Source organism: Oncorhynchus tshawytscha, unplaced genomic scaffold (assembly GCF_018296145.1).
Source record: "Oncorhynchus tshawytscha isolate Ot180627B unplaced genomic scaffold, Otsh_v2.0 Un_contig_11018_pilon_pilon, whole genome shotgun sequence".
Taxonomy (NCBI): Eukaryota; Metazoa; Chordata; class Actinopteri; order Salmoniformes; family Salmonidae; genus Oncorhynchus; species Oncorhynchus tshawytscha.
In genome coordinates this window covers 372,515-434,589 of record NW_024609768.1, presented here as the reverse complement: position 1 = coordinate 434,589, position 62,075 = coordinate 372,515, and the positions used below count along the sequence as shown (strand labels likewise).

The following is a 62,075-nucleotide window of genomic DNA, read 5'->3' as shown; positions in this document are numbered from 1 at the left end:
AAATCACACTCCATTAGGAGTTGGCAATATAGGGGAAACAGGCTGGCAGTCAGGCTATGAAAAGGCTACACAGCACAGTAGAGTTTATTGTAGCCCAATATTGACTTGACTCAACACCTGAACTTACCAGAGTCTACATCATCGCTATCCTCTTCCTCTTCATCAGCCTCCTCCTCGTCATTACCATCATCTTTGACAGCTACACCGAGTTCCAGTGTTTGACTGCAGTCTTCCAGCGACGTCATCTCTGGACGTCTCTGGGCCGGGTCACTAGCATCCGGGGATTCCGGATCAGACATGGTGCCACAGTCTTAAATGTGAAGAGGAGATATGTGATCGATCGGTCTATTCAGAAAACACACTGACGTCTTAGCTGTCTAACGTCGTTATTGTATCAGATATGAGCCTAAGCTTGCTTGTTCGCTGCTTGCAGAACATTGGAGGAAAAACAACAACGGTCACTGATCTAGTTAAGGTTAGCTAGTTACTGAGACGGGAATAGCCTTCACATGTTGTAGATTATACATCCTCTGTGGCTACTGACTAGGTGGAGGACGTGGGGGAAAAAAAGCCATAGGCGCATCCTAGTTAGCTCGACCTGACGCTTCCCTGGCTGGTAGTCGTTCTAGTAGCTTAAACACTGATATAGCATGTTGGGTACACATTTCAACGTTAATACAGATTACCTGGGATAGGTTTTCTTCAATTATTTGACATGGAGGAGGGTCGGTGAATCCAACTGTAAACTTCCGCCTGTATGAGGAAAAAGGTGTGTTCACGAGCATCACGAATGCGCAGTCATTGCGCTTCTTTCACTCTGTTTGGATTGTTTTTATTATTATTTATTTATATTTAACCTTTATTTAACTAGGCAAGTCAGTTAATAACAAAGTATTATTTATAATGACGGCCTACTAGTTTCTATTTCTAGAAAATGAATGTGTCTAAACTACTTGGTAAGCTCAACATTTTTAAATGTCTTTATTTTTTAAGGATAATAGTACTGCTGGATAGGCCTCATCTTGGACAACCCGAAATAATCCCCAAAATTGCCACCAAGACAGGTATTCATTCATTTTATTTTAGCATTTCTACACTCCACGTGTTAAAAGTCTCTAGGGGCGGTTTCCCAGACACAGATCAAGCCCAGTGCTGGACTAAAAAAGCACTTTTTCACTATAAATTCTCCATTGAGAATGCTTTTTTTAGACAAGGACTAGGCTTAATCTGCGTCTGGTAAACCACCCCTCAGAGAACCCCAAACAAAGAACAACACATCACGCAGTTGGCATTTATTGTCATAACATTTACTGACACGTTCACATTGTGTCACATCAAATCATGTGTATGTTATTAAGCCCTTTTTCACATCAGCAGGTGTCACAAAGTGCTCTTGTCCAGGGCTGAACTCTGACCCTTTGGGGGGCATGTGGTCAACAACAAAAAGCTCCAATGTTGAGTAAAGTATTTTGACTATTTCAACTGGAATAAATGCTGCACTTGGTAACAATGACCAACACAATTGCAGTTAAAAATAGAATACTATAGCCTACCATGACCATAAATGCAGATACCCTGCCTAAAACCACAAAGAACAAGCAATGCAGAGGCAGAATCAAAGGGACTAGGAAAAGCTCCCTAGAAAGGCAGAAACCTAGAGAGGAAGCAGGCTCTGATGGGTGGCCAGTCCTCTTCTGGCTGTGTCGGGTAGAGAGGAACCAGGCGCCGAGGCGTGACCAGACCTCTTCTGGCTGTGTCTGGTAGAGATTTAAGAGTCCCTGTGACCATTAAGGCCAGATCGTTCATAGATGGCCAGCAGGGTCAAATAATAACCACGATGGCAATAATGGAAAGGGGGATACCTAGTCAGTTGTAAAACTGAATGCCTTCAACTGAAATGTGTCTTCCGCATTTAACCCCTCTGAATCAGAGAGGTGTGGGGGGCTGCCATTATCGACATCCACAGCGCCCGGGAACAGTGGGTTAACTGCCTTGCTCAGGGGAACAGTGGGTTAACTGCCTTGCTCAGAGGAACAGTGGGTTAACTGCCTTGCTCAGAGGAACAGTGGGTTAACTGCCTTGCTCAGGGGAACAGTGGGTTAACTGCCTTGCTCAGGGGAACCGTGGGTTAACTGCCCAGGGGCAGAATGACAGATTTGTACCTTGTCAGCTCAGGGATTCGATCTAGCAACCTTTCAGTTACTGGCCCAATGCTCTAACCACTAGGCTACCTAAAGAGGGCAACACATGATGTAACACATCATTATATATATCATTACTGTCTTCATATATGTTGTTAACCTAGAGTAGCTTTATGAAGGCTGTATCACTAAATGAAGCACTACAAATTCAGTCATGACTAGTGAGATGTTGAAAAGCACATTTGGAGCACAATTTCAGATGACTCTTAATTTGAAAACTCATGTCCTTAAATGGATTTATAGACTGTTTCAAATGTAGACGTTCCACTGGTACGTGCCCGAGGCCCAGCGATGCTAGTGTTAATGAGAGCAGCAGAGAAACCTGGATTTTTTTTCTCAATTCATCAGTCCTCAAGTCTTTGCATTCTCTCTCCTCAGCTTCTTCTCAAAACTCATTGGAGAAGAAGGTCTGAGGGGAGGGACTTTAGATATTCTCCTCCAATACAGTTGAGGAGGTGAGGAGAGAGGATGCGAGATAATTGAGGAAAGATGAATTGAGAAAGGATAGGCCTCAGTGACTAAAGTACTGGCCACTGGTCTCATTGAGGACATGTGTTTTCCAAAATAAAAGTCCTCCAGACAAATTGAAGGCTTTTCCTATGTCATGTCCAAGGAGGCTGTCATCTCACTTGTGTGATGCTCCTGGTGTTTCTTCAGCAATTTGGGTACATGGAACCCTTTCCCACACAGGCTACAGACGTACGGCTTCTCCCCTGTATGGAGCCTCATGTGCACCTTCAGACTCCCCGGTGTGGTGAACCCCTTATCACAGACAGTACAAGGGTACGGCCTCTCTTTAGTGTGCGTGATCTGGTGCACTCTCAGGTTCCCAGACTGGGCGAAACGGGTCCCGCATATAGTGCAGACGTACGGTTTCTCTCCAGTGTGTGTTCTCTGGTGGCTTTGAAGGTCACCAGCCCGTACGAACGTACGACCGCAGTACGAGCAGCAGAACCTCTTCTCAAGGTTCTTCAAGTGTGTCCTTGCATGCGTCTGCAGCTTCTCTACATCCGTGAAGCTCTTACCGCAGTCGCAGATGTGGTAGAGGACCTCTTCCATGTGTAACTTCTTGAGCTTGTGTTTTTTCAGGCACTGGGATCTGGCGAAGCGTTGTCCGCAGATGGGGCACTGATGCGGTTTCTCCTTCGTGTGGGTCAGTAGGTGGGTGTTGAGGTTCCCTCTGATTGTGAAGCCCTTCCCGCAGTAGGAGCAGTGGTGGAGGTTCTCTCCTGTGTGGATCAGACGATGAACCTTGAGGGTTCTGAAGTGGGAGAACATCTTGCCACAGTCATCACAGTGGTATGGTTTCTCGATACGGTGGGTCTGTCTGTGCTTCCTATACTCCAACAGGTGGGCGAAACTCTCCGGGCACTTGGAGCAGTGGTATGGTTTCTCTCCTGTATGGACTCGCTGGTGGATCTTGAGGTGCCGTAGCAAGGTGAAGGTTTTCCCACACGGATGGCAGACGTGCTTGGTTTTCTCTCCGGTGTGGATGGTCATGTGTCTCCTCAGGTCGTCGGGTCGTAAGAAACACTTCCCGCAGACAGAGCACTGATGTGGTTTCTCTCCGCTGTGAATCAGCGCATGTCTGTTCAGCCGCGTCTTTGTGAGGAACCTCTTTCCGCACTCGGAGCAGCGGTGGTGCTTCTCAGAGAGGTCTGTGTCAGATCTGGCAACCTCTCCTGTTTCAATGACAACATTATAGGGGTTAGAGACGCTGCTAGGACAGAGAGGAGAGAACAGCATCACTTGCATGTTTAACAGTATACTGTACATACAGTAAAATACTATAGCGACCTTAACCCAACACCTAGCAACCTCATCAAGCGGTTCAGATCACTGTTGGGTTGACAGTCTCCTGGACCCAGTTTGCATACTGGTCGGAGATACACCCCAAATTTGCTACAATACCATGTACCTGCACCCATAGAGATCCTACTCAATTACTAGAGGGGCTGTGTTGTGAACCCTCAAAGTTCCATAATGGTCTGAAAATGGCAGCCATCTTGGTCAGGGAGAAATCCAACCCAGTCTAATTGGAATGAATGGCAGTAGGTGATGCATTTCCTGCTTTAACTGACGCAGGAAAATAAAAGGCACGTGATGCATCAGAAATTGGGTAATATAATTAGTCGACCTAAAATATTGGTCATATAATTATAAATACAGTTTATACAGGCTTTAAACACATTTTCCGTATAATTAGCCTCTAAAATATATGTAAACAAACCCACAATGTCTCAATGTGTGCTCTCTTGGAAAGCAGTGAGTGTTTTTATACAATACAATATCAGTACTTGCATTTACAACTTGTCTAAGTCCTATCAACAACTGATGTCAGAAAGTGTACAGCTGTGGATTGACTGCATTGTTTTAATGGAATGTTGGCAGCTATTTTTTTAAGCTGTCTGGATAGCTAGCTAACAAGCAAACAGTGGAGATCATCTTCAAATTCATTGTGTTACACAATAGTGTACCTGTACCACAGTCAATCAAATAGTTTAACATCAGGGTATGGGTGTTTCTCTCACCTTTGTGAACCACCTGGTGTCGTCTCAGGTCATAGGATCGCAAGAAGGCCTTCCCACAAACGGAACAATGGTGGGGTTTCTCTCCGCTGTGGGTCATCATGTGTATCTTCAAGCTGCTGGCTGCAGTAAACCGCTTGCCGCACTGGGAGCAGAGGTACGGTCTCTCCGGGTCAGGGTCCCCAAGGCTGTCTGGGTCAGAGCTGGCACCCTCTCCTGTTTTAATGGCAACATTACAGGGGTTAAACACTTGTTTTCTATTTTATATGCTATACTATGCATCGGTATCTAAAAAGGTAGAAAGGATAGTTGACTTCTCCTAAATGTATATTCTGATCTGAGTTGGTCCTACCCACACCTTCCTCTTCCTCTTAGATGTATGTTCTGATCAGCGATTACTGGGCTCTGGCTGGGCCATTCAGGGACATTCAGAGACTTGTCCCGAAGCCACTCCTGTGTTGTCTTGGCTGTGTGCTTAAGGTCGTTGTCCTGTTGGAAGGCGAACCTTCGCCCCAGTCTGAGGTCCTGAGTACTCTGGAGCAGGTTTTCATCAAGGATCTCCCTGTACTTTGCTCCGTTCATCTTTCCCTCGATCCTGACTAGTCTCCCAGTCCCTCCCGCTGAAAAACATCCCCACAGCATAATGCTGCCACCACCATGCTTCACCATAAGGATGGTGCCAGGTTTCCTCCAGACGTGACGCTGGCATTCAGGCCAAAGAGTTCAATCTTAGTTTCATCAGACCAGATAATCTTGTTTCTCACGGTCTGAGTCTTTAGGTGCCTTTTGGCTGTCATGTGCCTTTTACTGAGAAGTGGCTTCTGTTTGGCCACTCCACCATAAAGGCCTGATTGGTGGAGTGCTGCAGAGATGGTTGTCCTTCTGGAAGGTTCTCCCATCTCCACAGAGGAACTCTGGAGCTCTGTCAGAGTGACCATTGGGTTCTTGGTCACCTCCCTGACCAAGGCCCTTCTCCCCGATTGCTCAGTTCGGCCAGTTGGCTCTAGGAAACCCTTCCCCATATCTGTGTCGTGACACAGTCCTGTCTCTGAGCTCTAAGGACAATTCCTTCGACCTCATGGCTTGGTCTTTGCTCTGACATGCACTGTCAACTGTGGGACCTTATATAGACAGGTGTGTGCCTTTCCAAATCATGTCCAATCAATTACATTTACCACAGGTGGACTCCAATCAAGATGTAGAAACATCAAGGATGATCAATGGAAACAGGATGCACCTAAGCTCAATTTCGAGTCTCCTAGCAAAGGGTCTCTGTTTTAATTTTTAATATATTTGCAAACATTTCTGAAAACCTGTTTTTGCTTCGTCATTATGGGGTGTTGTGTGTAGATTGATGAGGATTTTTTCAAATTAGTTTAATATATTTTAGAATAAAGCTGTAGTGTAACAAAATGTGGGGAAAGTCAAGTGGTCTGAATACTTTGCGAATGCACTGTATGTCGGTAAGTAGCCTTCCACAAGCCTTGGCCTGTACAAGCCGGAACAGCTCATAGGACAGGAGGCATCTCCTGTTTCTGAAGCGTGAGGCAGAGGCAGGAGAGTGTTATGTATATTTTATGGATATCATGTATTTTATTTGTTGTGTTTTATTTCCTGTTTGGACCCCAGAAAGAGGGGCTAATTGAGGATCCCAATAAATACTACACAACTTATTCTGAGGCCTGGACCAGGCTGCATGTAGCTGGTTTGAAAATTATTTAAAAGGACAACCAGTCATATGAATGTGGCTCACCTTTTAGTCAGTTACATTTCTATGGCAGCGAATCCTTCAGAACTAACCTTAGACCAACTCTATCCTGAATGAATCCTTCACCAACTAACCTCAGGCCAACTCTATCCTGAATGAATCCTTCACCAACTAACCTCAGGCCAACTCTATCCTGAATGAATCCTTCACCAACTAACCTGCTCCCGGGCAGGCCAACTCTATCCTGAATGAATCATTCAGAACTAACCTGCTCCCAAGCAGGCCAACTCTATCCTGAATGAATCCTTCAGAACTAACCTGCTCCCGGGCAGGCCAACTCTATCCTGAATGAATCCTTCAGAACTAACCTGCTCCCGGGCAGGCCAACTCTATCCTGAATGAATCATTCAGAACTAACCTGCTCCCAAGCAGGCCAACTCTATCCTGAATGAATCATTCAGAACTAACCTGCTCCCAAGCAGGCCAACTCTATCCTGAATGAATCCTTCAGAACTAACCTGCTCCCGGGCAGGCTAACTCTATCCTGAATGAATCCTTCAGAACTAACCTTTGTTCCCAACTGAAACTCTATCCTGAATGAATCCTTTCAGAACTAACCTGCTCCCAGGCAGGCCTTCTACTCTATCCTGAATGATGGTCCTGAACTTGCTCCCAGGGGGCTAACTCTATCCTGAATGAATCCTTTCAGAACTAACCTGCTCCCAAGCAGGCCAACTCTATCCTGAATGAATCCTTCAGAACTAACCTGCTCCCAAGCAGGCCAACTCTATCCTGAATGAATCCTTTCAGAACTAACCTGCTCCCAAGGGGCCAACTCTCTAATGAATCCTTTCAGAACTAACCTGTTAACCATTTTATCCTGAATGAATCTAGAACCCTTCCCAAGTTTTGCTCTATCCTGAATGAATCCTTCAGAACTAACCTGCTCCCAAGCAGGCCAACTCTATCCTGAATGAATTTAGAACTAACCTGCTCCCAAGCAGGCCAACTCTATCCTGAATGAATCCTTCAGAACTAACCTGCTCCCAAGCAGGCAAAATCAAATCATCCTGAATTTGAATACACATGGTTAGCAGATGTTAACCTGCTCCCAAGCAAATGCTTGTGCTTCTAGTTCCGACAATGCAGTAATAACGAGCAAGTAATCTAACTAACAATTCCAAAAAAACTACTGTCATACACAGTGTAAGGGGATAAAGAATATGTACATAAGGATATATGAATGAGTGATGGTACAGAGCAGCAAAGATACAGTAGATGATATCTGTACAGTATATACATATGAGATGAAGTATGTAAACCAAGTGGCATAGTTAAAGTGGCTAGTGATACATCTCCTATTTTAATGAATGCATTCATGATTAATAATTTTACCAAGTCAGTTAAGAACAACGTATTTTCATGAATGAACAATGGGTTGAGGGTAACTAACAGATTTGTACCTTGTCAGGTTCCGCATTACTGTCCTAAACTGGCTAGTGATATATTTGAATCAAATGCTTGGTCTTCTGATTCCCTCCTCACTTCTTAAAGTGGCTGTTCACCTGTACAGATCACTGTGTCATTGACAGTTGCCTTGGCAGCTGACAAGGCTCATGTTAATCTGTCTTCATTGTTTAAAAGTCTTTGTTGGCTGAAACTTAAGAACAAATTTTTTCAGTTTTCCCAGCTTTGATGACCTGTAGGACCTTCAGTTTCTGGTTGGCAGGGGGTGAACAGGCAGATGGTTGTTACCTTGTCAGGTTGACTAGTCCTTGATGATCTTTATGGCCTTCCCGGGACCCTCTAGCCGCCCCATTTGAAGATGGGTGGTTAGGTGACCTGGAGGGCAGGGTAGTTTGCCCCCGGATGACACTGATGGTTGTGCTGTTGACCTTCGCACTGACCCTCAGATGGAGAATCTGTCTTCATTGTTCTGCAGTTGCCTTTGGTTGAACTGAAACAGCCCGCTAGGGCCTTTCAGATGGTTGTTGTAGACCTTTGTAGTGCCTTTCAGATGGTGACAAGGGGTTTTTCAGCCTTTGATGGTTTTAGAGGGCCTTCTGTATTTCAGATGGTCTGTGAATGGGTAGTTTAATGGGTCTTGATGTGTATATTAATGGGTAGTTTAATGGGTTTATTGTTATCAGATGTGGTATGGGGGTTTCCCTCTGGTTTATTGTTACAGATGGTTAGTTTTGGTACGTTTAATGGGTTTATTTTCCTGACACCACAGATGTCACCTCCTTGTAATGGCCGTCTTCGTTGTATATGAATGGGTAGTTTAATGGTATCAAGTTTTAATAGGTACCTACCACTGTGTGTCTGTTTTTGATGATTGAGTTTTGCGTGCATGTTTGTTGTGGGTGAATGGGTATATGAATGGGTAGTTTAATGGGTTTATTGTATATTCATGGGTAGTTTAATGGGTTTATTGTATATTAATGGGTAGTTTAATAGGTTTATTGTATATTAATGTGTATATGAATGGGTAGTTTAATAGGTTTATTGTATATTAATGTGTATATGAATGGGTAGTTTAATGGGTTTATTGTATATTAATGTGTATATGAATGGGTAGTTTAATGGGTTTATTGTATATTAATGTGTATATGAATGGGTAGTTTAATGGGTTTATTGTAGTTTAATGGGTGTATTGTATATTAATATGTATATGAATGGGTAGTTTAATGGGTTTATTGTTTATTAATGTGTATATGAATGGGTAGTTTAATGAGTTTATTGTATATTAATGTGTATATGAATGGGTAGTTTAATGGGTTTATTGTATATTAATGTGTATATGAATGGGTAGTTTAATGGGTTTATTGTTTATTAATGTGTATATGAATGGGTAGTTTAATGGGTTTATTGTATATTAATGTGTATATGAATGGGTCGTTTAATGGGTTTATTGTAGTTTAATGGGTTTATTGTATATTAATATGTATATGAATGGGTAGTTTAATGGGTTTATTGTTTATAAATGTGTATATGAATGGGTAGTTTAATGAGTTTATTGTATATTCATGTGTGTATGAATGGGTAGTTTAATGGGTTTATTGTATATTAATGTGTATATGAATGGGTAGTTTAATGGGTTTATTGTATATTAATGTGTATATGAATGGGTAGTTTAATGGGTTTATTGTATATTAATGTGTATATGAATGGGTAGTTTAATGGGTTTATTGTATATTAATGTGTATATGAATGTGTAGTTTAATGGGTTTATTGTATATTGATGTAAATTAATGGGTAGTTTAATGGGTTTAAATAAAATCACATTTTATTTGTCACATACACATGGTTAGCAGATGTCAATGCGAGTGTAGCGAAATGCTTGTGCTTCTAGTTACGACAGTGCAGTAATATCTAACAAGTAATCTAACAAATTCACAACGACTACCTTATACACACACACAATGTAAGGGGATGGAATAAGAATATGTACATATAAATATATGGATGCACGATGGCCGTGCGGCAAAGGCAAGATGCAATAGATGGTATAAAATACAGTATATATACATATGAGATGAGTAATGCATAGGCACGATGCAATAGATGGTATAACATACAGTATATATACATATGAGATGAGTAATGCATAGGCACGATGCAATAGATGGTATAACATACAGTATATATACATATGAGATGAGTAATGCATAGGCACGATGCAATAGATGGTATAACATACAGTATATATACATATGAGATGAGTAATGTAAGATATGTAAACATATTAAGTGGCATTATTTAAAGTGACTAGTGATAACATTATTAAATCCATTTATTAAAGTGGCATTATTTAAAGCGACTAGTGATAACATTATTAAATCCATTTATTAAAGTGGTCAGTGATTTGAGTCTGTATGTTGGCTGCAGCCTCTCTATGTTAGTGATGGCTGTTTAACAGTCTTGATGGCCTTGAGATAGAAGCTGTTTTTCAGCCTCTCGGTCCCAGCTTTGATGTACCTGTACTGACCTCGCCTTCTGGATGATAGCGGGGTGAACAGGCAGTGGCTCAGGTGGTTGTTGTCCTTGATTATCTTTTTGGCCTTCCTGTGACATCGGGTGGGGTAGGTGTCCTGGAGGGAAGGTAGTTTGCCCCCGGTGATGCGTTGTGCAGACCGCACTACCCTCTGGAGAGCCTTTCGGTTATGGGAAGTGTAGTTGCCCTACCAGGTGGTGATAAAGCCTGACAGGATGCTCTCGATTGTGCATCTGTAGAAGTTTGTGGGGGTTTTAGGTAACAAGCCAAATTTCTTCAGCTTCTTCACCATGCTGTCTGTGTGGGTGGACCATTTCAGTTTGTCCGTGATGTGTACGCAGAGGAACTTAACTTTCCACCTTCTCCACTGCTGACCCGTCAATGTGGAAAGGGGGGTGCTCCCACTGCTGTTTCCTGAAGTACACGATCATCTCCTTTGTTTTGTTGACATTGAGTGAGAGGTTATTTTCCTGACACCACACTCCGAGGGCCCTCACCTCCTCTCTGTAGGCCGTCTTGTCATTGTTGGTAATCAAGCCTACCACTGTAGTGTCGTCTGCAAACTTCATGCTTGAGTTGGAGACGTGCATGGCCACGCAGTCTTGGGTGAACAGGGAGTACAGGAGAGGGCTGAGAACACACCCTTGTGGGGCCCCAGAACCCCTCATAGCCTGGTTCCTCTCTAGGTTTCTTTCTAGGTTTTGGCCTTTCTAGGGAATTTTTCCTAGTCACTGTGCTTCTACACCTGCATTGCTTGCTGTTTGGGGGTTTAGGCTGGGTTTCTGTACAGCACTTTGCATATTAATGTGTATATAAATGTGGAGTTTAATGTATTTATTGTATATGAATATGTATATGAATGGGTAGTTTGTTTATTGTATATTAATATGTGTATGAATGGGTAGTTGAATGGGTAGTTGAATGTGTTTATTGTATATTAATGGGTAGTTGAATGTGTTTATTGTATATTAATGTGTTTATGAATGTACATTAATGTGTATATAAATGGGTAGTTGAATGTGTTTATTGTATATTAATGGGAATAGTTGAATGTGTTTATTGTATATATGTGGATAGTTGAATGGTTTATTGTATATTAATGGGTAGTTAAATGTGTTTATTGTATATTAATGTGTATATGAATTGGTCATGTGTTTAAATAAATCCTGGCTTGGTCCCATCTATACCTTCCTCCTCCTCTCCATCCCCCACCTCCTCCTCTGGATGCATGTTCTGATCAGTGATTACCTGGCTTGGTCCTATCCACACCTTCCTCCTCCTCCTCTTCATCCTTCTCTCTGTCCCTCTCCTCCTCATCCTCTCTTTTAACAATAACAAGTCCTGTAAAACATCAAACCAATAAGACTGGAACACAATGTTCATTAAAACTTTATAATAGATCTTCACATAATAATAGTAATAAAAAAAACATTTTTAAAAATAAATAAATAATAATAATAGTAATAATAGTAATAATAATAATATTATTATTATTATTATTATTATTAGTAGTAGTAGCAGTAATAATAATAATAGTAGTAGTAGTAGTAGCAGTAATAATAATAATAGTAATAATAATAGTAGTATTAGTAGTAGTAGTAATAGTAGTAGTAGTAGTAGTAGCAGTAATAATAGTAGTAGTAATAATAATAGTAGTAGTAGTAGTAGCAGTAATAATAATAATAGTAATAATAATAGTAGTATTAGTATTAGTAGTAATAGTAATAATAGTAGTAGTAGTAGTAGTAGTAGCAGTAATAATAATAATAGTAATAATAGTAGTAGTAGTAGTAGTAGCAGTAATAATAGTAGTAGTAGTAGTAGTAGTAGTAGTAGTAGTGGTAATAATAGTAGTAGTAGTAGTAGTAGTAGTAATAGTAGTAGTAGTAGTAGTAGTAGTAATAATAGTAGTAGTAGTAGTAGTAGTAGTAGTAGTAGTAGTAGTAGTAATAATAGTAGTAGTAGTAGTAGTAGTAGTAGTAGTAGTAATAGTAGTAGTAGTAGTAGTATAATAATAGTAGTAGTAGTAGTAATAATAGTAGTAGTAGTAGTAGTAATAATAATAGTAATAATAATAGTAGTAGTAGTAGTAGTAGTAGTAATTATAGTAGTAGTAGTAGTGATAATAATAGTAGTAGTAATAATAGTAGTAGTAGTAGTAGTAGTAGTGGTAGTAATAATAGTAGTAGTAGTAATAATAATAGTAGTAGTAATAGTAATAATAATAGTAGTAGTAGTAGCAGTAATAATAATAGTAGTAGTAGTAGTAGTAGTAGTAGTAGTAATAATAATAGTAATAGTAATAGTAGTAGTAGTAGTAGTAATAATAATAGTAGTAGTAGTAGTAGTAGCAGTAATAATAGTAGTAATAGTAGTAGTAATAATAATAGTGATAATAATAGTAGTAGTAGTAGTAGTAGTAATAATAGTAGTAATAGTAGTAGTAATAATAATAGTAATAATAATAGTAGTAGTAGTAGTAGTAGTAATAATAGTAATAATAATAGTAGTAGTAATAATAATAATAATAATAGTAGTAGTAATAGTAGTAGTAATAATAATAGTAATAATAATAGTAGTAGTAGTAGTAGTAGTAGTAATAATAGTAGTAGTAGTAGTAGTAATAGTAGTAGTAATAATAGTAATAGTAATAATAATAGTAGTAGTAGTAGTAATAATAGTAATAATAATAGTAGTAGTAGTAGTAGTAGTAATAATAGTAGTAATAGTAATAATAATAATAGTAATAATAATAGTAGTAGTAGTAGTAGTAATAATAATAGTAGTAGTAGTAGTAGTAGTAGTAGTAGTAATAGTAGTAGTAATAATAATAGTAATAATAATAGTAGTAGTAGTAGTAGTAGTAGTAATAGTAGTAGTAGTAGTAGTAGTAATAATAATAGTAGTAATAATAGTAATTGTAGTAATAATACTAGCAATAATAATAGTAATAATAATAATAATAATAGTAATAATTATAATAGTAATAATAATAGTAATAATAATAATAATAATAATAATAATAATAATAATAATAATAATAATAATAATAATAATAATAATAATAATAATAATAATAATAATAATAATAATAATAGTAATAATAATAATAATAATAATAATAATAATAATAATAGTAATAATAATAATAATAATAATAATAATAGTAATAATAATAATAGCAATAATAATAATAATAATAATAGTAATAATTATAATAGTAATAATAGTAATAATAATAATAATAATAATAATAGTAATAATAATAATAATAGTAATAATAATAATAATAATAATAGTAATAATAATAATAGTAATAATAATAATAATAGTAATAATTATAATAGTAATAATAATAATAATAATAATAATAGTAATAATAATAATAGTAATAATTATAATAGTAATAATTATAATAGTAATAATAATAATATAATAGGCTTTATTTCTATTGTAATATATTACCTGGGTTAGTTCTCTTTCTATTGTAATATATTACCTGGGTTAGCCACACCTCCTCCTTTCTGGTCCTCCTCTTCTTCCATATCTACTTGAACAACATCAAAACAGGGGCTTAGGGGTTATTTTGGGACTACACATGCTGTGTGCGCCACACTAGACAATAGTAGCCATGACAATAGTAGCCATGACAATAGTAGCCATGACAATAGTAGCCATGGGTTCAATTCGAATTGAAAATGCGTCTGTGCTTGACTGAAATCAATATGTGCCTGGTCCATTTGAACCAAACGGAATAGTCTCAAAAGTGACCATCACCCCACTTAACTAGCTGACACGTCAGCGAGGCTCCAACAAACACTGAACGTATTTGAACGTTTTTAAATCCTATTTGAACCCAGATCTGGCCTTTAAGGGCGATGATGGAACCAAAATGTTGGCGTAGCCAACCTGGACTCACCAGAGTCAATGTCACTATCTTCCTCATCCTCTTCTTCCTCCTCCTCCTCCTCCTCGATTTCTCGCTCCTCCTCCTCCTCTTTGACAATCACATTGAGCTCCAGTGTTTTATTGCAGTCCTCCAGCTTCACTGATGCCATCTCTGGACCCTGTTGTGAGCTTGTCTGGACTGCAACACTGCAGCCAGAACCCAGTTCAGACATGGTATGAACACTGCAGCCAGAACCCAGTTCAGACATGGTATGAACACTGCAGCCAGAACCCAGTTCAGACATGGTATGAACACTGCAGCCAGAACCCAGTTCAGACATGGTATGAACACTGCAGCCAGAACCCAGTTCAGACATGGTATGAAGTGGACTGGATGCTTTTTTTATTCAAAAAAATGTGTCTGAATCAAAAAACTAAAATCTAAGTGTTGTTCAGAAATGAAATAAATGAACAGAAAAACATATATAATATACACACACACTACCGTTCAAAAGTTTGGGGTCACTTAGAAATGTACTTGCTTTTGAAAGAAAAGCAAAACAATTTATCCATTAAAATGGATCAGAAATACATTGTAGACATTGTTAATGTTGTAAATGACTATTGTAGCTGGAAACGGCTGATTTGTAATGGGATATCTACATAGGCGTACAGAGGCCCATTATCAGCAACCATCACTCCTGTGTTCCCCTGGAACGCTGTGTTAGCTAATCCAAGTTTATCATTTTAAAAAGGCTAACTGATCATTAGAAAACACTTTTGCAATTATTTTAGCACAGCTGAAAACAGTTGTGCTATTTAAAGAAGCAATAAAACTGGCCTTCTTTAGACTAGTTGAGTGTCTGGAGCATCAGCATTTGTGGGTTTGATTACTGGCTCAAAATGGCCAGAAACAAATAACTTTCTTCTGAAACTCGTCAGTCTATTCTTGTTCTGAGAAATGAAGGCTATTCCATGTGAGAAATTGCCAAGAAACTGAAGATCTCGAACAACGCTGTGTACTACTCCCTTCACAGAACAGCACAAACTGGCCCTAACCAGAATAGAAAGGGGAGTGGGAGGCCTCGGTACACAACTGAGCAAGAGGACAAGTAAATTAAAGTGTCTAGTTTGAGAAACAGACGCCTCACAAGTCCTCAACTGGCAGCTTCATTAAACAGTACCCGCAAAACACCAGTCTCAATGTCAACATTGAAGAGGCGACTCCGTGATCCTGGCCTTCTAGGCATTGTTGCAAAGAAAAAGACATCTCGGACTGACCAATAAAAATAAAAGATTAAGATGGGCAAAAGAACACAGACAATGGACAGAGGAAGATTGGAAAAAAAGTGTTATGGACAGACAAATCTAAGTTTGAGATATTCGGATCACAAAGGAGAACATTCGTGAGACGCAGAAAAATGAAAAGATGCTGGAGGAGTTCTTGACGCCATCTGTCAAGCATGGTGGAGGGAATGTGATGGTCTGGGGGTGCTTTGGTGGTGGTAAAGTGGGAGATTTGTACAGGGTAAAAGGGATCTTGAAGAAGGAAGGCTATCACTCCATTTTGCAACGCCATGCCATACCCTGTGGACGGCGCTTAATTGGAGCCAATTTCCTCCTACAGCAGGACAATGACCCAAAGCACAGCTCCAAACTACGCAATAACTATTTAGGGAAGAAGCAGTCAGCTGGTATTCTGTCTATAATGGAGTGGCCAGCACAGGCACCGTATTTCAACCCTATTGAGCTGTTGGGGGAGCAGTTTGACCGTATGGTACATAAGAAGTGCCCATCAAGCCAATCCAATTTGTGGGAGGTGCTTCAGGAAGCATGGGGTGAAATCTCTTCAGATTACCTCAACAACTTGACAACTAGAATGAAAAAGGTCTGCAAGGCTGTAATTGCTGCAAATGGAGGATTCTTTGATTAAAGCAAAGTTTGAAGGACACAATTATTATTTCAATTAAAAATCATTATTTATAACCTTGTCAACGTCTTGACTATATTTCCTATTCATTTTGCAACTAATTTCATGTATGTTTCAATGGAAAACAAGGACATTTCTAAGTGAATGCACATTTTTGAACGGTAGTATATATATATATATACACATACTGACTTGGTATCCTCTTTTCATTATATTTGTCACGGTGTGAGGAGTCAGTTTTCTTGCTTGTGCAACAAGCGCTACAGTAAAACAATAAGGGGCATTTAACTAATCAGCACTTTTTTTTTACACAGTACCATACTCTTACTCAGATATACATTCATTTTGAGTCCTCACCTATGTAATGGCTTGTATCGATAACGACCCTGAGTAAAAAATATAAAAAATTAACATGACAGAAGGAAACCACAACAACCGCTGCAAGCCCGACAAAACTGACACTAATTCAACAGCTGCAATCTACCACATTACCGATTGACAATAAACGTTTACTGTAATGTTCATCTGTTGTTTATCGTTTAAATGATCATGAAAGCATTTTCGGATTACCTGAAATCGCTGGTCTTTTATTGATAAACTGGGAGGAGGGTTGCGAATCGGTCGGTGTGATGGCCGACGCCTGCGCTTACATGACGCCCGTGAACATGACGCCCTTTCCCATCCTGCGCGCAGGCGGAAGTTTACTGTACTGGCTCATCCGATTCTCCATGCTCAGAGTCTAATCAAACAATAAAAGACCAGTGGTATCAGGTAATCTGTCGTTTTGACTATAGTAATTTAAACTATAAACAGACGCTGAAACTTACAGTTAACGTTTAATTGTCGGTCGGCGATGTGGAAGATGTTGAACAGTGTGGTTGTAGACAGCCACGGTCCGTTGGGCTGTCTCGGTTGTTGTTCTGGCCAGGAACGTTATCGATAAAAATCCATTACAGTTCAGGGGAGGAACTCCATATGAATGAATTATGTCGGAGTGAAAACACTGTACGTAGAAAGACTACATTATTTTGCGCGGTCGTACATTACATCACCATTTAGCCTATACAAGCATGGTGATTGGTGAAATGGCCTTTAGCTAATTGTTTATCTGCAGCGCTTTCCCTGGCATGAAAGTCGGTTCTTCCCATTGTGATTTATATATATTTTAATGTTTTATATATTATATTAATTACATTAACATATCTATTTTCCTTTCTTAAAAAGCATCCGCCTCTAGTATACCATGACTGAACCGAGTCCGGCCCAGAAAAGCTCACAGCCAGGTCAAGAGATGGCGTCAGTGAAACTGGAGGACTGCAGTCAAACACTGGAGCTCAATGTGATTGTGAAAAAAGAGGAAGAGGAGGATGAGAGAAGAACCGAGGAAGAGAGCGGGGGAGTAGAACAGGAGAGGGAAGACGGTAACGTTGACTCGGGTGAGTCTAAGATGCCTACACCTGCCACTGGGTTACATCTAGACCCGATCCTAACTCTCAGTTCCATTACAGAAGACATTGGATGAAGGCGTCTTCTGTACAGGGGGGAGTTTTGTTAAGAGCCCAAACACTCAATCTGAATATTAACACAAATTGCTTGTGGTACCGTTTTGGAAGGATAAGGACCTTTTTATAATTTTCAACAAAAAAAACAAAAGGTTAAATTGGTACACACCTTGATAGGGTTATTGTTCCCATACGGACATATCTTCAAGTTACAGCGCTTGTTTATGGAAAACAGATGGAATACAAGAGGTGACCACCTGTGCCAATTAGCTGTCTTAGCATGCTCCAAACACCTGTGTGTAAGTGTAACTCGGGAAGAGTAGTGGAAGTGTAGTTTAGTAGGATGGAGGCTTCTGTAACTGCTACAGTGTAGTTTAGTAGGATGGAGGCTGTATGGATCTGTTACTACTACAGTGTAGTTTAGTAGGATGGAGGCTGTATGGGTCTGTAACTGCTACAGTGTAGTTTAGTAGGATGGAGGCATCTGTAACTACTACAGTGTAGTTTAGTAGGATGGAGGCTGTATGGATCTGTAACTGCTACAGTGTAGTTTAGTAGGATGGAGGCTGTATGGGTCTGTAACTACTACAGTGTAGTTTAGTAGGATGGAGGCTGTATGGGTCTGTAACTACTACAGTGTAGTTTAGTAGGATGGAGGCTGTATGGGTCTGTAACTGCTACAGTGTAGTTTAGTAGGATGGAGGCTGTATGGGTCTGTAACTGCTACAGTGTAGTTTAGTAGGATGGAGGCATCTGTAACTGCTACAGTGTAGTTTAGTAGGATGGAGGCTGTATGGGTCTGTAACTACTACAGTGTAGTTTAGTAGGATGGAGGCTGTATGGGTCTGTAACTGCTACAGTGTAGTTTAGTAGGATGGAGACTGTATGGATCTGTTACTACTACAGTGTAGTTTAGTAGGATGGAGGCTCCATAGCTGGGATCTGTTACTACTACAGTGTAGTTTAGTAGGATGGAGGCATCTGTAACTGCTACAGTGTAGTTTAGTAGGATGGAGGCATCTGTAACTGCTACAGTGTAGTTTAGTAGGATGGAGACTGTATGGATCTGTTACTACTACAGTGTAGTTTAGTAGGATGGAGGCTGTATGGATCTGTTACTACTACAGTGTAGTTTAGTAGGATGGAGGCTGTATGGATCTGTTACTACTAGTAGTTTAGTGGATGGAGGCATCTGTAACTGCTACAGTGTAGTTTAGTAGGATGGAGGCATCTGTAACTGCTACAGTGTAGTTTAGTAGGATGGAGGCTGTATGGGTCTGTAACTGCTACAGTGTAGTTTAGTAGGATGGAGGCTGTATGGGTCTGTAACTACTACAGTGTAGTTTAGTAGGATGGAGGCTGTATGGATCTGTTTAGTGTAGTTTAGTAGGATGGAGGCTGTATGGATCTGTTACTACTACAGTGTAGTTTAGTAGGATGGAGACTGTATGGATCTGTTACTACTACAGTGTAGTTTAGTAGGATGGAGGCTCCATAGCTGTATGGATCTGTAACTGCTACAGTATTTGAAGGATTCTTTCTCGCCGATGAAAGATAAGGGCCATTTGTTTTGAAAGCCTTATCTCTCAAGCGATGATTATTGATGTTTCTCAACGTTAAAACACAGCGTCGGGACTGTAGTTCACACCAGCCAGTCGCGGGCGACGCTGATGGCTGAAAACTGTAGGGAGAAGGCAGAATGCTGCCTCGAGTTACAGAGAGCTAGGTTGCATCCTAATATGAGTTTTAGGTTGCTAGGTTACATCCTAATATGAGTTTTAGGTTGCTAGGTTACATCCTAATAGGAGTTTTTAGGTTGCTAGGTTACATCCTAATAGGAGTTTTAGGTTGCTAGGTTACATCCTAATAGGAGTTTTTAGGTTGCTAGGTTGCATCCTAATAGGAGTTTTTAGGTTGCATCATAATAGGAGTTTTTAGGTTGCATCCTAATAGGAGTTTTAGGTTGCTAGGTTACATCCTAATAGGAGTTTTTAGAGAGAGAGGTTACATCCTAATCTAGTTTTAAAAAAATTATATAACAAATCATTTAAAACATTCAAATCCTTCAGCGTTTGGTTGAGCCTGCCTGGAAGGCCAAATAGCCAGGGGGGCGGGGTGACACTTTTGGGACTATCCCATTTGGTTCAATTGCTCCAGGCAAGCTCAATCAAGCACAGATGAAGCATTGGAATGGTTTCAAATACTATTTGAACCCAGGTCTGCTATAGTGCAGAGTATTGCACAGCATGTAGTGCACTATATGGGGAATAGTGTGTCATTCCGGACACAGACCAATATGTGTGATGTTGATCTTGTTCCAGTAGATATGGAAGAAGAGGAGGACCAGGAAGGAGGAGGTGTGGCCAACCCAGGTAATACGTACACTAGCCAGGGTATAGACTAGATGTATGTATTATCCCAAGACCTTATCATGTGAATATTGATTAGGTAATTAAAAGTAGTAGTCTGCTCCAGCTGAAGACAACACAACATAACATGACATGACACATGACATGACATCACACAACACGACATGACACAAGATGACACAACACAACATGACATAATATAACATAATATAACACAAACAATTATTCAGGATAAAAACACTGAGGTCCAAAACTTATTTCCATTGTGGTCCTATAAGATGGCAGGTTATTATTTCCAATATAAGATAACATTATTATTTCCACTGTGGTCCTGTAAGATAACATAATATTTCCACTATAAGATAACATTATTAACATAACATAATATAACATAATATAACATAATATAATATAACATAATATAACATAACATAATATAACATAATATAACATAACATAATATAACATAACATAATATAACATAATATAACACAAACAATTATTCAGGATAAAAACACTGAGGTCCAAAGGCTTATTTCCATTGTGGTCCTGTGAGATGGCAGGTTATTATTTCCACTGTGAGATGGCAGGTTATTATTTCCACTGTGGTCCTGTGAGATGGCAGGTTATTATTTCCACTGTGGTCCTGTGAGATGGCAGGTTATTATTTCCACTGTGGTCCTGTGAGATGGCAGGTTATTATTTCCACTGTGAGATGGCAGGTTATTATTTCCACTGTGGTCCTGTGAGATGGCAGGTTATTATTTCCACTGTGGATGTGAGATGGCATTATTATTTCCACTGTGAGATGGCAGGTTATTATTTCCATTGTGGTCCTGTGAGATGGCAGGTTATTATTTCCACTGTGAGATGGCAGGTTATTATTTCCACTGTGAGATGGCAGGTTATTATTTCCACTGTGGTCCTGTGAGATGGCAGGTTATTATTTCCACTGTGAGATGGCAGGTTATTATTTCCACTGTGGTCCTGTGAGATGGCAGGTTATTATTTCCACTGTGAGATGGCAGGTTATTATTTCCACTGTGGTCCTGTGAGATGGCAGGTTATTATTTCCATTGTGGTCCTGTGAGATGGCAGGTTATTATTTCCACTGTGAGATGGCAGGTTATTATTTCCACTGTGGTCCTGTGAGATGGCAGGTTATTATTTCCACTGTGGTCCTGTGAGATGGCAGGTTATTATTTCCACTGTGGTCCTGTGAGATGGCAGGTTATTATTTCCATTGTGGTCCTGTGAGATGGCAGGTGGGCCTGATTTACACATTATTCTCAATGAAATTTAAAACAACAGTATCATCAATTACAAAATATATATACAACAACTTAGAACAATTAACAGCACATAGGTGCTCGTTTTAAGAGTCACCTCTTGAAAGAATAGCTTACCCCTAATCACACCTTTACGTTACTTTACAGATATTTCCATAAGTGACACTTTTCAGGTTCAGTTCCACAGAACTGCAGCAGAGTACCAGAATGTGTCGTCCCCCCCAAGGAGCTCTTGATTCTTCAGGGAACCAAGTTTGAGCTCACTCTGTGTTAGAGGAATTCTAAATTCCTATATGTTTTGTAGCCAAAACCAAATTCGCACTCTCTCTATTTTCATTAATAACTTGTAAATGTATTAATTATGCATGAAATAGATCGAGACCAGTTTTAAAAGTCAGGTAATAGCGTTTAATTCAAGAGAGTACTGCACTACATACACATTTTACCGCAGGTTATAAACTGAAAATGACGTCAGCGTTTCCTAAATGTTCTATCTCTTCATGACACCAGTAGAGAGGCCCTGTAGTTCTCGAGCCTCCTCTCCTAAAGCCAAGGTCAGCCACTGTAAATCAGCATTCTAGACAGTCTGGAGATAGTTCATTCATTTGTACAAAGGAACAGACCATCATTGTTACTAAACTCCTGACTATATTATATATCTTTGGGAATGGGAGCAAGAGAGAAAATTCATTATGTACAGTACATTATAGCATTTGGACTAGTCAGTCCTGATTGAAATGTATACATAATTAGTCATCATTGATAAAAATTCCCTTAACACTCTGGTGGAGTACTGATGGGAGGCATTTATATTATAAAGTGTTTTAGATCTTTTGGTTTGACGTTTTACAGGACTTGTTACTGTTAAAAGAGAAGAAGAGGAGGAGGGGGTCAGAGAGGAGGAGGATGGAGAGGAGGAGATTGGGGACAGAGAGGAGGAGGAGGAGGATGGAGAGGAGGAGGTTGGGGACAGAGAGGAGGAGGATGGGGACAGGACCAACCCAGGTAATTAATCACTGATCAAAACATCCAGAGGGAGCTACAGTATATTGAGACCAGTTTCAGATGACTCAGGAGGTTGGGGACAGGACCAACCAGGTAATCCCTGATCAGAACATCAGAGACCAGTTTCATGGAACCCAGTTCCCTATATAGAGCACTACTTTTGAGAAGGGCACAGAGGGCTGAGTGACTGCTTATAGCTGTCAATCTTGTATGTACTAAACTGTGTCCCCTAACCAAATAACTCCTGATCAGTTTACATTGAAAGGGGTCTAAGAGGAGTCATCTTCCCTTTCTACCTTCCTACATACCAATGCATAGTGTTGTATACAGTATAATAAACTGGGTGGTTCGAGCCCTGTATGCTGATTGGCTAACAGCCGTGGTTTATCAGACCGTATACCACGGGTATGACATATGTATTTTTACTGCTCTAATTACGTTGGTAACCAGTTTATAACAGCAATAAGGCACCTTGGGGGTTTGTGATATATGGCCAATATACCACGGCTAAGGGCTGTGTCCAGGGACTCCTGTTTAACCCCTGTGATGTTGTTATAGAAACAGGAGAGGGTGCCAGCTCAGACAAAGAGAGACCGTTCCTCTGCTCCCAGTGTGGTAAACGGTTCACTGCACCAAGCAGCCTGAAGACTCACCTGCAGAGACACAGCGGAGAGAAACCCCACCAGTGCTCCTTCTGTGGGAAGCGCTTCCTACGATCCACAGACCTGAAGAGACACCAGATGATCCACAAAGGTAAGAGAGACACCCAAACACCCAACGTCGCTCCTCTCACACCCGGCGTCGCTCCTCTTTCACCCGGCGTCGCTCCTCTCTCACCCGGCATCGCTCCTCTCTCACCCGGCGTCGCTCCTCTCTCACCCGGCGTCGCTCCTCTCTCAGCCGGCGTCGCTCCTCACCCACCCGGCCTCGCTCCTCTCTCACCCGGCGTCGCTCCTCTCTCACCCGGCGTCGCTCCTCTCTCACCCGGCGTCGCTCCTCTCTCACCCGGCGTCGCTCCTCTCTCAGCCGGCGTCGCTCCTCACCCACCCGGCCTCGCTCCTCTCTCACCCGGCGTCGCTCCTCTCTCACCCGGCGTCGCTCCTCTCTCACCAGGCGTCGCTCCTCCCTCACCCGGCGTCGCTCCTCTCTCACCCGGCGTCGCTCTCTCTCTCTCTCCCGGCGTCTCCTCTCTCACCCGGCGTCGCTCCTCTCTCTCACCCGGCGTCGCTCCTCTCTCACCCGGCGTCGCTCCTCTCTCACCCGGCGTCGCTCCTCTCACACCCGGCGTCGCTCCTCTCTCACCCGGCGTCGCTCCTCTCTCACCCGGCGTCGCTCCTCACCCACCCGGCGTCGCTCCTCCCCACCCGGCGTCGCTCCTCCCTCACCCGGCGTCGCTCCTCCCTCACCCGGCGTCGCTCCTCCCTCACCCGGCGTCGCTCCTCTCTCTCACCCGGCGTCGCTCCTCTCTCACCCGGCGTCGCTCCTCTCTCTCTCACCCGGCGTCGCTCCTCTCTCTCTCACCCGGCGTCGCTCCTCTCTCTCTCACCCGGCGTCGCTCCTCTCTCTCTCACCCGGCGTCGCTCCTCTCTCTCTCACCTGGCGTCGCTCCTCTCTCTCACCCGGCGTCGCTCCTCTCTCTCTCACCCGGCGTCGCTCCTCTCTCTCACCCGGCGTCACTCCTCAAACACCCGGCGTCGCTCCTCACACACATCTCTCTGTTGGAACACTGTCAATCAACGTGTCCACACCAGTGCACCTGTTTATCAGTTAAATATGTTGATCTATACAGTGTAGGTTCATTCCCATGTAAAATGACCCCATGAGCACCAACGTGAAGTTCATTGGAGTCAAATTGTGTGTGAAATGAAAGCAGAGAGTCTATATTTTGAAGAAATTAAGGTTATTAAGGTTGAAGAAATTAAGAAATTAAGGCATACATACATTTGAACCATTTTCCATCCCCAAAAATGTGAATAAGCACTGGCTTATTGGATGGACAAGGGTTCCTAAAAAACATCTACCAGAAAAAGTCTGAGAAGGTATCAGAAATACATAAAAACACTAATAATATTGAAGTAAAAACCCAACTAACCACAACTACTCGTTACTAAAAACCACATATGTTTAAGATATTTCCTAATGTCTCTCCCTCCATAAGGAGGATGATGAAAGTTCACAAATGTAACAAGTAAATGTAGACCTACCAATTTAGCTATAGTGTTTTTACTGATATCAATTTTGTTTATGAATTCGAAATTCTTTGAACCCCCCAAAAAAAAAAAAAAATAGGTAACAGAATTTCTGCAATTGAATAGACTATAATAGTTACAAACCTATAGTTACAAACCTCAGTTGGGTCACAAATCAATCAATTAAATGTATTTATAAAGCCCTTCTTACATAAGCTGATATCTCAAAGTGCTGTACAGAAACCCAGCCTAAAACCCGAAACAGCAAGCAATGCAGGTGAAGAAGCACGGTGGCTAGGAAAAACTCCCTAGAAAGGCCAGAACCTAGAGAGGAACCAGGCTATGAGGGGTGGCCAGTCCTCTTCTGGCTGTGCCGGGTGGAGATTATAACAGAACATGGCCAAGATGTTCAAACGTTCATAAATGACCAGCATGGTCAGATGATGATGATGATAATAATAATAATAATAATAATCACAGTGGTTGTAGAGGGTGCAACAGGTCAGCACCTCAGGAGTAAATATCAGATGGCTTTTCATAGCTGATCATTAAGAGTATCTCTACCGCTCCTGATGTCTCTAGAGAGTTGAAAACAGAAGGTCCGGGACAAGGTAGCACTTCCGGTGAACAGGTCAGGGTTCAGGAGCCGCAGGCAGAACAGTTGAAACTGGAGCAGAAGCACGACCAGGTGTACTGGGGACAGCAAGGAGTCATCAGACCAGGTAGTCCTGAGGCATGGTCCTAGGGCTCTGGTCCTCCGAGAGAGAGACAGAGAAAAAGAGAGAGAGAATTAGAGAGAGCATACTTAAATTCACACAGGACACCGGATAAGACAGTAAAAATACTCCAGATTTAACAGACTGACCCTAGCCCCCCAACACATAAACAATTGCAGCATAAATACTGGAGGCTGAGACGGGAGGGGTCGGGAAACACTGTGGCCCCGTCCGACGATACACCCGGACAGGGCCAAACAGGAAGGATATAACCCCACCCACTTTGCCAAAGCACAGCCCCCACACGACTAGAGGGATATCTTCAACCACCAACGTACTATCCTGAGACAAGACCGAGTATAGCCCACGAAGATCTCCCCCACGGCACAAACCCGAGTGGGGGCACCAACCTGGACAGAAAGATCACGTCAGTGACTCAATCCTTGAAACAGTCTTGATATGTTCGTCAAAAGAGAGATCAAGGTCCAGAGTAACGCCGAGGTCCTTCAGTTTTATTTGAGATGACTGTACAACCATCAAGATTAATTGTCAGATTCAACAGAAGATCTCATTGTTTCTTGGGACCAAGAACTAGAATCTCTGTTTTGTCCGAGCTTAAAATTAGTAAATTTGCCACCATCCACTTCCTTATGTCTGATTTAGACCGTGTCTGTGCCTCAATCTGTGCCTCAATCTAGGGGCAGAAAAGTTTTCAACCAGCGATTGAGATGGGAGGAGGGGGCCAGAGACAATTACTCGATGCCGACACATCTTTCTAGCTGATTTACACGCTGAAGCTATGTTGCGCTTGGTGACCTCTGACTGTTTCATCCTAACATCGTTGGTGCCGACGTGGATAACAATATCTGTATACTCTCTACACTCGCTAGTTTTAGCCTTAGCCAGCACCATCTTCAGATTAGCCTTAACGTCGGTAGCCCTGCCCCTGGGGAAACAGTGTATGATCGCTGGATGATTCGTTTTAAGTCTAATACTGCGGGTAATGGAGTCACCAATGACAAGGGTTTTCAATTCGTCAGAGCTAATGGTGGGAAGCTTCGGCGTCTCAGACCCCGTAACGGGAGGAGGAGAGACCAGAGAAGGCTCGGCCTCCGACCGGTTGCTTAATGGGGAGAACCGGTTGAATGAGCGTCACCGGTTGAGCATGCCAACAGCATTTCCTTCCAGAAGCCAAGGGAAAATTGTCCGACTGCGGGGACCGTGCGAGGGGATTTATACTAACGTTACTATCTGTACTTACTGGTGGCACAGACGCTGTTTCATCCTTTCCTACACTGAAATTACCGAACACAGAGTAGAGTACAGTCCAGTACTGTGGATTATAGTACCATACAGTCCTGTACTGTGGAGTATAGTTCAGTATAGTACCATACAGTCCTGTACTGTAGATTATAGTTCAGTATAGTACCAAACAGTCCTGTACTGTGGAGTATAGTTCAGTATAGTACCAAACTTGTAAAACATTCGTGCAGATTTCGCTTCGGATGAACCAAATGTGCAAATGTGCCAATTTTGCTGCGGAGCAGATTTAAATAATTGCCCGTGTGTAGAATAATACCCAGGAGGATGTTGGATCATAATACCCACATATGTAGAGGAGGATGTTGGATCATAATACCCACATATGTAGAGGAGGATGTTGGATACCCACATATGTAGAGGAGGATGTTGGATCATAATACCCACATATGTAGAGGAGGATGTTGCATCATAATACCCACATATGTAGAGGAGGATGTTGGATCATAATACCCACATATGTAGAGGAGGATGTTGGATCATAACACCCACATATGTAGAGGAGGATGTTGGATCATAATACCCACAGATGTTGGATCATAATACCCACATATGTAGAGGAGGATGTTGGATCATAATACCCACATATGTAGAGGAGGATGTTGGATACCCACATATGTAGAGGAGGATGTTGGATCATAATACCCACATATGTAGAGGAGGATGTTGGATCATAACAGCCACATATGTAGAGGAGGATGTTGGATCATAATACCCACATATGTAGAGGAGGATGTTGGATCATAATACCCACATATGTAGAGGAGGATGTTGGATCATAATACCCACATATGTAGAGGAGGATGTTGGATCATAATACCCACATATGTAGAGGAGGATGTTGCATCATAATACCCACATATGTAGAGGAGGATGTTGGATCATAATACCCACATATGTAGAGGAGGATGTTGGATACCCACATATGTAGAGGAGGATGTTGGATCATAATACCCACATATGTAGAGGAGGATGTTGGATCATAATACCCACATATGTAGAGGAGGATCTTTATGCAGAGTAACCGAGGCGTTCTTTATGCAGAGTAACCGACACGGCGTTCTTTATGCAGAGTAACCGACACGGCGTTCTTTATGCAGAGTAACCGACACGGCGTTCTTTATGCAGAGTAACCGACACGGCGTTCTTTATGCAGAGTAACCGACACGGCGTTCTTTATGCAGAGTAACCGACACGGCGTTCTTTATGCAGAGTAACCGACACGGCGTTCTTTATGCAGAGTAACCGACACGGCGTTCTTTATGCAGAGTAACCGACACGGCGTTCTTTATGCAGAGTAACCGACACGGCGTTCTTTATGCAGAGTAACCGACACGGCGTTCTTTATACAGAGTAACCGACACGGCGTTCTTTATGCAGAGTAACCGACACAGCGTTCTTTATGCAGTCTTTAAGAAAACCGGGTCACGTAAATAAACTGAGGGAGATTTGACTGAAATTCCGCTACCAAACTCCCTCACAACTCCTACCAAACTCCCTCACAACTCCTACCAAACGCCCTCACAACTCCTACCAAACGCCCTCACAACTCCTACCAAACTCCCTCACAGTTCTTCCAGTAAATGTGTTTTTTGGGGGTCAAATGTTCAGTGTAAACGTAGTCCTTGTGCATAAAGTTGTATGTTTGTTAAAAATCTATTTTTTTTGTTGTTTTTTTAGTAGAGCGTACATTTTACGTAAAAAATAAAACAAAAATCTGTCTCCAGTTAAAATGGAATTGCCCATATATGTCTAATCCTGTATGCGCTGGTGGTGCTGTTCTCTCCTTTGTGTACTGCAGCGGTTTAACCTCTATGATGTTGTCATTAAAGCAGTCACCTCGGACAGACCGTACCGCTGTTCGGAGTGTGGCAAGACGTTCACCTCGCCGACCAGCCTGAGGATCCACCTGAAGATCCACAGCGAAGACAAACCCCACCAGTGTTCCGTCTGCGGGAAGCGTTTCCTGTGGCTGTGCGTTCTGAAGAGACACCAGGTGGTGCACAAAGGTGAGAGAAACATCTCTCTGCTGGAAGACACGTCCTGTGTGGCTCGTTGGTAGAACGTGACCTTCGCAAGCCCCAGGATTGTGTTCGGAATGACAGTGCGGTGCATCGTTCAATTCAACGGAAACAGTACTGTCCGACTGGTTGTGATTATGGTGGCTCAGAGGACAGGTACCATAGGGTGTGGTTATAGAGGCTCAGAGGACAGTTACCATAGGGTGTGGTTATAGAGGCTCAGAGGACAGTTACCATAGGGTGTGGTTATAGAGGCTCAGAGGACAGTTACCATAGGGTGTGGTTATAGAGGCTCAGAGGACAGTTACCATAGGGTGTGGTTATAGAGGCTCAGAGGACAGTTACCATAGGGTGTTTTATAGAGGCTCAGAGGACAGTTACCATAGGGTGTGGTTATAGAGGCTCAGAGGACAGTTACCAAATCAAATCAAATTTTATTTGTCACATACACATGGTTAGCAGATGTTAATGCGAGTGTAGCAAAATGCTTGTGCTTCTAGTTCCGACAATGCAGTAATAACCAACAAGTAATCTAACTAACAATTCCAAAACTACTGTCTTATACACAGTGTAAGGGGTTAAAGAATATGTACATAAGGATATATGAATGAGTGATGGTACAGAGCAGCATAGGCAAGATACAGTAGATGGTATCGAGTACAGTATATACATATGAGATGAGTATGTAAACAAAGTGGCATAGTTAAAGTGGCTAGTGATACATGTATTACATAAGGATGCAGTCGATGATATAGAGTACAGTATATACGTATGCATATGAGATGAATAATGTAGGGTAAGTAACATTATATAAGGTAGCATTGTTTAAAGTGGCTAGTGATATATTTACATAATTTCCCATCAATTCCCATTATTAAAGTGGCTGGAGTTGAGTCAGTGTCAGTGTGTTGGCAGCAGCCACTCAATGTTAGTGGTGGCTGTTTAACAGTCTGATGGCCTTGAGATAGAAGCTGTTTTTCAGTCTCTCGGTCCCAGCTTTGATGCACCTGTACTGACCTCACCTTCTGGATGATAGCGGGGTGAACAGGCAGTGGCTCGGTGGTTGATGTCCTTGATGATCTTTATGGCCTTCCTGTAACATCGGGTGGTGTAGGTGTCCTGGAGGGCAGGTAGTTTGCCCCCGGTGATGCGTTGTGCAGACCTCACTACCCTCTGGAGAGCCTTACGGTTGTGGGCGGAGCAGTTGCCGTACCAGGCGGTGATACAGCCCACCAGGATGCTCTCGATTGTGCATCTGTAGAAGTTTGTGAGTGCTTCTGGTGACAAGCCGAATTTCTTCCGCCTCCTGAGGTTGAAGAGGCGCTGCTGCGCCTTCTTCACGATGCTGTCTGTGTGAGTGGACCAATTCAGTTTGTCTGTGATGTGTATGCCGAGGAACTTAAAACTTGCTACCCTCTCCACTACTGTTCCATCGATGTGGATAGGGGGTGTTCCCTCTGCTGTTTCCTGAAGTCCACAATCATCTCCTTAGTTTTGTTGACGTTGAGTGTGAGGTTATTTTCCTGACACCACACTCTGAGGGCCCTCACCTCCTCCCTGTAGGCCGTCTCGTCGTTGTTGGTAATCAAGCCTACCACTGTTGTGTCGTCCGCAAACTTGATGATTGAGTTGGAGGCATGCATGGCCACGCAGTCGTGGGTGAACAGGGAGTACAGGAGAGGGCTCAGAACGCACCCTTGTGGGGCCCCAGTGTTGAGGATCAGCGGGGTGGAGATGTTGTTGCCTACCCTCACCACCTGGGGGCGGCCCGTCAGGAAGTCCAGTACCCAGTTGCACAGGGCGGGGTTGAGACCCAGGGTCTCGAGCTTGATGACGAGCTTGGAGGGTAGTATGGTGTTGAATGCCGAGCTGTAGTCGATGAACAGCATTCTCACATAGGTATTCCTCTTGTCCAGATGGGTTAGGGCAGTGTGCAGTGTGGTTGAGATTGCATCGTCTGTGGACCTATTTGGGTGGTAAGCAAATTGGAGTGGGTCTAGGGTGTCAGGTAGGGTGGAGGTGATATGGTCCTTGACTAGTCTCTCAAAGCACTTCATGATGACGGAAGTGAGTGCTACGGGGCGGTAGTCGTTTAGCTCAGTTACCTTAGCTTTCTTGGGAACAGGAACAATGGTGGCCCTCTTGAAGCATGTGGGAACAGCAGACTGGTATAGGGATTGATTGAATATGTCCGTAAACACACCGGCCAGCTGGTCTGCGCATGCTCTGAGGGCGCGGCTGGGGATGCCGTCTGGGCCTGCACTCTTGCGAGGGTTAACACGTTTAAATGTCTTACTCACCTCGGCTGCAGTGAAGGAGAGTCCGCATGTTTTCGTTGCAGGCCGTGTCAGTGGCACTGTATTGTCCTCAAAGCGGGCAAAAAAGTTATTTAGTCTGCCTGGGAGCAAGACATCCTGGTCCGTGACTGGGCTGGATTTCTTCTTGTAGTCCGTGATTGACTGTAGACCCTGCCACATGCCTCTTGTGTCTGAGCCGTTGAATTGAGATTCTACTTTGTCTCTGTATTGACACTTAGCCTTGCGGAGGGAATAGCTGCACTGTTTGTGTTCGGTCATGTTACCAGTCACCTTGCCCTGATTAAAAGCAGTGGTTCGCGCTTTCAGTTTCACGCGAATGCTGCCATCAATCCACGGTTTCTGGTTAGGGAATGTTTTAATCGTTGCTATGGGAACGACATCTTCAACGCACGTTCTAATGAACTCGCACACCGAATCAGCGTATTCGTCAATATTGTTATCTGACGCAATACGAAATATATCCCAGTCCACGTGATGGAAGCAGTCTTGGAGTGTGGTGTCAGCTTGGTCAGACCAGCGTTGGACAGACCTCAGCGTGGGAGCCTCTTGTTTTAGTTTCTGTCTGTAGGCAGGGATCAACAAAATGGAGTCGTGGTCAGCTCTTCCGAAAGGAGGGCGGGGCATGGCCTTATATGCGTCGCGGAAGTTAGAGTAACATTGATCCAAGGTTTTTCCACCCCTGGTTGCGCAATCGATATGCTGATAAAATTTAGGGAGTCTTGTTTTCAGATTAGCCTTGTTAAAATCCCCAGCTACAATGAATGCAGCCTCCGGATAAATGGATTCCAGTTTGCAAAGAGTCAAATAAAGTTCGTTCAGAGCCATCGATGTGTCTGCTTGGGGAGGAATATATATGGCTGTGATTATAATCGAAGAGAATTCTCTTGGTAGATAATGCGGTCTACATTTGATTGTGAGGAATTCTAAATCGGGTGAACAGAAGGATTTGAGTTCCTGTATGTTTCTTTCATCACACCATGTCTCGTTAGCCATAAGGCATACGCCCCCGCCCCTCTTCTTACCAGAAAGATGTTTGTTTCTGTCGGCGCGATGCGTGGAGAAACCCGCTGGCTGCACCGCCTCCGATAGCGTCTCTCCAGTGAGCCATGTTTCCGTGAAGCAAAGAACGTTACAGTCTCTGATGTCCCTCTGGAATGCTACCCTTGCTCGGATTTCATCAACCTTGTTGTCAAGAGACTGGACATTGGCGAGAAGAATGCTAGGGAGTGGTGCACGATGTGCCCGTCTCCGGAGTCTGACCAGAAGACCGCCTCGTTTCCCTCTTTTTCGTAGTCGTTTTTTGGGTCGCTGCATAGGATCCATTCCGTTGTCCTGGTTGAAAGGCAGAACACAGGATCCGCGTCGCGAAAAACATTTTCTTGGTCGTACTGATGGTGAGTTGACGCTGATCTTATATTCAGTAGTTCTTCTCGACTGTATGTAATGAAACCTAAGATGACCTGGGGTACTAATGTAAGTAATAACACGTAAAAAAAACAAAACACTGCATAGTTTCCTAGGAACGCGAAGCGAGGCGGCCATCTCTGTCGGCGCCGGAAGTAAACACATAGGGTGTGTTTATAGAGGCTCAGAGGACAGTTACCATAGGGTGTGATTATAGAGGCTCAGGACAGTTACCATAGGGTGTGGTTATAGAGGCTCAGAGGACAGTTACCATAGGGTGTGGTTATAGAGGCTCAGAGGACAGTTACCATAGGGTGTGGTTATCGAGGCTCAGAGGACAGTTACCATCGGGTGTGGTTATAGAGGCTCAGAGGACAGTTACCATCGGGTGTGGTTATAGAGGCTCAGAGGACAGTTACCATAGGGTGTGGTTATAGAGGCTCAGAGGACAGTTACCATAGGGTGTGGTTATAGAGGCTCAGAGGACAGTTACCATAGGGTGGTTATAGAGGCTCAGAGGACAGTTACCATAGGGTGTGGTTATAGAGGCTCAGAGGACAGTTACCATAGGGTGTGGTTATAGAGGCTCAGAGGACAGTTACCATAGGGTGGGATTATAGAGGCTCAGTGGACAGTTACCATAGGGTGTGCTTATAGAGGCTCAGAGGACAGTTACCATAGGGTGGGATTATAGAAGCTCAGAGGACAGTTACCATAGTGTGGGATTATAGAAGCTCAGTGGACAGTTACCATAGGGTGTGGTTATAGAAGCTCAGTGGACAGTTACCATAGGGTGTGGTTATAGAGGCTCAGAGGACAGTTACCATAGGGTGTGGTTATAGAAGCTCAGTGGACAGTTACCATAGGGTGTGGTTATAGAGGCTCAGAGGACAGTTACCATAGGGTGGGGTTATAGAGGCTCAGAGGACAGTTACCATAGGGTGGGATTATAGAAGCTCAGTGGACAGTTACCATAGGGTGTGGTTATAGAGGCTCAGAGGACAGTTAACATAGGGTGTGGTTATAGAGGCTCAGAGGACAGTTACCATAGGGTGTGGTTATAGAGGCTCAGAGGACAGTTACCATAGGGTGTGGTTATAGAGGCTCAGTGGACAGTTACCATAGGGTGTGGTTATAGAGGCTCAGAGGACAGTTACCATAGGGTGGGATTATAGAAGCTCAGTGGACAGTTACCATAGGGTGTGGTTATAGAGGCTCAGTGGACAGTTACCATAGGGTGTGGTTATAGAGGCTCAGAGGACAGTTACCATAGGGTGGGGTTATAGAGGCTCAGATGACAGTTACCATAGGGTGTGGTTATAGAGGCTCAGAGGACAGTTACCATAGGGTGGGATTATAGAAGCTCAGTGGACAGTTACCATAGGGTGTGGTTATAGAGGCTCAGAGGACAGTTACCATAGGGTGGGATTATAGAAGCTCAGAGGACAGTTACCATAGGGTGTAAGTCTACTGTATGTGTACTTGCAGTTCTTGCTTCTGTCTCGATGTGTTTATAAACCCTGTGACGTGGTCATTGAAGCAGGAGAGAGCGGGGAGCCAACTCGGACCCAGACAGCCCAGGGGATCCCGAACAGGGGCAGAAGCCGTACCCGGACCCTAAAAGACTGTACCTCTGCTCAGAGTGTGGCAAGAGGTTCACCACAGCGCCTTTACTAAAGTCTCACATGAAGTCTCACAGTGGGGAGATACACCACCAGTGCTCCGTCTGTGGGAAGTGTTTCCTGCTGTTCCAGGACCTCAAGAGACACCGGGAGATACACAAAGGTGAGAGAGACACCGGGAGATACACAAAGGTGAGAGAGACACCGGGAGATACACAAAGGTGAGAGAGAGACACCGGGAGATACACAAAGGTGAGAGAGAGACACCGGGAGATACACAAAGGTGAGAGAGAGACACGGGGAGATACACAAAGGTGAGAGAGAGACACGGGGAGATACACAAAGGTGAGAGAGAGACACGGGGAGATACACAAAGGTGAGAGAGAGACACGGGGAGATACACAAAGGTGAGAGAGAGACACGGGGAGATACACAAAGGTGAGAGAGAGACACGGGGAGATACACAAAGGTGAGAGAGAGACACGGGGAGATACACAAAGGTGAGAGAGAGACACGGGGAGATACACAAAGGTGAGAGAGAGACACCGGGAGATACACAAAGGTGAGAGAGAGACACGGGAGATACACAAAGGTGAGAGAGAGACACACGGGGAGATACACAAAGGTGAGAGAGAGACACGGGATACACAAAGGTGAGATACACAAAGGTGAGAGAGAGACACGGGGAGATACACAAAGGTGAGAGAGAGACACGGGGAGATACACAAAGGTGAGAGAGAGACACGGGGAGATACACAAAGGTGAGAGAGAGACACGGGGAGATACACAAAGGTGAGAGAGAGACACGGGGAGATACACAAAGGTGAGAGAGAGACACGGGGAGATACACAAAGGTGAGAGAGAGACACGGGGAGATACACAAAGGTGAGAGACACGGGAGATACACAAAGGTGAGAGAGAGACACGGGGAGATACACAAAGGTGAGAGAGAGACACGGGGAGATACACAAGGGTGAGCGGGAGACACCGGGAGATCCACAAGGGTGAGCGGGAGACACCGGGAGATCCACAAAGGTGAGAGGGAGACACCGGGAGATACACAAAGGTGAGAGGGAGACACCGGGAGATACACAAAGGTGAGAGGGAGACACCGGGAGATACACAAAGGTGAGAGAGAGATACACAAAGGTGAGAGAGAGATACACAAAGGTGAGAGAGAGATACACAAAGGTGAGAGAGAGATACACAAAGGTGAGAGAGACTCAAACACACTGATTCACTGTAGCAAAACGTTTTGCAATGGAAAGGGAAACATTTTTGTGCAAAAATTCTATTGGACAAATTCAAGTTCCTTCTCCATTTTGTTCTGTTTGCTTCCATTTTTGTTCCTAGTGAATACACCCCTGAAGTCTATGCTCACACACTTGGGTCATATTCATTAGGAACCAAACAGAAACAAATGGGCCCGAAGTAGGAGGGACTATCCAATAATAATACACTTGTTTTCCGTTTGCAAAACATTTTGCAACAGTACTTTGCAGCAATGAACAAGGACCCTGAGATCTCTGCTGGAACACAGGTGACTTGAAGAAACATCAACATATCCACAGCAGTGCTTCTTTCCATAAAGTAGCTGGGTATTTACATGTGTATTATTATGTAATAAACTGTCATTTATTGACAGTGCAGCATTTGAACCCCTGTAATGTTGTCATTGAAGGGGGCAACAACTCTGACGCAGACAGTCCAGGGAAGCAGATCCAGAGAGACCGTTCCCCTGCTCTGTGTGTGGTAAGAGGTTCACCGCAGCCTTCAGGCTTAAGGCACACATGAAGATCCACAGCGGAGAGAAACCCCACCAGTGCTCCGTCTGTGGCAAGGCCTTCCTTCGACCCTACGACCTTAAAAGACACCTGGTGACCCATAAAGGTGAGAGGAACACTGGGTTGGAGTTGCGCTATCCTTATCATTTTCCTCCTGTGTTAAACCCTTCTAATGTTGTCATTGAAACAGGAGAGGGCACCAGCTCTGACCCTGACAGTCCAGGGATCCTGACCAGGAGCTGAAGCCATATTTCTGCTCCCAGTGCGGTAAGAGGTTCACTGCAGCCAGCAGCCTGAAGACACACACAATGACGCACAGTGGAAAGAAACCCCACCAGTGCTCCGTCTGTGGGAAGTGTTTCCTGCGATACCAGGACCTGAAGAGACACCAGGTGATCCACAAAGGTAAGAGAGACCCACACACCTGAGTCATGTTTACTAGGAAACCACACTGAAGCAAACAGGCAGAAACAGGGATGGACTACCAGATCTTTTCCAATAAGAAATGCTTTGTTTCTGCACCAATAAATTTCTCCTCTCTGTCTTGTAATGTTGTCATTGAAACAGGAGAGGGCGCCAGCACAGAAAAACCCCACCAGTGCTCTGTCTGCGAGGAGAGTTTCTTGAAGCTCGACGACTTGAACATTCATGTGATGATCCACACAGGAGAGAAGACCAAGCACATCTGCCAACCATGTGGGAAGACCTTCAGTCTGCTGCAGGACCTAAAGACTCACCAGCGCACCCATACAGGAGAGAAACCGTACCACTGCTCCAAGTGCCCAGAGAGCTTTGGCAACCTGTTGGAGTACAGGGAGCACAAGCAGACACACAATAACAAGAAACCGTACCTTTGTGACCAATGCGGCCAGACGTTCACCCACTTCTACACCCTCAAGACCCACCGGTCAATCCACACAGGGGAGAACCTCCTCCACTGCTCCTACTGTGGGAGGGGCTTCACTCAGAAAACATCCTTGGCGACCCACATACTGATCCACACCAAGGAAAAACCGCACCAGTGCTCTGTGTGTGGCCAACGTTTTGCCAGAAGCGAAAGCCTGAAGAAACACAAGAGGATACACATGGCAGAGGTCCGCCATCACATGTGCGAGTGCGGGAAGAGTTTCCCGGACATGAAAAGGTTGGAGGTGCACGCGAGAATGCACTACAAGAGCCTGGAAAAGAAGTACTGCTGCTCATACTGCGGGAGAATGTTCCTACGGGACGGGGATCTAAAGAGTCACCAGAGAACACACACCGGAGAGAAACCCTTTGTCTGCGCCATATGCGGGAAAAGTTTTGCCCAATCTGGGAACTTGAGAGTGCATCAGATCAAGCACACTAAAGAGAGACCGTACCCTTGTACTGTCTGTGATAAGGGGTTCACCACCTCTGGGAGTCTGAAGGTGCACATGAGGAGGTTTCATACAGGGGAGAAGCCGTACGTCTGTAGCCTGTGTGGGAAAGGGTTCATTGTACCCAAAGCACTAAAGACACACCAACAGAAACATATGAAAGAGACTACCGTCTAGTTTGACGGGAGATGGGAAAAGACTGTCTTTCTGTGATTCCTCGCTCCACTCTCCTCTCAACTGTAATAGAGGAGAAGTTCCGAGGTCCCTCCTCTCTGACTTTATTCTCCATTTGGAGGAGGAGACGAAGAGAAAGAGGAATCGGGGAATGATGAATTGAGAAATAGTCGAGGCCTGCTGCTGGTTTTACCTGTTGCTCCCATTGAGGACATGTTTTTTTCAAAATAAAAGTCCCCCTACATGCATCCATGTAATTGTACTCTAAATGTGCCATTAGACATCACTCACCATGACAGAATAGCTAGTGGTTAGTTTAGTGGTACTCTACAGAAACTCTGAGGTTGTATCATCCAACTAAGCACTAGCCATTCAGTCTGTAAGATACAACCTCAATAAAGTTTCTGTAGAGTATCTTAATGGCAGATATGAATTGACAGGATGATATGATTATGTATGGCATGATATGACACAATATGCATTATGACAATAATACATTTAAACCTGACATGATGTCTCTCTCCACTCACCATGACTGGTACCTATTGACATGATGTCTCTACTCACCATGACTGGTACCTATTGGCATGATGTCTCACTCCACTCACCATGACTGGTACCTATTGACATGAGGTCTCTACTCACCATGACTGGTACCTATTGGCATGATGTCTCACTCCACTCACCATGACTGGTACCTATTGACATGAGGTCTCTACTCACCATGACTGGTACCTATTGGCATGATGTCTCACTCCACTCACCATGACTGGTACCTATTGACATGAGGTCTCTACTCACCATGACTGGTACCTATTGGCATGATGTCTCACTCCACTCACCATGACTGGTACCTATTGACATGAGGTCTCTACTCACCATGACTGGTACCTATTGGCATGATGTCTCACTCTACTCACCATGACTGGTACCTATTGACATGAGGTCTCTACTCACCATGACTGGTACCTATTGGCATGATGTCTCTCTCTACTCACCATGACTGGTACCTATTGACATGAGGTCTCTACTCACCATGACTGGTACCTATTGATATGAGGTCTCTACTCACCATGACTGGTACCTATTGACATGAGGTCTCTACTCACCATGACTGGTACCTATTGACATGATGTCTCTACTCACCATGACTGGTACCTATTGACATGATGTCTCTACTCACCATGACTGGTACCTATTGACATGTCTCTATTCACCATGACTGGTACCTATTGACATGTCTCTATTCACCATGACTGGTACCTATTGACATGTCTCTACTCACCATGACTGGTACCTATTGACATGTCTCTACTCACCATGACTGGTACCTATTGGCACGATGTCTCCATTCACCATCACTGGTACCTATTGACGATGTCTCCATTCACCATCACTGGTACCTATTGGCACGATGTCTCCATTCACCATCACTGGTACCTATTGGCACGATGTCTCTACTCACCATGACCTGTACCTACATGTCTCTATCACTGGTACCTATTGGCATGATGTCTCTACTCACCATGACTGGTACCTATTGACATAGGTCTCTACTCACCATGACTGGTACCTATTGACATGTCTCTATTCACCATGACTGGTACCTATTGACATGTCTCTACTCACCATGACTGGTACCTATTGACATGAGGTCTCTACTCACCATGACTGGTACCTATTGACATGTCTCTATTCACCATGACTGGTACCTATTGACATGTCTCTACTCACCCTGACTGGTACCTATTGGCATGATGTCTCTACTCACCATGACTGGTACCTATTGGCATGATGTCTCTACTCACCATGACTGGTACCTATTGACATGATGTCTCTCTCTCTCACCATGACTGGTACCTATTGACATGTCTCTACTCACCATGACTGGTACCTATTGACATGAGGTCTCTACTCACCATGACTGCTACCTATTGACATGAGGTCTCTACTCACCCTGACTGGTACCTATTGACATGAGGTCTCTACTCACCATGACTGGTACCTATTGACATGAGGTCTCTACTCACCATGACTGGTACCTATTGACATGAGGTCTCTACTCACCATGACTGGTACCTATTGGCATGAGGTCTCTACTCACCATGACTGGTACCTATTGACATGTCTCTATTCACCATGACTGGTACCTATTGACATGTCTCTACTCACCCTGACTGGTACCTATTGGCATGATGTCTCTACACCATGACTGGTACCTATTGACATGATGTCTCTCCCTACTCACCATGACTGGTACCTATTGACATGATGTCTCTATTCACCATGACTGGTACCTATTGACATGAGGTCTCTACTCACCATGACTGGTACCTATTGACATGTCTCTACTCACCATGACTGGTACCTATTGGCATGATGTCTCTACTCACCATGACTGGTACCTATTGGCATGATGTCTCTACTCACCATGACTGGTACCTATTGACATGATGTCTCTACTCACCATGACTGGTACCTATTGACATGATGTCTCTACTCACCATGACTGGTACCTATTGACATGATGTCTCTACTCACCATGACTGGTACCTATTGACATGAGGTCTCTACTCACCATGACTGGTACCTATTGACATGTGGTCTCTCTACTCACCATGACTGGTACCTATTGGCATGACTCTACTCATGACTGGTACCTATTGATGATGTCTCTACTCACCATGACTGGTACCTATTGACATGATGTCTCTACTCACCATGACTGGTACCTATTGGCATGATGTCTCTACTCACCATGACTGGTACCTATTGACATGTCTCTACTCACCATGACTGGTACCTATTGACATGTCTCTACTCACCATGACTGGTACCTATTGGCATGATGTCTCTACTCACCATGACTGGTACCTATTGACATGATTCTAAAATGTCTCAATCTACACTACCCCATAATGACAAATCAAAAACATGACTTTTTTTAGCAAATGTATAAAAAATAATACTGATGACGTTTACATACGTACCCTTGACATGTACTTTGTTGAAACACCTTTGGCAGGTTACAGCCTTGAGTCTTCTTGGGTATGACTCATGACTGGTACCTATTGACATGAGATCCTCTCTACTCACCATGACTGGTACCTATTGACATGTGTCTTGTCTCTACTCACCATGACTGGTACCTATTGACATGATTGTCTCTTTCCCTCGACTCACCATGACTGGTACCTATTGACATGATGTTTCTAGACCATGAGGGAATCTTGCTCATGGTCAGAGTCCTTTAAGTGACTTTTGGCAAGCTCCAAGCGGGCTGTCATGGGCCTTTTGACTGAGGTCTCTACTCACCATGACTGGTACTGGAAGGTTCTCCCATCCCTATTGACATGATGTCTACTCACCATGACTGGTACCTATTGACATGTCTCTACTTCACCATGACTGGTACCTATTGACATGATGTCTCTACTCACCCTGACTGGTACCTATTGACATGTCTCTACTCACCATGACTGGTAATCATGACTCACCTATTGACATGATGTCTGACTGGTACCTATTGACATGATGTCTCTATTCACCATGACTGGTACCTATTGACATGAGGTCTCTACTCACCATGACTGGTACCTATTGACATGTCTCTACTCACCATGACTGGTACCTATTGACATGATGTCTCTATTCACCATGACTGGTACCTATTGACATGAGGTCTCTACTCACCATGACTGGTACCTATTGACATGAGGTCTCTACTCACCATGACTGGTACCTATTGACATGATGTCTCTACTCACCATGACTGGTACCTATTGACATGAGGTCTCTACTCACCATGACTGGTACCTATTGACATGAGGTCTCTACTCACCATGACTGGTACCTATTGACATGTCTCTATTCACCATGACTGGTACCTATTGACATGTCTCTACTCACCCTGACTGGTACCTATTGGCATGATGTCTCTACTCACCATGACTGGTACCTATTGACATGATGTCTCTCTACTCACCATGACTGGTACCTATTGACATGTCTCTACTCACCATGACTGGTACCTATTGACATGAGGTCTCTACTCACCATGACTGCTACCTATTGACATGAGGTCTCTACTCACCCTGACTGGTACCTATTGACATGAGGTCTCTACTCACCATGACTGGTACCTATTGACATGAGGTCTCTACTCACCATGACTGGTACCTATTGGCATGAGGTCTCTACTCACCATGACTGGTACCTATTGACATGTCTCTATTCACCATGACTGGTACCTATTGACATGTCTCTACTCACCCTGACTGGTACCTATTGGCATGATGTCTCTACTCACCATGACTGGTACCTATTGACATGATGTCTCTCCTACTCACCATGACTGGTACCTATTGACATGATGTCTCTATTCACCATGACTGGTACCTATTGACATGAGGTCTCTACTCACCATGACTGGTACCTATTGACATGTCTCTACTCACCATGACTGGTACCTATTGACATGATGTCTCTATTCACCATGACTGGTACCTATTGACATGAGGTCTCTACTCACCATGACTGGTACCTATTGACATGAGGTCTCTACTCACCATGACTGGTACCTATTGACATGATGTCTCTACTCACCATGACTGGTACCTATTGACATGAGGTCTCTACTCACCATGACTGGTACCTATTGACATGAGGTCTCTACTCACCATGACTGGTACCTATTGACATGAGGTCTCTACTCACCATGACTGGTACCTATTGACATGTCTCTACTCACCATGACTGGTACCTATTGACATGATGTCTCTACTCACCATGACTGGTACCTATTGACATGATGTCTCTATTCACCATGACTGGTATCTATTGACATGATGTCTCTACTCACCATGACTGGTACCTATTGGCATGATGTCTCCATTCACCATCACTGGTACCTATTGGCACGATGTCTCTACTCACCATGACCTGTACCTATTGACATGTCTCTACTCACCCTGACTGGTACCTATTGGCATGATGTCTCTACTCACCATGACTGGTACCTATTGGCATGATGTCTCTACTCACCATGACTGGTACCTATTGACATGAGGTCTCTACTCACCATGACTGGTACCTATTGACATGTCTCTATTCACCATGACTGGTACCTATTGACATGTCTCTACTCACCCTGACTGGTACCTATTGGCATGATGTCTCTACTCACCATGACTGGTACCTATTGACATGATGTCTCTCTCTACTCACCATGACTGGTACCTATTGACATGTCTCTACTCACCATGACTGGTACCTATTGACATGAGGTCTCTACTCACCATGACTGCTACCTATTGACATGAGGTCTCTACTCACCCTGACTGGTACCTATTGACATGAGGTCTCTACTCACCATGACTGGTACCTATTGACATGAGGTCTCTACTCACCATGACTGGTACCTATTGGCATGAGGTCTCTACTCACCATGACTGGTACCTATTGACATGTCTCTATTCACCATGACTGGTACCTATTGACATGTCTCTACTCACCCTGACTGGTACCTATTGGCATGATGTCTCTACTCACCATGACTGGTACCTATTGACATGATGTCTCTCCCTACTCACCATGACTGGTACCTATTGACATGATGTCTCTATTCACCATGACTGGTACCTATTGACATGAGGTCTCTACTCACCATGACTGGTACCTATTGACATGTCTCTACTCACCATGACTGGTACCTATTGACATGATGTCTCTATTCACCATGACTGGTACCTATTGACATGAGGTCTCTACTCACCATGACTGGTACCTATTGACATGAGGTCTCTACTCACCATGACTGGTACCTATTGACATGATGTCTCTACTCACCATGACTGGTACCTATTGACATGAGGTCTCTACTCACCATGACTGGTACCTATTGACATGAGGTCTCTACTCACCATGACTGGTACCTATTGACATGAGGTCTCTACTCACCATGACTGGTACCTATTGACATGAGGTCTCTACTCACCATGACTGGTACCTATTGACATGAGGTCTCTACTCACCATGACTGGTACCTATTGACATGAGGTCTCTACTCACCATGACTGGTACCTATTGACATGTCTCTATTCACCATGACTGGTACCTATTGACATGTCTCTACTCACCCTGACTGGTACCTATTGGCATGATGTCTCTACTCACCATGACTGGTACCTATTGGCATGATGTCTCTACTCACCATGACTGGTACCTATTGACATGTCTCTACTCACCCTGACTGGTACCTATTGGCATGATGTCTCTACTCACCATGACTGGTACCTATTGGCATGATGTCTCTACTCACCATGACTGGTACCTATTGGCATGATGTCTCTACTCACCATGACTGGTACCTATTGGCATGATGTCTCTACTCACCATGACTGGTACCTATTGGCATGATGTCTCTACTCACCATGACTGGTACCTATTGACATGATGTCTCTACTCACCATGACTGGTACCTATTGGCATGATGTCTCTACTCACCATGACTGGTACCTATTGACATGTGGTCTCTACTCACCATGACTGGTACCTATTGACATGATGTCTCTACTCACCATGACTGGTACCCATTGGCATGATGTCTCTACTCACCATGACTGGTACCTATTGACATGTGGTCTCTACTCACCATGACTGGTACCTATTGACATGTGGTCTCTACTCACCATGACTGGTACCTATTGGCATGATGTCTCTACTCACCATGACTGGTACCTATTGACATGTCTGCCCCCTTGAGTTTTTCCACTTTACAGCCTTATTCTAAAATGAATTACACTTTTTTTTAATCAATCTACAGACAATACCCCATAATGACAAATCAAAAACAATTTTTTTATTTGTAGATTATTTATTTTTTTAGCAAATGTATAAAAAATAATACTGATGACGTTTACATATGTATTCAGACCCTTTACTCAGTACTTTGTTGAAACACCTTTGGCAGCGATTACAGCCTTGAGTCTTCTTGGGTATGACGGTACAAGTTTGGCACACCTGTATTTGGTGAGTTTCTCCCATTCTTCTCTGTAGATCCTCTCAAGCTCTGCCAAGTTGGATGGGGAGCGTCGCTGCACAGCTATTTTCAGGTCTCTCCAGAGATGTTTGATTGGGTTCCAGACCGGGCTCTAGGCCACTCATGGACATTCAGATACTTATCCCGAAGGCATTCCTGTGTTGTCTTGGCTGTGTGCTTTAGGGTCGTTGTCCTGTTTAAAGGTGAACCTTCACCCCAGTCTGAGGTCCTGAGCGCTCTGGAGCAGGTTTTCATCAAGTATCTCTCTGTACTTTGCTTTGTTCATCTTTCCCTCGATCCTGACTTCTCCCTGCCGCTGAAAAACATCCCCACAGCATAATGCTGCCACCACCACGCTTCACCGTAGGGGGTCGTACCATGTTTCCTCCAGACGTGACGCTTGGCATTCAGGGAATCTTGTTTCTCATGGTCAGAGTCCTTTAAGTGACTTTTGGCAAGCTCCAAGCGGGCTGTCATGGGCCTTTTACTGAGGAGTGGCTTCCGTCTGGCCACTCTACCAAAAAGGCCTGATTGGTGGAGTGCTGCAAAGATGGTTGTTATTCTGGAAGGTTCTCCCATCCCTACAGAGGAACTCTGTCAAAGTGACCATTGGGTTCTTGGTCACCTCCCTGACCAAGGCCCTTCTCCCCCGATTGCTCAGTTTGGCCAGGCGGCCAGCTCTAGGAAGAGTCTTGGTGGTTCCAAACTTCTTCAATTTAAGAATGATGGAGGCCACTGTGTTCTTGGGGACCTTCAATGCTGCAGAAATGTTTTGGTACCCTTCCCCTGATCTGTGCCTCGACACAATCCTGTCTCGGTGCTCTACGGACAACTCCATTGACCTCATGGCTTGGTTTTTGCTCTGACATGCACTGTCAACTGTGGAACCTTATATAGACGGGTGTGTGCCTTTCCAAATCATGTCCAATCAATTGAATTTACCACAGGTGGACTCCAAGTTGTAGAAAAATCAAGGATGATCATTGGAAACAGGATGCACCTGAGCTCAATTTCATGTCCCAAAGCAAAGGGTCTGAATACTTATGTAAATAAGTTATTTCAATTTTTTATTTTTTATAAATGTGCTTAAATGTAAAAAAATATATTAAAAAAATAGGCGTTTGTCAGTATGGGGTATTGTGTGTAGATTAAGAAACAATTTAATCCATTTTAGAATAATTCACGGTAGCTATCATCAACTATGTTGCTAGCTAGCTAGCTACCTACCTTGACATTGCTAACAAGGTGAATATTTTTTATCTAAAAAAAATATTTAAAAAATAGAATTACACCATCTTTTGTGTAATATTTTTTTGTACCTGTTCTGGAGACATTGTTGCAAAAATGTAATCGAATCATTTTCAATCTTATCCATACCTGTTATCACATCGGCATCCACAGTCTCAAACATCCTGACTCTGTTGGGTTGTCACTAGTTGCCACAAAGTCTCAGCAGGGACTAACAATGAGAGCTGGGGATTCTGGGATATTGTGTTCTAATCTATAAAGTACTACTTTGCCAGAAGGGTCTCCAAAATCACATGTGCACACAGTAATGCATAGAGGACTAGGGGACAGAAGAGGGCTTAACACTTTTTTGGTTACTACATGATTCCATATGTGTTATTTCATAGTTTTGATGTCTTCACTATTATTCTACAATGTAGAACATAGTAAAAATAAATAAAAAACCCTTGAATGTGGTGTGTCCAAACTTGTGACTGGTACTGTATGAGAGAGAGACAGGGTGTTTGGGTACTGTGGGATTCTTTAATCAGTTTGTCTCGTTAGACAGGTCAGAGTTTGTTTGAAGTTGTTGAGTGGTATGGAGTTTTTTTTGGCAATACACTGTAGACTTGTGTTTCAAAGTAGAGAGACCCACAGTAGCTACTGTAATTTAGTGCTGGCAGTGTCTGCTGTGGCAGGTACAAGTTACCTGAAAAATATCTGATCTCTCCATGTTCTAATCTCAAAGTGCACCAAATCCATGCATTTACAGGTGAAGTCAGAAGTTTATACACCTTAGCCAATTACATTTAAACTCAGTTTTTCACAATTCCTGACATTCCCTGTTTTTGGTCAGTTAGGATCACCACTTTACTTTAAGAATGTGAAATGCCAAAATAATTGTAGAGAGAATGATTTATTTCTTTCATCACATTCCCAGTGGGTCATAAGTTTACATACACTCAATTGGTATTTGGTAGCATTGCCTTTAAATTGTTGAACTTATGTCAAAGTTTCAGGGAGCCTTCCACAAGCTTCCCACAATAATTTGGGTGAATGTTGGCCCATTCCTTCCTGACAGAGCTGGTGTAACTGAGTCAGGATTGTAGGCCTCCTTGCTCGCACACGCTTTTTCAGTTCTGCCCACACATTTTCTATAGGAATGAGGTCAGGGCTTTGTGATGGCCACTCCAATACCTTGACTTTGTTGTCCTTAAGCCATTTTGTCACAACTTTGAAAGTATGCTTGGGGTCACTGTCCATTTGAAATACATCCACAAGTACACCTCCAATCGACTCAAATTATGTCAATTAGCCTATCAGAAGCTTCAAAAGCCATGACATTTTCTGGAATTTTCCAAAGGCACAGTCAACTTAGTGTATGTAAACTTCTGACCCACTGTAATTGTGATACAGTGAGTTAAGTGAAATAATCTGTCTGTAAACAATTGTTGGAAAAATTACTTGTGTCACGCACAAAGTAGAGGTCCTAACTGACTTGCCAAAACTATAGTTTGTTAACAAGAAATTTGTGGAGTGGTTGAAAAATGAGTTTTAATGACTCCAACCTAAGTGTATGTAAACTTCCCACTTCAACTGTAGCTGTTAATGTTTATTTTTGGGGGGTGGGGGAGGATGCCCACAAACCCCCCTACTGGCTGTGGTCTAAGCACCCAATGTTTTAAAATCCTAGAAATACCATTGTTGGTCAACAGCTTATTTTGGCATGTGAAAAAAATCAAACCTATTCTGAATAAATGTTGGATTTCACATCTAACCCTACACTCGTTAAAAACCCACCACCCTACTCCACTAAATCGATCTAGTCGTACTTCAGGCCAACAGCCTGAAAGGACAGGACACCATCTTCTCAACTCTACACGCTGTCTCTCTTCTCGTTCAACCCAATACTTCTCTGCAGCTGCCACCACAACCTGTATTTTCTGCGACTTATATTCCATCCCTTCAGTGAAGTTGATAACTATTAGCTATGAACGCTAAAAAGACAATCTTACTGAAGCATACATCACTCCTCGGCCTATCCCTCTGTACTGGTACAGATCTACTACTAACACCCCCTCTCAGGATCCCTCCCTCTGTACTGGTACAGATCTACTACTAACACCCCCTCTCAGTCCCTCCTCTGTACTGGTACAGATCTACTACTAACACCACCCCTCTCAGTCCCTCCCTCTGTACTGGTACAGATCTACTACTCACACCAGTCCTCTCAGGATCCCTCCCTCTGTACTGGTACAGATCTACTAACACCCCTCTCAGTCCCTCCCTCTGTACTGGTACAGATCTACTACTAACACCCCTCTCAGTCCCTCCCTCTGTTCTGGTACAGATCTACTACTAACACCACTCCTCTCAGTCCCTCCCCCTGTACTGGTACAGATCTACTACTAACACCCCCCTCTCAGTCCCTCCCTCTGTACTGGTACAGATCTACTACTAACACCACCCCTCTCAGTCCCTCCCTCTGTACTGGTACAGATCTACTACTAACACCACTCTCAGTCCCTCCCTCTGTACTGGTACAGATCTACTACTAACACCCCTCTCAGTCCCTCCCTCTGTACTGGTACAGATCTACTACTAACACCCCTCTCAGTCCCTCCCTCTGTACTGGTACAGATCTACTACTAACACCCTCCTCTCAGTCCCTCCCTCTGTACTGGTACAGATCTACTACTAACACCACTCCTCTCAGTCCCTCCCTCTGTACTGGTACAGATCTACTACTCACACCAGTCCTCTCAGGATCCCTCCCTCTGTACTGGTACAGATCTACTAACACCCCCTCTCAGTCCCTCCCTCTGTACTGGTACAGATCTACTACTAACACCCCCTCTCAGTCCCTCCCTCTGTTCTGGTACAGATCTACTACTAACACCACTCCTCTCAGTCCCTCCCCTCTGTACTGGTACAGATCTACTACTAACACCCCCTCTCAGTCCCTCCCTCTGTACTGGTACAGATCTACTACTAACACCCCTCTCTCAGTCCCTCCCTCTGTACTGGTACAGATCTACTACTAACACCCCTCTCAGTCCCTCCCTCTGTACTGGTACAGATCTACTACTAACACCCCTCTCAGTCCCTCCCTCTGTACTGGTACAGATCTACTACTAACACCCCTCTCAGTCCCTCCCTCTGTACTGGTACTGATCTACTACTAACACCCCTCTCAGTCCCTCCCTCTGTACTGGTACAGATCTACTACTAACACCCCTCTCAGTCCCTCCCTCTGTACTGGTACTGATCTACTACTAACACTCCTCTCAGTCCCTCCCTCTGTACTGGTACAGATCTACTACTAACACCCCCTCTCAGTCCCTCCCTCTGTACTGGTACAGATCTACTACTAACACCCCTCTCAGTCCCTCCCTCTGTACTGGTACAGATCTACTACTAACACCACCCCTCTCAGGATCCCTCCCTCTGTACTGGTACAGATCTACTACTAACACCCCTCTCAGTCCCTCCCTCTGTTCTGGTACAGATCTACTACTAACACCCCTCTCAGTCCCTCCCTCTGTACTGGTACAGATCTACTACTAACACCACTCCTCTCAGTCCCTCCCTCTGTACTGGTACAGATCTACTACTAACACCACTCCTCTCAGTCCCTCCCTCTGTACTGGTACAGATCTACTACTAACACCACTCCTCTCAGTCCCTCCCTCTGTACTGGTACAGATCTACTACTAACACCACTCCTCTCAGGATCCCTCCCTCTGTACTGGTACAGATCTACTACTAACACCACTCCTCTCAGTCCCTCCCTCTGTACTGGTACAGATCTACTACTAACACCCCTCTCAGTCCCTCCCTCTGTACTGGTACAGATCTACTACTAACACCACTCCTCTCAGTCCCTCCCTCTGTACTGGTACAGATCTACTACTAACACCACTCCTCTCAGTCCCTCCCTCTGTACTGGTACAGATCTACTACTAACACCCCTCTCAGTCCCTCCCTCTGTACTGGTACAGATCTACTACTAACACCACTCTCAGTCCCTCCCTCTGTACTGGTACAGATCTACTACTAACACCACCCCTCTCAGTCCCTCCCTCTGTTCTGGTACAGATCTACTACTAACACCCCTCTCAGTCCCTCCCTCTGTACTGGTACAGATCTACTACTAACACCACTCCTCTCAGGATCCCTCCCCTTGACACATCTTCCTCTACTTCCTTCACTGCCTCAGCATATGACAACTTCTGCACTACTCTAACCCTGGAAACCTCAACCTGCCTCTCTCTTACGGGGACATGTCTGATCCCCAGACCCCATAGGCACTCCTACAATTAACACATACCACTACTTTCCCCAATGCTACACATTCCTTTGTCTCATGCTCTTCTCACACCTAGGAACCTCCCTCCTACACACTGCTGTCACCTAGGAACCTCCCTCCTACACACTGCTGTCACCTAGGAACCTCCCTCCTACACACTGCTGCCACCTAGGAACCTCCCTCCTACACACTGCTCCCACCTAGGAACCTCCCTCCTGGTACACACTGCTGCCACCCAGGAACCTCCCTCCTACACACTGCTGCCACCTAGGAACCTCCCTCCTACACACTGCTGCCACCTAGGAACCTCCCTCCTACACACTGCTGCCACCTAGGAACCTCCCTCCTACACACTGCTGCCACCTAGGAACCTCCCTCCCACTGTACTGGTACACACCTCCCTCCCTCCTGCCACCTAGGAACCTCCCTCCTACACACTGCTGCCACCTAGGAACCTCCCTCCTACACACTGCTGCCACCTAGGAACCTCCCTCCTACACACTGCTGCCACCTAGGAACCTCCCCCTCCTACACACTGCTGCCACCTCAACCTCCCTCCTACACACTGCTGTCACCTAGGAACCTCCCTCCTACACACTGCTGCCACCTAGGAACCTCCCTCCTACACACTGCTGCCACCTAGGAACCTCCCTCCTACACACTGCTGCCACATGCCCATAAGCTTGACACCTGTAACAACCATAATGTATTCGGTACAAAAGCTTGTACAGGATAACTGAAATATCCTAACATCACTTGGTCGGGCAAAGACTCCATATCAGAACGACAGACGATGACTCTTCTGTTTCACCACCCTGTCTGCGTCACAACGAAACATCACGAACACTGGGAGTCTTCCCCTTCAGTGGGTCCACTTCCACATTTACCACTACCTCAGTAATCACCATAACAACAAACATCACGAACACTGGGAGTCTTCCCCTTCAGTGGGTCCACTTCCACATTTACCACTACCTCAGTAATCACCATAACAACAAACATCACGAACACTGGGAGTCTTCCCCTTCAGTGGGTCCACTTCCACATTTACCACTACCTCAGTAATCACCATAACAACAAACATCACGAACACTGGGAGTCTTCCCCTTCAGTGGGTCCACTTCCACATTTACCACTACCTCAGTAATCACCATAACAACAAACATCACCAACACTGGGAGTCTTCCCCTTCAGTGGGTCCACTTCCACATTTACCACTACCTCAGTAATCACCATAACAACAAACATCACGAACACTGGGAGTCTTCCCCTTCAGTTGGTCCACTTCCACATTTACCACTACCTCAGTAATCACCATAACAACAAACATCACCAACACTGGGAGTCTTCCCCTTCAGTTGGTCCACTTCCACATTTACCACTACCTCAGTAATCACCATAACAACAAACATCACCAACACTGGGAGTCTTCCCCTTCAGTGGGTCCACTTCCACATTTACCACTACCTCAGTAATCACCATAACAACAAACATCACGAACACTGGGAGTCTTCCCCTTCAGTGGGTCCACTTCCACATTTACCACTACCTCAGTAATCACCATAACAACAAACATCACCAACACTGGGAGTCTTCCCCTTCAGTGGGTCCACTTCCACATTTACCACTACCTCAGTAATCACCATAACAACAAACATCACCAACACTGGGAGTCTTCCCCTTCAGTGGGTCCACTTCCACATTTACCACTACCTCAGTAATCACCATAACAACAAACATCACGAACACTGGGAGTCTTCCCCTTCAGTGGGTCCACTTCCACATTTACCACTACCTCAGTAATCAACATAACAACGAAACATCACCAACACTGGGAGTCTTCCCCGTCAGTGGGTCCACTTCCACATTTACCACTACCTCAGTAATCACCATAACAAACATCACCAACACTGGGAGTCTTCCCCTTCAGTGGGTCCACTTCCACATTTACCACTACCTCAGTAATCACCATAACAAACATCACCAACACTGGGAGTCTTCCCCTTCAGTGGGTCCACTTCCACATTTACCACTACCTCAGTTATAACTCCCTTCAATGGTGCTCTTTTCTTGAGAGCAAAAACAATTCACATTTATTGCCCACATTCAACGTGGAGCGCCTTCTCCCTCTGACCAGCAGACACAAACAATTATCACAACACCACTTCTGGTTACCCTCACCGATTCCACAGCACCCAACTCCTTTCACACCCACCCTGAAACCTCTAATGGATCAGCCAAAAGGCCTGGCTCCACTTTCTCCAAACATGTCACTCCTACAGTCACAGATTCATCATTATCCTGACCATCATTATATCACTCCTACAGTAACAGATTCATCATTATCCTGACCATCATTATCATCATTATATCACTCCTACAGTAACAGACTCATCTTTATCCTGACCATCATTATATCACTCCTACAGTAACAGACTCATCATTATATCACTCCTACAGTAACAGACTCATCATTATACCACTCCTACAGTCAGACTCATCATTATACCACTCCTACAGTAACAGACTCATCATTATACCACTCCTACAGTAAGACTCATCATTATATCACTCCTACAGTAACAGACTCATCATTATATCACTCCTACAGTCAGACTCATCATTATATCACTCCTACAGTAACAGATTCATCATTGCAAGCTTCAGGCTCTGAGAATTCTACCACCTCCTATAATTCACCACCTAACCCTAACCCTATAATTCACCACCTAACCCTATAATTCACCACCTCACCTTAACCCTATAATTCACCACCTAACCCTATAATTCACCACCTAACCCTAACCCTATAATTCACTACCTAACCCTATAATTTACCACCTCCCTACACCACCTAACCCTATAATTCACCACCTAACCCTATAATTCACCACCTAACCCTATAATTCACCACCTAACCCTATAATTCACCACCTCACCCTAACCCTATAATTCACCACCTAACCCTATAATTCACCACCTAACCCTATAATTCACCACCTAACCCTAACCCTATAATTCACCACCTAACCCTATAATTCACCACCTAACCCTATAATTCACCACCTAACCCTATAATTCACCACCTAACCCTATAATTCACCACCTAACCCTATAATTCACCACCTAACCCTAACCCTATAATTCACCACCTAACCCTAACCCTATAATTCACCACCTAACCCTATAATTCACCACCTAACCCTATAATTCACCACCTAACCCTAACCCTATATTCACCACCTAACCCTATAATTCACCACCTAACCCTATAATTCACCACCTAACCCTATAATTCACCACCTAACCCTATAATTCACCACCTAACCCTAACCCTATAATTCACCACCTAACCCTAACCCTATAATTCACCACCTAACCCTATAATTCACTCTCATTCACCTCCATTTCTCCTCCAGAGTTTGATCCGGCATACAGCTCACTCTGCTTACACTTTCTATCATTCTACTTCGAACAAACCATCTCCCTTTTTCCCCCGCCATTTTTAAACCGCTTCAAGCTCCCCCTCTTCCTTCCTCTTCCTCTCTCTCTTTGACCTCCTCTGCCTTTCTCTTCCTTCCTCTTCCTCTCTCTCTTTGACCTCCTCTGCCTTTCTCTTCCTTCCTCTTCCTCTCTCTCTTTGACCTCCTCTTCCTCTCTCTCTCTCCTTTGACCTCCTCTGCCTTCCTCTTCCTCTCTCTCTTTGACCTCCTCTTCCTCTCTCTCTTTGACCTCCTCTTCCCTCCTCTTCCTCTCTCTCTTTGACCTCCTCTTCTTTCCTCTTCCTCTCTCTCTTTGACCTCCTCTTCCTTCCTCTTCCTCTCTCTCTTTGACCTCTATTCCTTCCTCTTCCTCCTCTCTTTGACCTCCTCTTCCTCCCTCTCTCTCTCTCTCTTTTACCTCCTCTGCCTTTCTCTTCTCTCTCTCTCTCTCTTTGACCTCCTCTTCCTCTCTCTCTTGACCTCCTCTTCCTTCCTCTTCCTCTCTCTCTTTGACCTCCTCTTCCTTCCTCTTCCTCTCTCTCTTTGACCTCCTCTTCCTTCCTCTTCCTCTCTCTTTGACCTCCTCTTCCTTCCTCTTCCTCTCTCTCTTTGACCTCCTCTTCCTCTTCCTCTCTCTCTTTGACCTCCTCTTCCTCTCTCTCTCTCTTTGACCTCCTCTTCCTCTCTCTCTTTGACCTCCTCTTCCTTCCTCTTCCTCTCTCTCTTTGACCTCCTCTTCCTCTCTCTCTCTCTCTCTTTTTACCTCCTCTGCCTTTCTCTTCCTCTCTCTCTCTCTCTCTCTCTTTGACCTCCTCTGCCTTTCTCTTCCTCTCTCTCTCTCTCTTTGACCTCCTCTTCCTTCCTCTTCCTCTCTCTCTTTGACCTCCTCTTCCTCCCTCTCTCTTTGACCTCCTGCCTTTCTCTTCCTCTCTCTCTCTCTTTGACCTCCTCTGCCTTTCTCTTCCTCTCTCTCTCTCTCTCTCTCTCTTTGACCTCCTCTTCCTCTCTCTCTCTCTCTGACCTCCTCTTCCTCTCTCTCTCTCTCTGACCTCCTCTTCCTCTCTCTCTCTCTCTCTGACCTCCTCTTCCTCTCTCTCTCTGACCTCCTCTTCCTCTCTCTCTCTCTCTCTTTGACCTCCTCTGCCTTCCTCTTCCTCTCTCTCTTTGACCTCCTCTTCCTTCCTCTTCCTCTCTCTCTTTGACCTCCTCTTCCTCCCTCTCTCTCTTTTGACCTCCTCTGCCTTCCTCTTCCTCTCTCTCTCTCTCTCTCTCTTTTACCTCCTCTGCCTTCCTCTTCCTAGCTCTCTTTGACCTCCTCTTCCTCTCTCTCTTTGACCTCCTCTGCCTTTCTCTTCCTTCCTCTTCCTCTCTCTCTTTGACTTCCTCTTCCTCTCTCTCTCTCCCTTTGACCTCCTCTGCCTTCCTCTTCCTCTCTCTCTTTGACCTCCTCTTCCTCCCTCTCTTTGACCTCCTGCCTTTCTCTTCTCTCTCTCTCTCTTTGACCTCCTCTGCCTTTCTCTTCCTCTCTCTCTCTCTCTCTCTTTGACCTCCTCTTCCTCTCTCTCTCTCTCTGACCTCCTCTTCCTCTCTCTCTCTCTCTGACCTCCTCTTCCTCTCTCTCTCTCTCTCTGACCTCCTCTTCCTCTCTCTCTCTCTCTTTTGACCTCCTCTGCCTTCCTCTTCCTCTCTCTCTTTGACCTCCTCTTCCTTCCTCTTCCTCTCTCTCTTTGACCTCCTCTTCCTCCCTCTCTCTCTCTTTGACCTCCTCTGCCTTCCTCTCTCTCTCTCTCTCTTTGACCTCCTCTGCCTTCCTCTTCCTAGCTCTCTTTGACCTCCTCTTCCTCTCTCTCTTTGACCTCCTCTGCCTTTCTCTTCCTTCCTCTTCCTCGCTCTCTTTGACCTCCTCTTCCTCTCTCTCTCTCCCTTTGACCTCCTCTGCCTTCCTCTTCCTCTCTCTCTTTGACCTCCTCTTCCTCTCTCTCTCTCCCCTTTGACCTCTTCCTTCCTCTTCCTCTTCCTCTCTCTCTTTGACCTCCTCTTCCTTCCTCTTCCTCTCTCTCTTTGATCTCCTCTTCCTCTCTCTCTTTGACCTCCTCTTCCCTCCTCTTCCTCTCTCTCTTTGACCTCCTCTTCTTTCCTCTTCCTCTCTCTCTTTGACCTCCTCTTCCTTCCTCTTCCTCTCTCTCTTTGACCTCCTATTCCTTCCTCTTCCTCTCTCTCTTTGACCTCCTCTTCCTCCCTCTCTCTCTCTCTTTTACCTCCTCTGCCTTTCTCTTCCTCTCTCTCCCTCTCTCTCTCTCTCTTTGACCTCCTCTTCCTTCCTCTTTCTCTCTCTCTCTCTCTCTTTGACCTCCTCTTCCTCTCTCTCTTTGACCTCCTCTTCCTTCCTTTTCCTCTCTCTCTTTGACCTCCTCTTCCTTCCTCTCTCTCTTTGACCTCCTCTTCCTTCCTCTTCCTCTCTCTCTTTGACCTCCTCTTCCTTCCTCTTCCTCTCTCTCTTTGACCTCCTCTTCCTTCCTCTTCCTCTCTCTCTTTGACCTCCTCTTCCTTCCTCTTCCTCTCTCTCTTTGACCTCCTCTTCCTCTCTCTCTCTCTTTTGACCTCCTCTTCCTCTCTCTCTTTGACCTCCTCTTCCTTCCTCTTCCTCTCTCTCTTTGACCTCCTCTTCCTCTCTCTCTCTCTTTTACCTCCTCTGCCTTTCTCTTCCTCTCTCTCTCTTTTGACCTCTGCCTTTCTCTTCCTCTCTCTCTCTCTCTTTTGACCTCCTCTTCCTTCCTCTTCCTCTCTCTCTTTGACCTCCTCTTCCTCCCTCTCTCTTTGACCTCCTGCCTTTCTCTTCCTCTCTCTCTCTCTTTGACCTCCTCTGCCTTTCTCTTCCTCTCTCTCTCTCTCTCTCTCTTTGACCTCCTCTTCCTCTCTCTCTCTCTCTGACCTCCTCTTCCTCTCTCTCTCTCTGACCTCCTCTTCCTCTCTCGCTCTCTGACCTCCTCTTCCTCTCTCTCTCTCTGACCTCCTCTTCCTCTCTCTCTCTCTCTCTGACCTCCTCTTCCTCTCTCTCTTTGACCTCCTCTGCCTTCCTCTTCCTCTCTCTCTTTGACCTCCTCTTCCTTCCTCTTCCTCTCTCTCTTTGACCTCCTCTTCCTTCCTCTTCCTCTCTCTCTTTGACCTCCTCTTCCTTCCTCTTCCTCTCTCTCTTTGACCTCTTCTTCCTCCCTCTCTCTCTCTTTGACCTCCTGCCTTCCTCTTCCTCTCTCTCTCTCTTTTGACCTCCTCTGCCTTCCTCTTCCTAGCTCTCTTTGACCTCCTCTTCCTCTCTCTCTTTGACCTCCTCTTCCTCCCTCTCTCTCTCTTTGACCTCCTCTTCCTTCCTCTTCCTCCCTCTCTCTCTCTTTGACCTCCTCTGCCTTCCTCTCTCTCTCTCTCTCTTGACCTCCTCTGCCTTCCTCTTCCTAGCTCTCTTTGACCTCCTCTTCCTCTCTCTCTTTGACCTCCTCTGCCTTTCTCTTCCTTCCTCTTCCTCGCTCTCTTTGACCTCCTCTTCCTCTCTCTCTCTCCCTTTGACCTCCTCTGCCTTCCTCTTCCTCTCTCTCTTTGACCTCCTCTTCCTCTCTCTCTCTCTCCCTTTGACCTCTTCCTTCCTCTTCCTCTTCCTCTCTCTCTTTGACCTCCTCTTCCTTCCTCTTCCTCTCTCTCTTTATCTCCTCTTCCTCTCTCTCTTTGACCTCCTCTTCCCTCCTCTTCCTCTCTCTCTTTGACCTCCTCTTCTTTCCTCTTCCTCTCTCTCTTTGACCTCCTCTTCCTTCCTCTTCCTCTCTCTCTTTGACCTCCTATTCCTTCCTCTTCCTCTCTCTCTTTGACCTCCTCTTCCTCCCTCTCTCTCTCTCTTTTACCTCCTCTGCCTTTCTCTTCCTCTCTCCCTCTCTCTCTCTCTCTTTGACCTCCTCTTCCTTCCTCTTTCTCTCTCTCTCTCTCTTTTGACCTCCTCTTCCTCTCTCTCTTTGACCTCCTCTTCCTTCCTTTTCCTCTCTCTCTTTGACCTCCTCTTCCTTCCTCTCTCTCTTTGACCTCCTCTTCCTTCCTCTTCCTCTCTCTCTTTGACCTCCTCTTCCTTCCTCTTCCTCTCTCTCTTTGACCTCCTCTTCCTTCCTCTTCCTCTCTCTCTTTGACCTCCTCTTCCTTCCTCTTCCTCTCTCTCTTTGACCTCCTCTTCCTCTCTCTCTCTTTTGACCTCCTCTTCCTCTCTCTCTTTGACCTCCTCTTCCTTCCTCTTCCTCTCTCTCTTTGACCTCCTCTTCCTCTCTCTCTCTCTTTTACCTCCTCTGCCTTTCTCTTCCTCTCTCTCTCTCTTTGACCTCTGCCTTTCTCTTCCTCTCTCTCTCTCTCTTTGACCTCCTCTTCCTTCCTCTTCCTCTCTCTCTTTGACCTCCTCTTCCTCCCTCTCTCTTTGACCTCCTGCCTTTCTCTTCCTCTCTCTCTCTCTTTGACCTCCTCTGCCTTTCTCTTCCTCTCTCTCTCTCTCTCTCTTTGACCTCCTCTTACTCTCTCTCTCTCTCTGACCTCCTCTTCCTCTCTCTCTCTCTCTGACCTCCTCTTCCTCTCTCTCTCTCTGACCTCCTCTTCCTCTCTCTCTCTCTGACCTCCTCTTCCTCTCTCTCTCTCTCTGACCTCCTCTTCCTCTCTCTCTTTGACCTCCTCTGCCTTCCTCTTCCTCTCTCTCTTTGACCTCCTCTTCCTTCCTCTTCCTCTCTCTCTCTTTGACCTCCTCTTCCTTCCTCTTCCTCTCTCTCTTTGACCTCCTCTTCCTTCCTCTTCCTCTCTCTCTTTGACCTCTTCTTCCTCCCTCTCTCTCTCTTTGACCTCCTGCCTTCCTCTTCCTCTCTCTCTCTCTTTTGACCTCCTCTGCCTTCCTCTTCCTAGCTCTCTTTGACCTCCTCTTCCTCTCTCTCTTTGACCTCCTCTTCCTCCCTCTCTCTCTCTTTGACCTCCTCTTCCTTCCTCTTCCTCTCTCTCTCTCTTTCTTTGACCTCCTCTTCCTTCCTCTTCCTCTCTCTCTCTTTGACCTCCTCTTCCTCTCTCTCTCTCTGACCTCCTCTGCCTTTCTTCTTCCTCTCTCTCTCTCTCTCTCTCTCTCTCTGACCTCTTCCCCTCTCTCTCTTTGACCTCCTCTTCCTTCCTCTTCCTCTCTCTCTTTGACCTCCTCTTCCTTCCTCTTCCTCTCTCTCTTTGACCTCCTCTTCCTCCCCCCTCTCTCTCTCTCTCTCTCTGACCTCCTCCGCATTTCTCTTCCTCTCTCTCTCTGACCTCCTCTTCCTCTCTCTCTCTCTTTGACCTCCTCTTCCTTCCTCTTCCTCTCTCTCTTTGACCTCCTCTGCCTTTCTCTTCCTCTCTCTTTGACCTCCTCTGCCTTTCTCTTCCTCTCTCTCTCTCTTTGACCTCCTCTGCCTTTCTCTCTCTGACCTCCTCTTCCTCTCTCTCTTTGACCTCCTCTGCCTTTCTCTTCCTCTCTCTCTCTCTTTGACCTCCTCTGCCTTTCTCTTCCTCTCTCTCTCTCTTTGACCTCCTCTGCCTTCCTCTTCCTCTCTCTCTTTGACCTCCTCTTCCTCCCTCTCTCTCTCTCTAACCTCCTCTGCCTTTCTCTTCCTCTCTCTCTCTCTCTGACCTCCTCTGCCTTTCTCTTCCTCTCTCTCTCTTTGACCTCCTCTGCCTTCCTCTTCCTCTCTCTCTTTGACCTCCTCTTCCTTCCTCTTCCTCTCTCTCTCTCTCTGACCTCCTCTTCCTCTCTCTCTCTCTCTGACCTCCTTCCTCTCTCTCTCTCTCTCTCTGACCTCCTCTTCCTCTCTCTCTCTCTCTCTGACCTCCTCTTCCTCTCTCTCTCTCTCTCTGACCTCCTCTTCCTCTCTCTCTCTCTCTCTGACCTCCTCTTCCTCTCTCTCTCTCTCTCTGACCTCCTCTTCCTCTCTCTCTGACCTCCTCTTCCTCTCTCTCTCTGACCTCCTCTTCCTCTCTCTCTGACCTCCTCTTCCTCTCTCTCTCTCTCTCTGACCTCCTCTTTCTCTCTCTCTCTCTCTCTGACCGCCTCTTCCTCTCTCTCTCTCTCTCTCTGACCGCCTCTTCCTCTCTCTCTCTCTCTCTGACCTCCTCTTCCTCTCTCTCTCTCTTTGACCTCCTCTTCCTCTCTCTCTTTGACCTCCTCTTCCTTCCTCTCTCTCTTTGACCTCCTTCCTCCTCTCTCTCTCTCTCTCTGACCTCCTCCGCATTTCTCTTCCTCTCTCTCTCTCTCTGACCTCCTCTTCCTCTCTCTCTCTAACCTCCTCTTCCTCTCTCTCTCTCTTGACCTCCTCTTCTTCCTCTTCCTCTCTCTCTTTGACCTCCTCTGCCTTTCTCTTCCTCTCTCTCTTTGACCTCCTCTGCCTTTCTCTTCCTCTCTCTTTGACCTCCTCTGCCTTTCTCTTCCTCTCTCTCTCTCTCTTTGACCTCCTCTGCCTTTCTCTGCCTCTCTCTCTCTGACCTCCTCTTCCTCTCTCTCTTTGACTCTCTTCCTCTTGACCTCCTCTGCCTTTCTCTTCCTCTCTCTCTCTCTCTGACCTCCTCTGCCTTTCTCTTCCTCTCTCTCTCTCTCTCTCTGACCTCCTCTGCCTTTCTCTTCTCTCTCTCTCTCTGACCTCCTCTGCCTTCCTCTTCCTCTCTCTCTTTGACCTCCTCTTCCTTTCTCTTCCTCTCTCTCTCTTTGACCTCCTCTTCCTTCCTCTTCCTCTCTCTCTTTGACCTCCTCTTCCTTCCTCTTCTCTCTCTCTCTTTGACCTCCTTGACCTCTTCTCTCTCTCTTTGACCTCCTCTGCCTTCCTCTTCCTCTCTCTCTTTGACCTCCTCTGCCTTCCTCTTCCTCTCTCTCTTTGACCTCCTCTTCCTTCCTCTTCCTCTCTCTCTTTGACCTCCTCTTCCTTCCTCTCCTCCTCTCTTCCTCTTCCTCCCTCTTCCTCTCTCTCTCTCTGACCTCCTCTCCCTTCTCTTCCTCTCTCTCTCTGACCTCCTCTCTGCTCTTCCTCTCTGACCTCCTCTTCCTCTCTCTCTCTCTGACCTCCTCTTCCTCTCTCTCTGACTCCTCTGACTTCCTCTTCCTCTCTCTCTTTGACCTCCTCTGCCTCTTCCTCTCTCTCTTTGACCTCCTCTGCCTTTCTCTCCTCTCTTTGACCTCTCTTTGACCTCCTCTTCCTCTCTCTCTCTCTCTTTGACCTCCTCTTCCTTCTCTCTCTCTTTGACCTCCTCTCTTCTGACCTCCTCTGCCTCTCTCTCTCCTGACCTCCTCTCCTCTCTCTTCTCTCTCTCTGACCTCCTCTTCCTCCTCTGCTCTCTCTCTCTTTGACCTCCTCTGCCTTTCTCTTCCTTCCTCTCTCTTTGACCTCCTCTGCCTTCCTCTTCCTCTCTCTCTGACCTCCTCTTCCTCTTCTCTCTCTCTCTTTGACCTCCTCTTCCTTCCTCTTCCTCTCTCTCTTTGACCTCCTCTTTCCTCTTCCTCTCTCTCTCTTTGACCTCCTCTGCCTTCCTCTTCCTCTCTCTCTCTCTCTTTTGACCTCCTCTGCCTTCTCTCTTCTCTCTCTTTGACCTCTCTTCTCTCTTTGACCTCCTCTGCCTTCCTCTTCCTCTCTCTCTTTTGACCTCCTCTGCCTTTCTCTTCCTCTGACCTCTCTCTTTGACCTCCTCTTCCTCTTCCTCTTCCTCTCTCTCTCTCTTTGACCTCCTCTGCCTTTCTCTTCCTCTTCCTCTCTCTCCTCTTCCTTCCTCTTCCTCTCTCTCTCTCTTTGACCTCCTCTTCCTCCTCTTCTCTCTCTCTCTCTTTGACCTCCTCTGCCTTTCTCTCTCTCTCTCTTTTGACCTCCTCTTCCTCTCTTCTCTCTCTTTGACCTCCTCTTCCTTTCTCTTCCTCTCTCTCTTTGACCTCCTCTGCCTTTCTCTTCCTCTCTCTTTTTGACCTCCTCTGCCTTCTCTTCCTCTCTCTCTTTGACCTCCTCTGCCTTTCTCTTCCTCTCTCTCTCTCTTTGACCTCCTCTCTTCCTCCTCCTCTGCCTTTCTCTCTCTCTCTTTGACCTCCTCTGCCTTTCTCTTCCTCTCTCTCTTTGACCTCCTCTGCCTTCTCTTCCTCTCTCTCTCTCTTTGACCTCCTCTTCCTTCCTCTTCTCTCTCTCTCTCTTGACCTCCTCTTCTCTCCTCTCTCTCTCTTTGACCTCCTCTGCCTTCCTCTTTTGACCTCTCTCTTTCTTCCTCTCTCTTTGACCTCCTCTTCCTCCCTTCCTCTCTCTCTTTGACCTCCTCTGCCTCTTCCTCTCTCTCTCTCTTTGACCTCCTCTTCCTCTCTCTTCTCTTTGACCTCCTCTTCCTTCCTCTTCCTCTCTCTCTCTCTTTGACCTCCTCTGCCTTTCTCTTCTCTCTCTTTGACTCTGCCTCTCTTCCTCTCTCTTTGACCTCCTCTGCCTTTCTCTTCTCTCTCTCTTTTGACCTCCTCTGCCTTTCTCTTCCTCTCTCCTCCTCTTCCTCTCTCTCTCTCTTTGACCTCCTCTTCCTCTCTCTTCTCTCTCTCTTTGACCTCCTGCCTTTCTCTTCCTCTCTCTCTCTTTGACCTCCTCTGCCTTCCTCTTCCTCTCTCTTTGACCTCCTCTGCCTTCCTCTTCCTCTCTTCTCTTTGACCTCCTCTTCCTTC

The 62,075-nt window shown here is 44.8% G+C and overlaps 3 protein-coding genes across 6 annotated transcripts; 2 read left to right on the top strand and 1 right to left on the bottom strand.

The window, feature by feature from the left end:
• Window positions 1-2,163: 2,163 nt before the first annotated feature.
• LOC121845801 (zinc finger protein 883-like) lies at window positions 2,164-16,936 on the bottom strand. Of its 2 annotated transcripts, XM_042317783.1 has the most exons (6): window positions 16,823-16,936; window positions 14,354-14,529; window positions 13,934-13,981; window positions 11,683-11,775; window positions 4,733-4,945; window positions 2,164-3,883 (listed from the first exon to the last, which is right to left on the bottom strand). In XM_042317783.1, the coding sequence occupies exons 2-6, from the start codon at window positions 14,490-14,492 to the stop codon at window positions 2,799-2,801; spliced, it is 1,578 nt and encodes a 525-aa protein (XP_042173717.1). In that variant the 5' UTR covers window positions 14,493-14,529; window positions 16,823-16,936; the 3' UTR covers window positions 2,164-2,798. The 2 variants fall into 2 exon arrangements, with proteins under 2 accessions (XP_042173717.1, XP_042173716.1); XM_042317782.1 differs by lacking the exon at window positions 16,823-16,936 and having other exon boundaries at window positions 14,354-14,794.
• Window positions 16,889-29,107, top strand: LOC112241022 (zinc finger protein with KRAB and SCAN domains 1-like). 3 transcript variants are annotated; one of them, XM_042317791.1, is made up of 6 exons: window positions 16,889-17,023; window positions 17,477-17,688; window positions 20,076-20,126; window positions 22,265-22,417; window positions 22,976-23,170; window positions 28,475-29,102. In XM_042317791.1, exons 2-6 carry the CDS (start codon window positions 17,496-17,498, stop codon window positions 28,702-28,704), a joined length of 822 nt encoding a protein of 273 aa, XP_042173725.1. In that variant the 5' UTR covers window positions 16,889-17,023; window positions 17,477-17,495; the 3' UTR covers window positions 28,705-29,102. The 3 variants fall into 3 exon arrangements, with proteins under 3 accessions (XP_042173725.1, XP_042173726.1, XP_042173727.1); XM_042317792.1 differs by having other exon boundaries at window positions 20,079-20,126; window positions 28,475-29,101; XM_042317793.1 differs by having other exon boundaries at window positions 16,936-17,023; window positions 28,478-29,107.
• A 6,616-nt stretch (window positions 29,108-35,723) lies between these two features.
• On the top strand, window positions 35,724-37,557 carry LOC121838682 (zinc finger and SCAN domain-containing protein 2-like). The gene is made up of 3 exons (XM_042317790.1): window positions 35,724-35,897; window positions 35,982-36,196; window positions 36,359-37,557. The coding sequence occupies exons 2-3, from the start codon at window positions 36,100-36,102 to the stop codon at window positions 37,324-37,326; spliced, it is 1,065 nt and encodes a 354-aa protein (XP_042173724.1). The 5' UTR covers window positions 35,724-35,897; window positions 35,982-36,099; the 3' UTR covers window positions 37,327-37,557.
• The last annotated feature ends 24,518 nt before the right edge of the window (window positions 37,558-62,075 follow it).

What these genes read in the sequence shown, in the direction of transcription:
- LOC121845801 (XM_042317782.1), bottom strand. Translation starts at nt 14,699, where the DNA reads ATGTCTGAACTGGGTTCTGGCTGCAGTGTTCATACCATGTCTGAACTG. An exon ending in TGTGGATAGGACCAAGCCAG is followed by an intron (nt 4,946 to 11,682) that starts GTAATCACTGAT and finishes CCATTAAAACAG; the next exon opens with GAGAGGGTGCCAGCTCTGAC. An exon ending in ACACCAGGTGGTTCACAAAG is followed by an intron (nt 3,884 to 4,732) that starts GTGAGAGAAACA and finishes TCATTGAAACAG; the next exon opens with GAGAGGTTGCCAGATCTGAC.
- LOC112241022 (XM_042317791.1), top strand. Translation starts at nt 17,496, where the DNA reads ATGACTGAACCGAGTCCGGCCCAGAAAAGCTCACAGCCAGGTCAAGAG. An exon ending in AGACGGTAACGTTGACTCGG is followed by an intron (nt 17,689 to 20,075) that starts GTGAGTCTAAGA and finishes ATCTTGTTCCAG; the next exon opens with TAGATATGGAAGAAGAGGAG. An exon ending in AGGAGGTGTGGCCAACCCAG is followed by an intron (nt 20,127 to 22,264) that starts GTAATACGTACA and finishes GACGTTTTACAG; the next exon opens with GACTTGTTACTGTTAAAAGA.
- LOC121838682 (XM_042317790.1), top strand. Translation starts at nt 36,100, where the DNA reads ATGACGCACAGTGGAAAGAAACCCCACCAGTGCTCCGTCTGTGGGAAG. An exon ending in ACACCAGGTGATCCACAAAG is followed by an intron (nt 36,197 to 36,358) that starts GTAAGAGAGACC and finishes TCATTGAAACAG; the next exon opens with GAGAGGGCGCCAGCACAGAA.